The following is a 72,089-nucleotide window of genomic DNA, read 5'->3' as shown; positions in this document are numbered from 1 at the left end:
CTCTTTATGGTAGATTTGGATATTGATACGCCTACCTCATTGAGAGTGTTGTTCACTTGGTTGACTGTTGTGAAGGGGTTTCTCTTCACCATGGAAATTATTCTGCGATCATCCACCACTGTTGTCGTCTGTGGGCGTCCAGGTCTTTTTGCATTGATGAGTTCACCAGTGCTTTCTTTCTCAGGATGTACCAAACTGTAGAGTTTGCCATTCCTAATATTGTAGCAATTTCTCAGATGGGTTTTTTCTGTTTTTGCAGCTTAAGGATGGCTTGTTTCACCTGCATGGAGAGCTCCTTTGACCGCATGTTTTCTTCACAGCAAAATCTTCCAAATCCAACCACCACACCTCAAATAAACTCCAGGCCTTTTATCTGCTTAATTGAGAATGAAATAATGAAGGAATTTCCCACACCTGCCCATGAAATAGCCTTTGAGTCAATTGTCCAATTACTTTTGGTCCCTTTAAAAACAGGGTGGCACATGTTAAGGAGCTTGAACTCCTAAACCCTTCATCCAATTTTAATTTGGATACCCTCAAATGAAAGCTGAAAGTATGGACTTTATGTCCATGTCCATTATATAACTATAACTTGAATATGTTTCAGTAAACAGGTAAAAAAGCAAAATTTGTGTCAGTGTCCAAATATATATGGACCTAACTGTATATGATTGGAGGATGATGATTTAAGAAGCTGAGTTGTCTGTGTCTGACAGAGTAATGTCAATGGGTGATGAAGCATTGCATCACTGGTCAGGATAACCTTATGAAATCAGAGAGCAGATGTGCACGCAAAGATAAATCTCAAGGATTTAACTAGTCAAAACAAGTAACAATCTGAACAGCCTGTACCAGTTTCAATCATGCCAAACAAATATCCCTATCAAGCACCCATCATGGAACGAGAAGCCCTGACCATCAAATGGGTCATAGAGAAGCTGCAGTACTATCTAACAGGTCATCATTTCACTCTCGTTACAGATCATGCACCCCTACAATGAATGGTGAAAGCTAAAGACTCTAACAGCAGAATACCTCAAAGGTTTTTCTCCCTAAAGGACTTCTTGCTTCAGGTCCAACACTGTGCAGGGGTCCACCATAGAAATGCTGATGGCCTGTCTAGGAGAGAGGCGTTCTGGCCTCAAGCACCAGTGCCAGTGGGCTGGGAGCTGGGTGGTACTATGACAATGGCAGCCTGGCAGTCCTTGCACATAAAACAAGTGCTCCTTGCCATGCTGTGACAATAGTGCTAAAAGAACAGCACGCCGCTTCTCTGACAGTGGTGGTGCTGAAGAGACAGCATCACCTCAGCACCAATGTTTATCAACCACATGGCCAAGGGCCGGGGACACCTAACACAACATGGCTGGAGCTCACTAATTGAGGCACTCAGTCTCCCTTCATGAGGCCAGTTGGGTAGGTAGGAGGATGGTGAGAAGAAGTAACAAGTCTGTGTTGCTCTCTGTGTCTGCCAACAAATTCCAGTTCCGATAGTACTCACCCATCTTTGGACCAAAGTGGCTCTCCTCCTCGATGCTTCCCTTAACCTGTGGAACTCCCACAGTCTGGAGAGGACATTATCAAGCCAGGACAGGAAGAAACACTGATACTTCACACCTGCACTCTCTTTTCCCCACTATCTGCCACTTGTGTATAAAAGAGTGCTTGTTTTTCCACCACACTTCTGTCTCCTGAGTCTGTGTTCAAGCCCGAGCACTAGGGGGCACCACAATATACATGTATTGTTTACAGTATACTATGTTATGAAAAAGTGATATCTGTAGTATTTACAGTTACTGTGGCAGTTCATCAACACTAATAAACAATGCTGCTTAAATTGCTGATGTATAATCTGTAGCTGAAATGAAAAATCTCATTAGAGATAATAATTTCAATCAGATATTTATGCATTCAGTTGACCATAAAACTGATTTGATAACCATATGCCAAAGGTCATAAATATCTCATCTCATCTCATTATCTGTAGCCGCTTTATCCTGTTCTACAGGGTTGCAGGCAAGCTGGAGCCTATCCCAGCTGACTATGGGCGAAAGGCGGAGTACACCCTGGACAAGTCGCCAGGTCATCACAGGGCTGACACATAGACACAGACAACCATTCACATTCACACCTACGGTCAATTTAGAGTCACCAGTTAACCTAACCTGCATGTCTTTGGACTGTGGGGGAAACCGGAGCACCCGGAGGAAACCCACGCAGACACGGGGAGAACATGCAAACTCCACACAGAAAGGCCCTCGCTGGCCACGGGGCTCGAACCTGGACCTTCTTGCTGTGACGTGACAGCGCTAACCACCACACCACCGTGCCACCCTGGTCATATTTGTATGAAATTCAATTAAAGGGCAACACAATGGTGTAGTTGGTAGCATTGCCACCTCATGCTCCAGGGTCCAGCTTTTGATACTGAGCTCAGGTTACTGCCTGTGTTCAGTAACCTGTGTGGAATTTTGCATGCTGTTCCTGTGTCTGCATGGATTTCCTCCAAGTTTCCATCCCGCAAGTCTAAAAGCTCCTATAGGTGAGTGTGAGTCATATCAGAGGTGTGTTCATGCCTGGTGCCTGGTTTTACAGAGCTAGCATTACAGGCAATATTACAGGATGTACATTGTTAATTTTACCCAGATCAGTAATGTGTTTTTGAAGGGCAAATAACTCAAATAGAATGAATCAAGGGGAAAAGGCTGGTAGACACAGTGAGCGTCTCCCATGTGCGACAATAATTGGGAATAGCTGTCAGTGCAGCTGTGATTTATTGCATAATTAATGAACAATCAAGTGACAGATTAATGTTGTCTTGTTTATTTGGTATTAAAAGTTTTTGAGTTTTCATGGGGTACAACTTAGTATGAATCCAATATTTGGCAAAATAGCTAAAGTTCCTTCATTCTCCTTGCTCCCACTTACCATATTTATAAAAAAATTTCTAGATTATTAATTCTTTCATTCGTCTGTAGATTGTTCCTTTACAATTAATAAATCAAAAAGCAATAAAAATACACTTTTAATTCCAGTAAGATAATGCTATCACTGCATGTGTCTCTCATCCATTTATATGCTTGACCATAATGCTTCCAGGAAAGCTCATTTTATTAATCCCCCTTCTGGGAATTTTAAACAAATCCATTTGAGAGTAGCAGTAATAGCTAAACCTGATTTAGCTCTGTTGTGAAAGGATTATAGCTTCTAAGATAGACTTGTGGAAGAAGGTCTATGCTGATAATAATGTGTGTGTGGGGGGGGGGGTGCTTTTGTAACCTTCCTGTTAATAGAAGACAGCATTCTGTTTCAATGACCTTCATTCTAAAGGTGAATTTCATCTCATTCAGACACAATTGCTAATCTACTGCATTGTTCTGATGCCCCTTTATGAGGGTGAGAAAAGCAATTAGAAATTTTGGCTTGTTGTGGAGGTCAATATTTTTGTAATGTTATTTTAAGGATTTTCATAATGCTTGGCTACATTGGAGTTATGAAAGCATGCTCAAAAGAACCAAATTGCAAGAAACCAAAAGGATTACTTCAGTCTCTTCACAGGACATGCTTGTTTTAACAAGGGAACATATTTGAATCCCTGTTTTTAAACTGAGGTTGTTGTGTCCCTTTATTTCATATAATAGAAGCTAGAAATGTCACAACTGCAAAATTGAATCCTCATCCTACAAGCTTTGGCTTGGATGGGCACCTGGCTGGTGCAACAGAAAAGTGTTCAGTTTATCATTTGGTGATTGAGAGCTCCAATCCTGGCAAAGCCACAGCCATCCATGGCCAGGAGTCCAAGAGAACAAAACTAGCACCAGTTAGGACTCCCCAGTTGATGGCTACTGGTCAGGTGCAGGCTATCAGATGATTCCTCAGAGAAATATTAAGTCAGCTACAGTATCTACATCTTTTTGAACCACTGCTCATGCTGCATCACAAGCCACCTGAGCACAATTGGAGGAAAGTGCTATCCACCCCATTCTGCATACATGAGCTCAAAGAAGCACACAATAGAGATCTTGCAGTCACGTGACCGGAAAGTACACAACTGCCATCGTGTCGGTCAAAAACACCGCTGAATACTGCTGCACTCGTGTACAGAATGGATCAATTTCAACCGACGGACTACACGGCTCATTTTTCTAATGAACAGATAACTAGATATATGTCTAAAATAAACGATCTACAGATTTGTGACCCTTATGGCTTTCCGGATGGAGTTTTCACGACCGGATTTTGAACTGCCAGCAGAATACCCGGACGTGTATGATTACCTCATCAACTTTCCCTCGCTGTTCAGTGGTGAAGCACTGCATGCTTATAAATCTCTGGACAGTTTTCTTTACAGAAATTCAGGATTTGTCAGCGACTCAGATGTGGCATCTTGTAAACAAGAAAATGATCCTCACTGGATGGGTAAGTCACATAAGTATTGAGTATAGTACTGACCAGCCGATTATAGAATAGAATAAGGTAATTCCAAATCGTCCATGTTGTTTACATGGATCTGGCGTTGGAGAGGTAGAGGCTTGGCAGTGGAGATTTGAGTAGCTGTTTTCTGAGCTTAGTCAACAGGCCGGCTCTGCCTGTAGCCTCGCTTTTGCTTCGGCTCCCGGCGCCACCTCCTTCGCTTTGCTTCCAATAACAATCCACGGAGACCCCGCTGGTCTCGCAATCTGGTCTTGTCCGGAATGTTTTTTTTTTTTTTCTCGTCCGGAATGTTGTGCATGCGATGGAAATCGCTACAAACCATCATTTTCTGCTGGAAACCAATGTCCAGTAAGTCCATACGGTTGTAGTGGATATTGAAGTCCGGTACAGATGAACAACACGCAAAAATACACACAAAAAACATAAAAACCGTGCACAGGTAGGGAGAGCTTGTAGCCGCAGCCGTTGTAGTAGAATTGTATATAGTAGGGTTTTCCAGAAGAAAAGGTAGAAGTAAAAGCAGAAGTAGAACCAGAAGTAGAAGTAGAAGGCGGAATATGGTGTTTGACCTACAAGATGGTGTCTGTCACAATCTGGATTGGCTGTAACGTCACATGCAAGATCTCTATTGGATAGTGTCCCTGCGATTAGGGGATAGAGAGTATGCCACCCCTCATCTCCTGAGAGTATGGCCAATTTTGCTTCCTTTGCTTCTAGCCAAGGATGGCTATGGTATCATTGGGATTCAATCTTAGGATCTCCAGAAGAGCTTGACAGAAATTTGCCCAGAGAAGTGCAAACACTTTTCTGTTGCACCACTCAAGAGCAAAAGGCATTTTTTTTTTAATAATTGAAAACAATATACAACCATCAAGTTTAACGGTTTACTTGTACAACCCCGATTCCAAAAAAGTTGGGACAAAGTACAAATTGTAAATAAAAACAGAATGCAATGATGTGGAAGTTTCAAAATTCCATATTATTCAGAATAGAACATAGATGACACATCAAATGTTTAAACTGAGAAAATGCATCATTTAAAGAGAAAAATTAGGTGATTTTAAATTTCATGACAACAACACATCTCAAAAAAGTTGGGACAAGGCCATGTTTCCCACTGTGAGACATCCCCTTTTCTCTTTACAACAGTCTGTAAACGTCTGGGGACTGAGGAGACAAGTTGCTCAAGTTTAGGGATAGGAATGTTAACCCATTCTTGTCTAATGGAGGATTCTAGTTGCTCAACTGTCTTAGGTCTTTTTTGTCGTATCTTCCGTTTTATGATGCGCCAAATGTTTTCTATGGGTGAAAGATCTGGACTGCAGGCTGGCCAGTTCAGTACCCGGACCCTTCTTCTACGCAGCCATGATGCTGTAATTGATGCAGTATGTGGTTTGGCATTGTCATGTTGGAAAATGCAAGGTCTTCCCTGAAAGAGACGTCGTCTGGATGGGAGCATATGTTGCTCTAGAACCTGGATATACCTTTCAGCATTGATGGTGTCTTTCCAGATGTGTAAGCTGCCCATGCCACACGCACTAATGCAACCCCATACCATCAGAGATGCAGGCTTCTGAATCGAGCGCTGATAACAACTCGGGTCGTCCTTCTCCTCTTTAGTCCGAATGACACGGCGTCCCTGATTTCCATAAAGAACTTCACATTTTGATTCGTCTGACCACAGAACAGTTTTCCACTTTGCCACAGTCCATTTTAAATGAGCCTTGGCCCAGAGAAGACGTCTGCGCTTCTGGATCATGTTTAGATACAGCTTCTTCTTTGAACTATAGAGTTTTAGCTGGCAACGGCGGATGGCACGGTGAATTGTGTTCACAGATAATGTTCTCTGGAAATATTCCTGAGCCCATTTTGTGATTTCCAATACAGAAGCATGCCTGTATGTGATGCAGTGCCATCTAAGGGCCCGAAGATCACGGGCACCCAGTATGGTTTTCCGGCCTTGACCCTTACGCACAGAGATTCTTCCAGATTCTCTGAATCTTTTGATGATATTATGCACTGTAGATGATGATATATTCAAACTCTTTGCAATTTTACACTGTCGAACTCCTTTCTGATATTGCTCCACTATTTGCCGGCGCAGAATTAGGGGGATTGGTGATCCTCTTCCCATCTTTACTTCTGAGAGCCGCTGCCACTCCAAGATGCTCTTTTTATACCCAGTCATGTTAATGACCTATTGCCAATTGACCTAATGAGTTGCAGTTTGGTCCTCCAGCTGTTCCTTTTTTGTACCTTTAACTTTTCCAGCCTCTTATTGCCCCTGTCCCAACTTTTTTGAGATGTGTTGCTGTCATGAAATTTCAAATGAGCCAATATTTGGCATGAAATTTCAAAATGTCTCACTTTCGACATTTGATATGTTGTCTACGTTCTATTGTGAATACAATATCAGTTTTTGAGATTTGTAAATTATTGCATTCCGTTTTTATTTACAATTTGTACTTTGTCCCAACTTTTTTGGAATCGGGGTTGTATATTATGTTCAATACAGCAATCAGATTTCACTTGGGCTACTTAAAAACAGTTAAAATTATAATCAGGACACAATCCAGACACAAGACACAGGAAACAACCAGGTGTAAACTGGGCTATAGATTGTATAATAAGCAAGGGTGGCTCATATTGATTGGCTAGCAGGGCTAAGGCCCACCCCGCAAATATTTTAAAGGTAAAAGAAAAATCAATATTAGGTTTCTTTTTGAGCACCCACATCATTTTTATCTGCAGTTAAGAAACATTTTTAAATGATTGATTTATTTTTAACTGGATGTAACAACATCACTAGCAGTTATACAAAACAACAACAACAATGATATATGAAGTGAGGCTGTGGGCTTACTGTCACAAGCCTTGAGCTGCAGGTTCATTCAGTCAATCAACGAGTCATGTTGTGATTATACAGCATGACATGCCTCCCTACTTTTGAGCGCCAATGGGTTAATATATTCTAGCCCATTTTACTGACATTTCCATAATACATCATCAGTAGGCATGTTACAGACTCAGCCACAGGTATAATGAACGTGAACTAGCATGATTATTTACTCTCATTATTTTTACACTAAAATATGTTTAGGGGAGAAACTGAAAGTTGATAGACTGAGCACACATTGTCTAATCAAAGTACAAATTCCACAAAAGGACAGATGACAAAACCATAAGTTTAGTGTTTTTTGGTTTGAACAAAAGGGCAACAACTTTTCTGTTTGTTATTCAGACAAAATGCAGTTGAGATTAAAGTGTCAAATGTTATATACAGTACCAGTCAAAAGTTTGGACACACCTAAAAGAAAGAAAGAAAGAAAGCACAACTTTATTCCTCACACACTTGTGAAATTTCCTCTCTGCATTTAACCCATCTGAAGCAGTGAACACATACACACACACACACGCACGCACACACAGAGCAGTGGGCAGCCATGCTAACAGCGCCTGGGGAGCAGTTGGAAGTTAGGTGCCTCGCTCAAGGGCACCTCAGCCCAAGGCCATCCCATATTAACCTAACTGCATGTTTTTAAACCTATTCATTGATAACTGCATATTGGCCTAGTGGTTAGCATGTCCACCTCTTGGACCAAGAGATTTTGAGTTCTACTTGTGGTCAGGTCAGACCAAAGATCATCATAAAAATGGTACTGACTGCCATCTCAGAACATCATCAGAAACACTTTATTGCCAGGTATGTGGACACACATGAGGAATTTGACTCCGGTTTCACTTAGCTCTCATAGTACAAAACAGATAAAAAGCATATACACAAAACAAACAAACAAACAACAACAACAAAAAAAGGGGTGCAATAGGTGCATAGTGCAAAGTAATCCAGGTAAGTCAAGTATGAAATAGATAAATAAATATAAAATATACAGGGTGCACAGAATGATGGTATGAGTGTTCAGATATTTTACAAGTGATATTACTGATATGAGTCTGGTTTTTAGCTGTTTATCACAGAAAGGATTTTCTGTTTTGGTACAATATGGTGCATAGTGCAAAGATGAAATAGTAAATATAAATAAGTATAAATATAATATAAGTAACAGTGAGCACAGAATGACTGTACCGTATGAGTGTGCAGATATTTTGCAAGTGATACTACTGATATATGAATCTGGATTTTAGCTGTTCATCACAGAGACAGCCTGAGGGAAGAAACTATTCTTGTGTCTGGTTGTTTTTGCATACAGTGATCTTTATCGCCTCCCTGAGGGGAGAAGTTCAAACAGTTTGTGACCAGGGTGTGATGGGTCCACAGAGATGTTACCTGTGCATTTCCTGACTCTGGACAGGTATAGGTCTTGGATGGAGGGCAGGTTGACACCAATAATTTTCTCTGCAGACCTTATTGTCCATTGCAGTCTGTTCTTCTCCTGTTTGGTAACTGATCCAAACCAAACAGTGATGGAAGAGCAAAGAACAGACTGAATGATGGTAGCGTAGAATTGTGTCAGCAGCTCCTTAGGCAGGTTGAGCTTCCTGAGCTGGCGCAGAAAGTACAACCTCTGTTGAGCCTTTTTGATGATAGTGACTGTGTTTGTCTCCCACTTCAAGTCCCGAGAGATTGTGGAACCCAGAAACCTGAAGCTTTCAACAGCAGTCACAGTGTTGTTGGTGATGGGCAGCAGAGTGGGGGGCTCCTCCTAAAGTCCACTGTCATCTCCACAGTTTTGAGCGTATTCAGTTCCAGATTGTTCTGACCGCACTACCAGACCAGCCGTTCAACCTCCCGTCTGTATGCAGACTTGTCACCATCCTGGATAAGGCCGATGACCGTTGTATTGTCTGCAAATTTCAGGAGTTTAACAGACAGGTCTCTTGAGGTGCAATCATTGGTATAAAGGGAGAAGAGCAGTGGAGAGAGCACACACCCTTGGGGGGCACCAGTGCTGATAGTCCGAGTGCTGGATATGATGCTCCCCATCCTCACCTGCTGCTTCCTGTCAGTCACGAAGTTTGTAATCCACTGACAGGTGGAGGAGGGCACAGTGAGCTGGGTGAGCTTGGTGTGGAGGATGTCTGGAACAATGGTGTTGAATGCCGAACTGAAGTCCACGAACAGGATCCTGGCGTATGTCCCTGCAGTGTCAAGGTGTTGCAGGATGTAGTGTAGACCCATATTTATTGTATCACCCACTGACCTGTTTGCCTGGTAGGCAAACTGCAGGGGGTCCAGGAGGGGGTCTGTGATGTCCTTCAGGTGTGACAACACCAGTCTCTCGAAGGACTTCATGACTACAGATGTGAGGGCTACAGGCCTGTAGTCATTCAGTCCTGTGATGGTGGTTTTCTTGGGAACCAGGATTATTGTGGAGCGTTTGAAGCATGAGGGGACTTCACACAGCTCCAGGGATCTATTGAAGATCTGGGTGAAGATGGGAGCCAGCTGACCAGCACAGACCTTCAGACAGGAAGGTGCCTTCCTGATCTTATGTCTGCGAAAAAGCTGACAAACATCCTCTTCACAGATCTTGAGTGCTGGTGTGGGGTCAGAGGCGAGAGGAGGCACAATAGCAGGGGGTGTAAATGGGTCTTTAATGACTGGGGGGGGGGGAGAGGTGTGAATGTGTCAAATCTGCAGTAGAACACATTCAACCCATCAGCCAGTTGATGGTTCACTGCAGTATTGGGGGATGGTCTCCTGTAGTTAGTGATATTCTTCAGGCCTATCCACACTGACCCCGGATCGTTGGCTGAAAGGCTGTTTTTGATCCTTTCAGTGTAGCTCCTCTTAGCTGTTTTCACCTCTTTCATCAGTGTGTTTCTGGCTTGTTTGTACAGGACTCTGTCCCCACTTCTGTAGGCCTCCTCCTTGGCCTGGCGAAGCTGCCTGAGTTTTGCAGTGAACCAGGGTTTGTTGTTGTTGTATGTGCAGAAGGTCTTGGTGGGCACACACATATCCTCACAAAAACTGATGTAAGATGTCATGGTATCAGTCAGTTCATGCAAGTCTGAAGCTGCAGCCTCAAAAACACTCCAATTAGTGCAATCAAAGCAGGCTTGTAGTTCCACTTTGGCCTCATCGGACCATCTCCTCGCCGTCTTAACTACAGGCTTAGCAGATTTCAGCTTCTGCCTGTAGGACGGGATAAGATGAACCATACAGTGATCAGATAGTCCCAAGGCTGCATGGGGGACAGAGTGGTATGAATCCTTTAAAATAGTGTAACAGTGGTCCAGAGTGTTAGAGTCCCTGGTGGGACACTTAATGTGCTGTTTATATTTTGGCAGTTCATGGCTGAGGTTTGCTCTGTTAAAGTCCCCCAAAATAATGAGCAAAGAGTCCGGGTGTTTTTTCTCCACATTGTTTATCTGGTCAGCCAAGTGTTGTAACACCTCATTAATACACGCCTGAGGGGGGATGTAAACTCCAACCAGAATAAACAAGGAAAACTCTCATGGAGCATAAAACAGTTTGCAGTTTATGAATAATGACTCCAGATGAGGACTGCACAATTTGTTTAGAACCGTGACATCAGTACACCAACCTTCGTTAATATAAAAGCAGACTCCATCTCCCCTTGTTTTCCCTGTGAGCTCCATTTCGCAGTCCGCTCGGTGCAGGTGAAATCCAGGCAGGTGGCGAGAAGTGTCCGGGATGTGCTCACCGAGCCAGGTTTCAGTGAAGCACAAGGCAGCAGATCTGTTAAAATCCGTGTTGATTGTGTTGAGGAGCAGCAGTTCATCCATCTTGTTGGCCAGAGAGTGGACGTTAGCCAGGTGAATAGACGGGAGTGCAGTGTGAAACCCCCGCTGCCTCAACCTGATGAGCACGCCGGCTCGCTTCCTCCAGTGTCTCCGGCGTCTTCGGCGTAATCCATAAAGAGCTGCTGCTCCTCCAACAAGTAGCTCTGGAAAACTTTCCAGATCAATGAAAGCCAATGAAAAAACTTTACTGGTGGTTATTCCAATGTTTATGAGTTCTTCTTTAGAGTATGTGACCAGAGAAGAAGCACAAGAAACACAACAAATACACAAAAACGTAGAAAGTATGAGAGAGCGAAGTTCCAAGGCAACTGTCCGCTGCGCCATCTTGGACAATCTGGCGAGGAACGCCACATTTAAAGATGTGAGTAGGGAGTCAAGCTCTTGTGGTTACCAGAGGACAAGCCACCACCACCCGTAACCCTAGTTATGTAATAGGCAAGAGGCCGAGGGCTACTGAAACAGAGATCAATACTGGCTGAAATGGCAATCCCATCCTCATGACATGGGAAAGAATTTGATTCATTCATAGCTTTTCTGTATTTTTAACTATTTCTACATTGTTGAACAATAGTGAAAACATCAAAACTATGAAATAACATATGAAACATATGTGGATGGAATTGTCTGATAAACAAAAGTGCTAAAAGAAAAAAATGTTTCATATTTTAGATTCTTCAAATTAGTCACTGTACATTGATGATGCTTTGCAAACTATTGGCATTATCTTCACCAGCTTCATGAGGCAGTCATGTGGAATGATTTTCAGTTAACAGATGTGCCTTGTCAAAAGGTAATAAGTGGAATTTCTTGCCTTCTTAATGCATTTGAGCCCATCACACAGTAAATAAAAGTTCTGTAAATAGCCCAATTTGACAACTGTAAAAATCTGTATTATGTCAAGAGCAATTCAACTAAGTAAAGAGAAATGACAGTTTATCATTAATTTAAAACACAAAGTGTCTTAATTAATAAAAATAAAGAAACAACATGGAATTAGGCATGTCCAAACTTTTGACTGGTATTGTTTACACATGGCCTCATGGTCTGGCCCCATCTAATGCTTTTCAGGAATGGCATAAAAAGAATCATTACTTTGTGTTATATATAAGTTATAGTGAGAGATTCCTAGTGACAGCAGCAGACAGACACACAACAGGTGTGAGGTGCAAAGCAGATGGAATTTTTATTCTTTCCTTTACTTGTGTGAAATTGTGCAGTGAGCTTGGCAGGGTATTGACAATGGATCCAATGGTGTGAAGCAGGGGGGATGAATCCTGAGATGAGGGATGCAGGGCTGGAGTCCTGTGTTGCCGACTGAAGGCTATTTCCTCTTCTGAGCTCATATATGGCATGGGGAAGGCATACAGAGTATTAACTGGTGCATTAGAAGGATGCATTCACTCACGTGTGCAGCCCTTGCATACTCTGAGCTGAGCTCCAGGAGGATTAATGTGCATGCTGTAATTAGCACCTTCCAGTTGCGCTGTATTAAACCATTCCTCCTCGTGTGTGTATATATGTCACTTTTTTGGCTGGTGATGCTGAACCAGTTTCAACAGATTGAGTGAGGCACTGTCTTTTTCAGCACCATGACGCAGCGAGGAACACCTGCAGAGAAGGGGATGGCTCTTAGCCCGCCGTCGTGTGTGTATCACAGTGTCTTGCAAAAGTATTCATCCCTCTTGGTGTATGTCCTATTTTGACGCATTACAAGCTGGAATTAAAATGGATTTTGGGGTGGTTAGCACAATTTGATTTACACAACATACCTACCACTGTAAAGGTGAAAATTGTTGTTTTATTGTGACAAAAACAATAATTAAAATGAGAAAACAAAAATCTGGAGTGTGCATAGGTATTCACCCTCAAAGTCAATACTTTAAAGAGCCACCTTTTGCTACAATTACAGCTGCAAGTCTCTTGGAGTATGTCTCTATTAGCTTAGCACATCTAGCCACTGGGATTTTTGCCCATTCCTCAAGGCAAAACTGCTCCAACTCCTTCAAATTAAATGGGTCGCATTGGTGTACAACAATCTTCAAGTTATGCCACAGATTCTCAGTTGGATTGAGGTCTGGGCTTTGATTAGGCCATTCCAAGACATTTAAATGTTTCTCTTTAAACCACTCCAGTCTCACTTTAGAAGTATGTTTAGGGTCATTGTCTTGCTGGACTGTGAACCTTCATCCCAGTCGGAAACCTCTAGCTGACTCAAACAGGTTTTCCTCCAGAAGTGCCCTGTATTGAGTGCCATCCATCCATCCATCCATCCATCCATCCTTACTTCAGTCCTGACCAGCTTTCCTGTCCCTGCAAATGAAAAACATCACCACAGCATGATGCTGCCACCACCATGCTTCATTGTAGGGATGGTGTTTTCAGGGTGTTGGGTTTGCGCCACACATGGCATTTCCCATGATGGCCAAAAAATTCAATTTTTGTCTCATTTGACCAGAGAATCTTCTTCCATGTGTTTGGGGAGTCTGCCACATGCTGTTGGGCAAACTCCAAACGTGTTTTCTTAAGCAATGGCTGTTTTTCTGGCCACTCTTCCATAAAGCCCTGCTCTGTGGGGTGTATAGCTTAAAGAGGTCCTATGGACAGATACTCCCATCTCCACCATGGATCTTTGCAGCTCCTTCAGTGTTATCTTTGGTGTCTTTGTTGCATCTCTGATTAATACCTTCCTTGTCTGGTCTGTGAGTTTTGGTGGGAAGCCTTCTCTTATCAGGTCTGTAGTGGTGCCATGTTCTTTCCATTTTGCTATAATGGATTTAATGGTACTCCCTGGGATAGTCAAAGTTTGGGGTATTTTTTTATAACTCAACCCTGATTTATACTTCTCCACAATTTTGTCTCTGACCTGTTTGGAGTGCTCCTTGGTTCTCATGTTGCTTGCTTAGTAGTGTTAGAGTCAGGGTCCTTCCAGAACAGGTTGATTTCTACAGACATCATGTGACAGATCATGTGACACTTTGATTGCACACAGGTGGATCTTAATCAACTAATTGTGTGATGTATGAAGTGAATTGGTTGGACCAGCTCTTATTTAGGGGTTTCATACCTATGCACCCTCCAGATTTCTGTTTTGTTTTTTTTTTACATCTTAATTATTGTTTGTGTCACAATAAAAAATATAATGTGCACCTTTAAAGGGGTAGGCATGTTGTGTAAATCAAATGGTGCTCACCCCCCAAAAATCCATTTTAATTCCAGCTTGTAATGCAACAAAACAGGACAAACACCAAGGGGGGGAATGTATAGGGGCGGCATGGTGGTGTAGTGGTTAGCACTGTCGCCTCACAGCAAGAAGGTCTGGGTTCGAGCCTCGTGGCCGGCGAGGGCCTTTGTGTGCGGAGTTTGCATGTTCTCCCCATATCCGCATGGGTTTCCTCTGGGTGCTCTGATTTCCCCCACAGTCCAAAGACATGCAGGTTAGGTTAACTGGTGACTCTAAATTGACCATAGGTGTGAGTGTGAATGGTTGTCTGTGTCAGCCCTGTGATGATCTGGCAACTTGTCCAGGGTGTACCCTGCCTTTCACCTGTAGTCAGCTGGGATAGGCTCCAGCTTGCCCATGACCCTGTAGAACAAGACAAAGCGGCTAGAGATAATGAGATGAGATGAGATGAGGAGGTACAGCATACATCTTTATTTAAAAAAAAACCCACTAGAATTTGGTGCACAAGTTTTAATTTTCTTTGGGTTTTCTGACATCACCACAGGGTCAAAATTATACATACCAGGTCAAAAATATACATACAGCACACCTAATATTTGGGTAAAATGTCTCTTTGCAAGATTCACCTTGACCAAACATTTTTGTTTACCATGAACAAGCTTCTGGCAGAATTCTGGTTGGATATATCACAACTCTTCATGGTAGAATTGGTAGAGTTCAATTAAATTTGTTTTTTGTTTTTTTTTCTTGGCATGGACTCAACTTATAAGCACGGTTCATATATTTTCAATCAGGTTGAAGTCAGGACTTGTTTTAAGCTTAATGTTAGCTGCTTTATCCTCCACAACCAGCTCTGATGCATGTTTGGGTTCATTGTCCTGTTGTAACTCCCAAGTCATGTTCAAGTTTCTAATGGTTTATGCTGAACAATTCTGAGGTAGTCCTCCTTCATTATTCCATCCACTTTGTGCAATGAACCAGTTCCACTGGCAGCAAAACAGCCCCAGAGCATGATAATACTACCACTACCACCACCACCAGTTTGTACAGTGTCCCTCTGTACATGGTGTTCATTGTGGCTAAACAAAATATTTTTCTCATCTGACCAGACAGCTATCCTCCAGAAGGCTTTTTCTTTGTCTGTGTGATCAGCTTCAAACTTTAGTTAAGCTTGAAGGTGTCAATTTTGGAGCAGGGGTTATTTCTTGGATAGCAGCCTCTTAGTCCATGGTGATCTGAGCTGTAGACAGTGATCAATCAGCTTCCAGTTCATGGCAGGGCTGTGCCATGGTGGTTCCGAGGTTGTTCCTGACCATCCAAAACAATTTCCTTCCAGCTGAGGGTGACAGTTTGGGTTTTCTTGAAGTAAAGTGGCTTGGCAAAGTGACTACACCTCACAATGACTTGGATACAGTTGTTTGAACTGAGCTTGGAATTTGCAGTTGTTTAGAAATGGCTCCAAGAGACATTCTGGAGTTGTGTAAATCTGCGATCCTCTTTTTCAGATCTGCACTGAGCCCCTTGGACTTTCCCATTTTACTGTGTGTTGGTCAATCCAATGAGTGCTGTAAACAAACCCTTTTTATGAAGGCACACAGAAGCTACCAGCTGTAGTCAATTATGATCACTAATAGGAAGTTAAGAGACCATGGCAAGATGCGAGACATTTTGGAAGTTTCAGCGCCTCTGAATTAATAATCTAAGTGAGCATATGTAAATTTTTGACCCTGTATGTATAATTTTGAGCCTGTGTTGATTTCAGAAAATCCAGGGAAAATTAAAACTTGTACACCAAATTCTAGTGTGCTTTTTTTTAATTAAACATGGATGCTGTACATTCTGCTATAGAAAAAGAACAGTTGAGAAAAATTACTGAAAGCCCAAATATTGCCATGACATTCATATCCAAGATGACATTCATGTCACTGTATGTAAACTTCTGACCACAACTGTATATATACATTCCAGAATTTGAGGATGAGTCATGCATCAAATTAGGGTGACAGGTTTGCACAAAGTAATGAGGTTGAACGCTTATGTTATTTTGACTGCAAATTATGAAATAAATGTGGCAAATAAATACTCAGGACCACAGGAATGTTGTTTAATAATATTTTATATATCTTTTCCATGAAGGATCAACAGGATGAGTAGTAATGATATAAAACAAACATGTCACCAATAGTATAAACTGGATCTTATCAAATATTCAATGAACAAACATAAAGTCATATAACAGTAGGCTGACAACCTGGCATCCAGTGAATGAACATGTTAAAATAGTCATGAACTGATTAACATTTTAGAAAGCTACTGTTCAGACTGAATTTTCATAGTTGGCCAGAGTAACCCATACCTCTCTTATGATGGCCATGTGGTGTGAGTTAATATTCTCTCGGTTAGGAATGAGGCTCAGCAGATCCTCAAAGGGATACCAATGGAGATCATCACTTAATGGCAAAAAAAAAAAGTTTATCCCCACTTTCTGCATGCATTTCACTTGACAGTGGGTCTCATTCACTTCTTGGATGATCCCTGGGTAGATGGTGTGGTCATACACCATACACCAGGGCACACCATTTCCCCACATCATCTTCTTCTGGTGTGTTGTCTTCTGTGTGGTCATCTGTGGGACTAAAGCTGAAGCACTTTTTTTTTTTTTTTTGACAATCACACTCACTCCAAATTCCCTGTTGCAGAGCACATGCAGCTGACATTGCGGTAAAGAATCTTACCAGGTACATAAAAGAGTGACCACCTGGTGGAGCTTCATTGTAGACGATATGGCTGGAAGGTCAGCTGGCATTTCTTTCACTGCATCCTCCACAGCTTGTTCCTCAGTATAAAACAATTTCACTTTTGATTGTCCTTCACTCAGAGCTTGGTACAGGGACCTTGGCGTGGGGATATCAATCCCTTTGCTGACAAGCCTGTTGGCCTTTCTCTTCAGTTTGCCACCCACACCATCTGGGGCACCTTTGTCATGGCTGGCTTTGAAGTAATTCCAAGTTCCTCTTGTAGGCCTCTTTCCTAAAATTTCAGTACAAAAGAGGAAAAATTTACCACGCTGCTTGTACTGTGTGCAGGGGCCATCTCTAAGAAAATGGATGGTTGTCACATCTGGGCTTCTCTCTTGAATTTCCCTCAGGATGGGCTCCAGGTGTTGCCATATGGCAAGTGGCCCCTTCAGTCTGGATGCTGATATAGTGCAGAAGGTGGTAGGGGCAGATGCTCCTCCTCACATAATAAACCCCAGTGTGCAAAGTGGCCTGTTGGTGTGATGCACCAAAAGGGACAGCTTACTCTAATTATGGTAACAGGGTTGCAAATCAATGCCAGTGTTAGCTTTTTCTCAGGAAAAGATACTAGCTGAGGAATGTAATCTCACTGTTAAGGTCAAAGACAAAATTATTTAGATAAATAAAGGAAGAAGACACTCTAAAAAATGATTCTTTAGCCCAGTAAAAAAATTGCTTATCCAAAAGAGAAGATTTTACCTAAAATGCTGTTATCTGAACTTGGCTCAAGTAAGCACAGCTCATTATTTTGTGTGTTAAGATTTTGCATAAACATTGTCTATAATTTTTCGCAATGCCTACATTCAGGAGATTTGGGAACACTAAATATTTTGAGATCTTCTGACATCACACCATTAGACCGTACTCTGTCAACTTCAATAGATTGGAATATCTTTGTCATTGTAACATGTACAATGAAACTGGAGTGCAATCCTCATCAGTGTAAAACAAACTAATAAAAGGATTTAAATTAAGCTAAAACTTAAACTATATGAAAATTATAAAAAAAAAACCAGTCAAACTCACAGAGACAACAGTAAACTAACAAACTAATGAACTTACAAACTAATATTAAAAAAAACACTGTAAAAAATTATAAAAAAGCAGTCAAAAACACACACAACTACATTCAACTGGAAACATTGTACAAATCCCTTATTACACAGTATAAAAAGACATGGACACAAAGAGCAGGTTAGTGAACCCTGACCTGATGTTTGGAATTTAGAGAATTCAAAGGATTTTGGACCGTTTGCCACGACACCAAAAGGAAGAATTGCATAGGTAAGAGCGCATCAGACTGTTCATTTTTATGTGTTTACAGTTATGAGGGGTTTTCTTTATTGGCTTGTTTCAAACAATTGACATGTAATGTTTTACAGGGTGTTGTTTATCTACATCAAAAGGTGTTTTGACTGCAAGGCTGGCTTGGCAGGGAACATGAGGCAGCCTAGGCTAGCAAAGTGGAGCTAATGCTGATAAATTAGCTAATCTAAGTGGGGTCAGTTTTTTCAAATAATTAATTCAGTCTTTTACCAGAGATGCTCTTAAATATGACAGTGTTATAACTTCTCGGGTTTTATTTGTTGACATTGTGAAGTTGGTCATTGATGTAAGTTTGCACCTGTGTGCTTTTGCTAACAGTACCATTGATCTAGTTTTCTGGACATGATGATTTGAAAGTTATGTGGACATACACCGTTGAAAAGTTTGGAATTTGGGGATTTGATAAGGTTCATCACTGCAGTTGCATAAATGTTTCCTTAAGGCTGACTGCAGATTAATATAGATTACTTAAACCAAATAAAATGTTGCAGAATTGAAATGAACTGCTGTACTTTTGTCTTTGTATTTTCCAAGTTTATCATGATCCAGGCCAGCTAACGTTGTATGTGGTATTGTTAAACTCTTTTGTGACTGTCCCGAGGCAGAGGAGCTGTAACACACCTGGCTCGCTCTGCACCTGACTTTGTTCTTTCAAGTCCCTAAGCAATCCTAATAAAACCCTTCCTATACCAATATTTTTTTTCTTTTTTTTTTATTATTGTGACCATAATCCAGAGTTGTGCTAAGAAACGTTAGAACTTATACTAAAAGACTTTGGATTTGTGCAAAAAGACTTGTGCTAAATAACCACATACCATGAAATGGATTTGTAAATTTTGCCAGAAAGAAGTGTTGAGGAGAGGACACCTTCTTAAACATTACAGAATTGATCATGATTGTTTAGGCCGCGGCGGCATGGTGGTGTAGTGGTTAGCGCTGTCGCCTCACAGCAAGAAGGTCCGGGTTCGAGCCCCGTGGCCGGCGAGGGTCTTTCTGTGTGGAGTTTGCATGTTCTCCCCGTGTCCGCGTGGGTTTCCTCCGGGTGCTCCGGTTTCCCCCACAGTCCAAAGACATGCAGGTTAGGTTAACTGGTGACTCTAAATTGACCGTAGGTGTGAGTGTGAATGGTTGTCTGTGTCTATGTGTCAGCCTGTGATGACCTGGCGACTTGTCCAGGGTGTACCCCACCTTTCGCCCGTAGTCAGCTGGGATAGGCTCCAGCTTGCCTGCGACCCTGTAGGACAGGATAAAGCGGCTAGAGATAATGAGATGAGATGAGATGTTTAGGCCGTCACCGGTCACAGCCCTGTTTATATTCTGAATGCCCCTGCATTTTTAAAACTTACAGTAGCCTGCGATCACATTTGGCAAGACATCACTGCCCTGATGTATCAATAAGCAGAGAGCACTTTTCTTTTTGTTGTCAAAATTGTAGGTCAAACAGGTTCACAACAGAGAGGGATTTTTTTTGGTCATTTAAGACATCATCTGAATCAGCAAGAAACGGTTCACTGTGTGTTTAGTGGATGTGACTTTAAGACAAATGTATATGGGACATTTGCAGCTCACAAAAGCAGAAAACATACTCCTCATTCAGTGACTGACTTTAAATGTGCAGTTTGACAGAGCAAGTTAGATTCTTGTAATGGTGTTCATGGTATCATTGATGTAAAGAAAAGAAAGAAAGCACAACTTTATTCATCACACACTTGTGAAATTCCTCTCTGCATTTAACCCATCTGAAGCAGTGAACACACACATGCACACACACATGAGCAATGAGCACACACACATACCCAGAGCAGTGGGCAGCCATGCTAACAGCGCCCAGGGAGCAGTTGTGAGTTAGGTGCCTTGCTCAAGGCCTCGCTAGGTGCCTCAGCCCAAGGCTGTCCCATATTAACCTAACTGCACGTCTTTGAACTATGGGGGAAACCAGAGCAGCCAGAGGAAACCCACGCAGACATGGGGAGAATATGCAAACCCCACACAGAAAGGCCCCCGCCAGCCACTGGGCTCGAACCCAGAACCTTCTTGAGGCAACCGTGCTAACCACTTACACCACCATACCGCCAATATGGAGAAGACAGTCTATTGACTTTTGATGAGGAGAGTGAACCTTTAGAAAATGCTGCTGTGAAAAAGCTGAGTTCATTGTTTCTGAAATTGGAAAGCCTCTTCCATGTATCAGGAAATTGTGTGGATGAGTTAGTAGAGGAGTTACAGTTTATATCTTCCGTAGCATCAGCCCAAGATTTCAAAAATATCATTGAGCAAACCTTGGAGAAGCACAATTGCATACTTTCTGTATCAGTTATTGCGAATTTGGTAAAGGAGCTTTGCAAATCAGAACCAATAAGTACAGCACTTGGGGCAGATGGTCCCTTTAATAGTGCATACAAAAAAAAAAAATTGAGGAAAATTTCAGTGTTGTTCAGCCTGTGGAGTATATAATTGATGCAAGGGCAAAAAGGATCTTTCAGCATGTTCCAGTTCTGAAATCATTGTCTCATTCACTGCAAAACAAAAATGTTTTGCAAAAAGCTGTTGAAAGTACTGAAACTTCAAAACATGGCGTGACACTTCAGTACAAATCTTTCCATGATGGTTCATACTTTAAAGAGAGCAGTCCTGTCAGTGGAGATGAATTCAGGGTGTCCTTAATTTTGTATGTTGATGATTTTGAGATCTGCAATCCCCTAGGAACCTTCCACAAGAAACATAAAATAACCCATGTGTATTGGGTGTTGGGAAATATTCCTTCAGAACTGTGGTCTGAATTGATGTCCGTTCATTTGGCAGTGCTTTGTCAGGCAGATGATGTCAAAACACATGGCTATTCTGTGGTTCTAGAGCCAATACTCAAAGACTTTGCATTCTTGGAGTCAGAAGGCATTTTTATTACACGCATTGGCAGAAATGTGAAGGGTACTGTACTGTGTGTGGTAGCAGACAACTTGGCTGCACATTCAATTGGGAGATTTGTGGAGAGTTTTTTGGGGCAGTACCCATGCAGATTTTGTTTCTTTTTCTAATTTCAGGACACTCATGGTGAGCTCCACCCTGACGACCTGAAACATCACACACTGAAGATTGTCACCAAAAGGGGTTCTACAGATGGTGGTCCTTTAGAGTCAGGGATTGTTTTGGAGGGGGTACAGGTGGTTGCAGGACTGAAAAGCATCCCACATACATGCATCATCCCGCTTGGGCTGATGTATGCAGTCAATCTGAGCTATCCCAAACCACTCAGATATACATTAGATTTTTTTTTTTCTTTTCAAAAGCTGCTACTGGAACTGGACAGTGGGAAACTGTCCCCAAAGATTCTCTCTTTGAATAACAAGTTATTGACATAAATCTATGGGAAGCACTGATACTACCAGAATGCATAGGCATAAATACATACATACTATCACACACCTTGAACACATACAATATCATACCAGCAACATACTCATACCCTCTAATCACACTGATTTACACGCATTTAAATGTTCCAGGTTATATATTGATCTCTTTGATGCTGTTCAGTTGTAACAAGTTGACTGTTTTTAAATGGCATGAATGAAATATCTGGATTATGGAAAATCTAATGCTATCAAAATGCACAGGGACACATACATACCATCACAAACCTGAACACATACAAAATCACACCAGCAACATATTGATACACACCAATCACACTGATTCTCACACATTTGAATGTTCCAGGTTTTTTCTGACTTGATAACTGTGAAGTGGCGGCACGGTGGTGTAGTGGTTAGCGCTGTCGCCTCACAGCAAGAAGGTCCAGGTTCGAGCCCCATGGCCGGTGAGGGCCTTTCTGTGTGGAGTTTGCATGTTCTCCCCGTGTCCGCATGAATTTCCTCTGGGTGCTCCGGTTTCCTCCAAAGACATGCAGGTTTGGTTAACTGGTGACTCTAAATTGACCGTAGGTGTGAATGGTTGTCTATGTGTCAGCCCTGTGATGACCTGGAGACTTGTCCAGGGTGTACCCCACCTTTCGCCCGTAGTCAGCTGGGATAGGCTCCAGCTTGCCTGTGACCCTGTAGAACAGGATAAAGCGGCTACAGATAATGAGATGAGATGATAACTGTGATGTTGTACCCTTGATTTTTTTTTTTCATTGAGAAGTTAGTGGTTAGGTGTGAGAATAAGGAAGGGGTTGTTAACTGTGGTGTTCACACAAAAATATTTGAAGACTCCTGACACTCTGATAGTCTGTATTTTTACTTGAGCTTTAGTTTTACTTGGGCTTTATTTTGACTTGTTTCTTTTCATTTCTTCACATTGTCTTGATTCAGAATGATCCAAAAACATATTTTTGTTATATTGTCAGGATGTAGTATATGGTATAGAACTATTTTTCTCATACTGTTTCTCATACTTATGGCTCCAATGGTTATGTTCTCATGATTTGAAAATAAAACTATTCAATTTGAGTTTGACTAAAAGACTGTTATTATATAGTGATTGTTAATTTATTTGTCATATAAGAAAATCTGTGTGCTATACATTTTCACTGTGGCAGAAGTAGCAATAATAGTAATATAGTAGTTTTCATAGTGGTAATGTTCAACCAAGATATCGCACATATGGGCAATTCCATGTAAATGTCAACCTCACCATGCAAAAATAAAGCAACATGTAATACATCAAAACCACTCCCAGAAATATCACCTAGGCCTGTATTTTACAGATGTGAATAAGTTGAACCAATTTGTAACCAACCTAATATGTCACTGTCACTCTTTCTTTCTTATAATGTAAAACCCAAGCTAAAATCAACTTTGATCATGTACAATTCTATATTATTGCCACAAGCCACAGAAATGTATGCTAAAATCCACAAAACAGCAAAACAATAGGCATCCTAAATATTATTTAAGAACTTTGATAGTTTTAGCTGATATTTAGAGAGTTTTTCAAAGGGTTATGGTGGTTAAATTGCTGATTTTCTAAACATATGCCATGTCTATTTCAGACGCGTCACATCCATAACGGAATTTCATCACATCCATAATGCTGACTTTTCCTTCCGAAACTCTGCATGAAATACAAAATATTTTAAACAAAGATTTTTTAATATTCACCTTGGACCCCTCTATCAAATGGATATCTCCATTTCGACATTAGGTTTACAATTTCACAGAGTTTGATAAAAATGTACAGTCACCCAAGAAAAGTGATACTTTTTCTGTCACATCCATAACGCATCTTTTATTGGCATTTTCTGGCATGCCCGAGATGTACTATGGGAATTGTTCTTGTTCTATCACTTCTCCAGTATGGTACAGCCTTAAAATATGCAACACCTGTTTAAATACTGGGAGACAATAAAACATGCACTGGGTCATTTGTTGCCATTTTGAGTTCAAGCGTCACGTCCATAACGCTGGAATTGCTCATATACAACTTTAAAATATTAAGAAAGTCTAAATGAAACAGCTTAAATTTACTGGCTGGAGAAACCTACATTTTTAAGTAAAGGCATGAAGTGAAATTCAGATTTTTTAGTTAAGTCAACTTAATTTTATGTGTAAAAATGACCCAAAAATTTATGCATTTTCTACATAAAATTATGGATGCAAAAATGTTACACTAATTTTTTAAGTAAAATCAGCCCATCATTTTTTACAGTGAACTTTAAAATCCATTGGGCTTATTCTGATAATATGAGGAACAGGGCTGAGTTGGGGGCAGCACGGTGGTGTAGTGGTTAGCGCTATCGCCTCACAGCAAGAAGGTCCGGGTTCGAGCCCCGTGGCCGGCGAGGGCCATTCTGTGTGGAGTTTGCATGTTCTCCCCATGTCCGCGTGGGTTTCCTCCGGGTGCTCCGGTTCCCCCCACAGTCCAAAGACATGCAGGTTAGGTTAACTGGTGACTCTAAATTGACCGTAGGTGTGAATGTGAGTGTGAATGGTTGTCTGTGTCTATGTGTCAGCCCTGTGATGACCTGGCGACTTGTCCAGGGTGTACCTCGCCTTTCGCCCGTAGTCAGCTGGGATAGGCTCCAGCTTGCCTGCGACCCTGTAGAACAGGATAAAGCGGCTACAGATAATGAGATGAGATGAGATGAGGGCTGAGTTGGTTAGAGTGGCACATTCAGTCAAGGCTGAAAAGATGATAAAAATATCAAAAATAGAAGAAAGGGCTTACCTTCAGTCTACCCATGGTGTTAGCAAATAGTTATGTCTGCTGTGTTGTGACTCATCAGTTTTTCTCTTCCTGTCCCAGGCTAAACAAGTTTTGATACCAGGGTTGCACACATGTTATGGGACATAAAATTAGTGCATAATTACTATTATTTAAAATATGATGATGATTAAACAAATTGTTTTAACAAATACTAGAGACATTTATCAACAAAATAACACTAGAAAAGTAAGTTTAAAACTTATTTTTAACTGTTATATTTGACATGCAAGTTGGTCAGCAAGAAGATGGGACAATTGAAAAATGCCATTGTAGCAAGTTTAACGTGTGGGTGGAGCACAGAAGACAGCAGGACCGAGTTCAAGTTCATAAGGCGCTTTTATTGTTACACTTTTCAGTCTAACATGCGATAATAGACGCGTGCACACACACACACAACTGGCGTCTCGTTCGGGGGAGAGTCTCCTCTGCTTTTGCTCTCCTCCTTAAGTAGGGCGCAGTTTACTGGGGAGAACACACACAAAACACAGGTTAATTACACTCAGGTGTAGCGATTCTGCCACTTACCTTCCCCAACTCCGCCCTCCCGTCACAGACCGGCGCTTGACCACGCCCCCGCTGCCACATACCCCCACTGCCCGACTCAGGCCGGGCGCCCGTCCGGCCCGCAGCCGACTCCCCCCCCCCCGACAGGAGAGGAAGTCCGCCACGACCATCTGCGCCCCCGGCCTGTGGACCACCTTGAAGTTGAAAGGTTGGAGCGCCAGATACCAACGGGTGATCCGCGCGTTGGCATCCTTCATGCGGTGGAGCCACTGGAGGGGCGCGTGGTCCGAACAGAGGGTGAAAGAGCGCCCCAGCAGGTAGTAACGGAGGGCGAGGACCGCCCACTTGATCGCCAGGCACTCTTTCTCGATGGTGCTGTAGCGCCCCTCACGCACTGACAGCTTTCGGCTGATGTATAACACTGGGCGGTCCTCTCCCCCCACCTGCTGGGACAAAACGGCCCCCAGCCCTCTGTCCGACGCATCCGTCTGTAACAAAAAGGGGAGAGAGAAGTCAGGGGAGTGTAAAAGTGGCCCCCCACACAGTGCAGCCTTTACCTCAGAGAAAGCCCGCTGGCACTGCTCCGTCCACTGGACCGGATCTGGCGCCCCCTTTGTAGTGAGGTCAGTCAGCGGGCTGGTGACGTCCGAATAATTAGGTATAAACCTACGATAATAGCCAGCCAGCCCCAGGAACTGTCTCACCCCCTTTTTGGTCTTGGGCCTCGGGCAGGCCGCAATCGCTGTTGTCTTATTAATTTGGGGACACACCTGCCCGTTACCCAAGTGGAAGCCCAGATACCGTACTTCCACCCGCCCAATCGCACACTTCTTCGGGTTGGCAGTGAGCCCCGCCCACCTCAGCGACCTAAGGACGGCCCTCAGGTGTTGCAGGTGCCGCTGCCAGTCATTACTATAAATGATGATATCATCTAAGTAAGCGGCCGCATAGGTGGCGTGGGGCCGGAGGACCCGGTCCATCAGCCGCTGAAACGTAGTGGGCGCCCCAAACAGCCCAAACAGAAGTGTGACGAACTGGTGTAAGCCAAACGGTGTGGAAAAGGCCGTTTTTTCTCGGGATAGTGGAGTCAAGGGGATCTGCCAATATCCCTTCGTCAAATCCAGCGTTGAATAAAAGCGAGCCGTGCCTAGTCGATCAAGCAGCTCGTCAATACGAGGCATGGGTACGCGTCAAATTTAGACACCGCGTTGACTTTCCTATAGTCCACACAAAACCAGACCGACCCGTCGGCCTTGGGTACCAAGACCACCGGGCTGCTCCAGTCACTGTGGGACTCCTCGACGATGCCCATTTCGAGCATGGCCTGAAGTTCTTCCCGAACCACCTTTTTTTTGTGTTCGGGTAGCCTGTAAGGGCAGCTACGCACTACCACCCTTGGGGGTGTCTCGATGTGGTGCTCTATGAGGTTAGTGCGACCGGGCAGGGGTGAGAACACATCCGAAAACTCGGCCTGCAACTGGGCGACCTCCGTGAGTTGGGTCGGGGAGAGGTGGTCTCCACAGGGGACCGGAGAGGTACGTGATGCCAATGTTCCCTTTTGAACCTCCGGCCCCAGCTCCGCCTTCTCCGGAACCACCGACACCAACGCCACAGGGACCTCCTCGTTCCAGAGTTTAAGCAGATTGAGGTGGTAAATCTGTAGCGCCCCACCCCTGTCCATTCGCCTCATCTCATAGTCGACGTCCCCGACTCGCCGTGTGACCTCGAAGGGTCCTTGCCACTTGGCGATCAATTTGGAGCTCGACGTGGGCAACAGTACGAGTACCTTATCTCCCGGTGTGAACTCTCTAAGGCACGTACCCTTGTTGTACAGGCGGGCTTGCCGTTCCTGGGCCTGCCGCAAATTCTCCTGAGTTAGGTGGGTGAGCGTGTGGAGTTTTGCGCGCAGGTCCATAACGTGCTGAATTTCGTTCTTACTTTGCGAAGGTCCCTCCTCCCAATTTTCCCGCAGCACGTCCAGGATGCCGCGCGGCTTACGCCCATATAATAATTCGAACGGGGAGAACCCCGTGGAGGCTTGGGGGACCTCTCGCACTGAGAACAGCAAGGGTTCGAGCCACTTATCCCAGTTACGTGCATCCTCACTTACGAATTTCTTAATGATATTTTTGAGGGTGCGGTTGAATCGTTCCACTAAACCGTCCGTTTGTGGGTGATATATGCTGGTGCGGATCGGCTTAATCCCCAATAACCCATACAGTTCACGCAGTGTTCGTGACATAAACGTAGTGCCTTGATCAGTCAGAATCTCTTTCGGGATTCCAACTCGGGAGATGACGCGGAAGAGTGCCTCTGCAATACTGCGTGCTGAGATATTGCGCAGAGGCACTGCTTCCGGGTATCGCATTGCATAGTCCACCAGAACTAATATAAAGCGGTACCCTCGTGCTGACCGATCTAATGGCCTGACGAGATCCATCCCAATTCTCTCAAATGGGGTCTCGATTAACGGTAGAGGGCGCAAAGGCGCTTTTGGAATGGTCGCTGGGTTTACTAACTGGCATTCGCGGCATGCCGTACACCACCTACGGACATCGCCGTGAATCCCCGGCCAATAGAATCGGGCCATTATTCGGGCTAGTGTTTTATCCTGCCCCAAGTGTCCAGCCATGGGATTAAAGTGAGCCACCTGGAATACCAATTCCCGGCGGCTCTTCGGAATTAAAAGCTGCGTGACTCGCTCTTCAGTTTGAGTGTCCTGCGTCACTCGGTATAATCTATCCTTCATAATCGCGAAGTAGGGGAAGGACGGGGTGGCGTTCGGCTGGAGCGTTTGACCATCAATTACTCTCACTTGGTCAAACGCATGCCACAGAGTCTCGTCTCGCGACTGCTCTAATGGGAAATCCGTGAGGGATTCCCCAATAGAGAGAGGAGGAGCCGGCGGCTCCTCACTCTGACGCGGAGATGACGTAGATGGCTCTGTGACAGCTGCTCCCGCCAAAGCGACACCAGGACCTCCCCCTGTCAAATGGCAGGACCCACTCTCGACTAGGCATGACATTAAACCCCGAAATCCCGGCCAATCAGTCCCCAAAATTAGAGAGTGGGTAAGGCGGGGATTAACCGCCGCCTTCACTATAAATTTTTCCCCTCTAAAAATAATGTGGACCAACACCAAAGGGTAGCTGTGAACATCCCCGTGCACACATAACACCTTCACCCCTTGTGCTCCCCCCAATGCCTCGTTTTGAACCAGGCTTTGGCGAATTGAGGTCTGATTACAACCAGAATCCACCAACGCCTGATATGTAGCCCCTTGGATACTCACCGGTATGCGATACGCTCCGGCCCGGTCGAGGGCGGCCTCTGGCGCGTCGGGGATCCGAACCACCGCACCCACTTCCATTGCCGTGCACTGCTGTTGAAGGTGGCCCGGCTCCCCGCAGCGCCAGCAAACCAGCCCGGGCTTTCCCTCTGCACCGGTGGTTTGAGGGTCACTCACCTGAGGGGGGGGAGAGACAGACACAGAAGGGAGAAACGGGAGGGCACCATGGGTGCGGCGGGCCGGCTGGGGTGGAGGCGGCCCCCGCCTCCATGGTGGGGGAATGGGACGAGGACGGGACACAAGAGGAGGGGGAAGAGAGAGAGAGAGAGAAGAAGAGAGAGAAGACGACGTCCTCCGTTGTCCTGCCACCGGGACAGCCGCCAGATGATCCTCCGCCAGTCCCACGGCCTGATCCAGCGACGCCGGGCGGTGGCACTGGACCCACTCTCTCCGGCGGGTAGGCGGGCGATGAACTGTTCCAGCCGGCGAGTTCCACCTGGTCGATGATCCCCTCGGCGTCATGATCTTCGGCCCTCAGCCACCGCCAGCAGGCATCCTGGAGCTGCTGGCTGAACGCGAACGGGCTGCCAACTTCCTCCATTCGCAGCGCGCGGAAGTGCTGGCGCTGCTGCTCCGGCGTTCGCCCCACGCGCTGGAGGACAGCCCGGCGAAGGTCGGCGTAGGCCAGCCGGCGGTTGGCAGGGAGCTGTAGTGCAGCTAACTGCGCCTCTCCCGTCAGGAGGGGGAGGAGGTGCGCCGCGTGCTGCTCCATCGGCCACCCCGAGGCTTCGGCGACCTGCTTGAACAACGTGATGAAAGCCTCGGGGTCGTCCTGCGGGCCCATCTTGGTCAAGGTGAGGGGAGATGGGCCCACGGCCGGGGCGCTGGTGGACCCCGCCGACGCAAGGAGGCGCCGGAACACCTCTCGGTCTTCCTGTTGAGCCAGCACCAGGGCTTCAAAGCGGCGCTCCTGCTCCTTCCGGAGCGTGACGAGTGCCTGGTGCTGGCTCTGCTGAGCCGTGGTGAGGGCGTGGACCAAGTCCGCGAACGGGGAGGATTCCATGGGGCTGCAGGACAGGTGCTCCACCTTCCCCAGGTTTCGGCACCACTGTAGCGAGTTTAACGTGTGGGTGGAGCACAGAAGACGGCAGGACAGAGTTCAAGTTCATAAGGCGCTTTTATTGTTACACTTTTCAGTCTAACATGCGATAATAGACGCGCACACACACACACAACTGGCGTCTCGTTCGGGGGAGAGTCTCCTCTGCTCTCGCTCTCCTCCTTAAGTAGGGCACGGTTTACTGGGGAGAACACACACAAAACACAGGTTAATTACACTCAGGTGTAGCGATTCTGCCACTTACCTTCCCCAACTCCACCCTCCTGTCACAGACCGGCGCTTGACCATGCCCCTGCTGCCACAGCCATTTTAGGTAGTGCTCAAGAGTTATTTGGTATTTTGAAAACACTGTTTCTACAACTATATGTAAATTTTGTCTCAGGACAAGTATAATTTACACAACAAATGTGTGTGTGTTAGTAGTTTGTGCAAGGATTATTTGAAATTTCATGGATTAGACAGAAAATGTTCTCCAATTCTGGAATGTCCCAAATATAAGTGCATCTCAAACAATTCAAATATTGTGGAAAAAGTTCTTTTTTTTCCAAAAAGGTAAACTGTCATATTTTCTTTAATCATCACATGAAAAGTGAAATATTTCAAACCTTTTTTTGGTTTGTTTTAATTTTGATGATTATGGCTTATATCTCATGAAAATCAGAAATCCAGTGTTTCAAATTATTAGAATATTTCCTAACATCAGTCAAAAAAGGATTTACAATACAGAAATGTCCAAGTTCTGAAAAGTATACTCTTTTATAGGCAATACTTGGTTGGGGCTCTTTTACCACAAATTACTGCATCAGTGTGGTGTGGCATGCCTGTGGCACTGCTTAGGTGTTATTGTAGTCCAGGTTGCTTTGATAGCGGCCTTCAGCTCATCTGTATTTTTGGGTTAGGTGTTTCTCATCTTCCTCTTGACAATACCCCATAGATTCTCTATGGGTTTTAGGTCAAATGAGTAACATTGAACAGTTTACATTAAACAAGAAAAAGTGAATAAAAGTCACTACTTATATTTAGCTACTCCCCAACATGAATTCCTACCCTTCTGATCTGTGCATTACTAATTCAGGTTCTTTGTTCCAAGATACCATAGCTTAGAAAGCTTAAAGGAGATACGCAGAGCCTTTATTTTTAAATACATTTCTGAGTGGATAGTATCTCCATCCTTGACTCTTGTATGCTGCATACCCAGCAAACACACAACGTATATACGACGTAGTGGTTAGGTAATGTCAGGGAAATATATCATTACATAGTAGGCACGTCCTAATACAACATCGTGCCAATACATAATGACAATGTAGTGGTAATACCTAATGACAACGTAGTGGTAACACGTAATGACAACATAGTGATAATACCTAATGACAACGTAGTGGTAATACGTAATGACAACGTAGTGGTAATACCTAACGACAACGTAGTGGTAATACATAACGGACATGTTACCTGGTGACCATCCAGTGACGTATGTCCTACTACGTAGTCTACATGTTGTGTGTATTTTCTACAACCCCGATTCCAAAAAGGTTGGGACAAAGTACAAATTGTAAATAAAAATGGAATGCAATGATGTGGAAGTTTCAAAATTCCATATTTTATTCAGAATAGAACATAGATGACATATCAAATGTTTAAACTGAGAAACTGTATCATTTAAAGAGAAAAATTAGGTGATTTTAAATTTCATGACAACAACACATCTCAAAAAAGTTGGGACAAGGCCATGTTTACCACTGTGAGACATCCCCTTTTCTCTTTACAAAAGTCTGTAAATGTGTGGGGACTGAGGAGACAAGTTGCTCAAGTTTAGGGATAGGAATGTTAACCCATTCTTGTCTAATGTAGGATTCTAGTTGCTCAACTGTCTTAGGTCTTTTTTTGTCATATCTTCCATTTTATGATGCACCAAATGTTTTCTATGGGTGAAAGATCTGGACTGCAGGCTGGCCAGTTCAGTACCCGGACCCTTCTTCTACGCAGCCATGATGCTGTAATTGATGCAGTATGTGGTTTAGCATTGTCATGTTGGAAAATGCAAGGTCTTCCCTGAAAGAGATGTCATCTGGATGGGAGCATATGTTGCTCTAGAACCTGGATATACCTTTCAGCATTGATGGTGTCTTTCCAGATGTGTAAGCTGCCCATGCCACATGCACTAATGCAACCCCATACCATCAGAGATGCAGGCTTCTGAATTGAGCACTGATAACAACTTGGGTCGTCCTTCTCCTCTTTAGTCCGAATGACACGGCGTCCCTGATTTCCATAAAGAACTTCAAATTTTGATTCGTCTGACCACAGAACAGTTTTCCACTTTGCCACAGTCCATTTTAAATGAGCCTTGGCCCAGAGAAGACGTCTGCCCTTCTGGATCATGTTTAGATACAGCTTCTTCTTTGAACTATAGAGTTTTAGCTGGCAACGGCGGATGGCATGGTGAATTGTGTTTACAGATAATGTTCTCTGGAAATATTCCTGAGCCCATTTTGTGATTTCAAATACAGAAGCATGCCTGTATGTAATGCAGTGCCATCTAAGGGCCCGAAGATCATGGGCACCCAGTATGGTTTTCCGGCCTTGACCCTTACGCACACAGATTCTTCCAGATTCTCTGAATCTTTTGATGATATTATGCACTGTAGATGATGATATGTTCAAACTCTTTGCAAATTTACACTGTCGAACTCCTTTCTGACATTGCTGCACTATTTGTCGGCGCAGAATTAGGGGGATTGGTGATCCTCTTCCCATCTTTACTTCTGATAGCCGCTGCCACTCCAAGATGCTCTTTTTATACCAAGTCATGTTAATGACCTATTGCCAATTGACCTAATGAGTTGCAACTAGGTCCTCCAGCTGTTCCTTTTTTGTACCTTTAACTTTTCCAGGCTCTTATTGCCCCTGTCCCAACTTTTTTGAGATGTGTTGCTGTCATGAGATTTCAAATGAGCCAATATTTGGCATGAAATTTCAAAATGTCTCACTTTCAACATTTGATATGTTGTCTATCTTCTATTGTGAATACAATATCAGTTTGAGATTTGTAAATTATTGCATTCCGTTTTTATTTACAATTTGTACTTTGTCCCAACTTTTTTGGAATCGGGGTTGTATTTGATGATCGATGGATTCATAATTTTCTTTCGTACATTTTGTTGTATGTCTCTATGAATAACATTAACAATGTGATCTTGGTCTACTGATGAACTGATCGTATTTTAACTTTAAAATAGCGCTGAATGAGGCCATTTCAATGAAATAAAAGTTCGTAGATTCATGATTTTGCAGGTTGTCTTATCAGTTTATCTGCCCTCTAATATAACTATTAGTGGTATTTTCTTTTAATCCAAAATCATGTTTGGTACACGCAAAACTTTAACTGAAGGGGAGGACTTTCACATGATCTGTGATTGCCAACAAATTATTTCCGTGACCCGTGATTTGAGCCTGTTTCTATTCCTGTGATGTGTGATTGAGAATGTTTATGTTTGTGACCCATAGGGGCGGATCCAGGGGAGGGGCTTAAACCCCCTTCAGCGACCGGGGGGTATAAAAGAGTAAACACAACAGAAAGCTTGAAGCAAGCAAAATTATTCAAAATATGCTCAAATTCACTGAATGAACATGTACAGTTTCATTTTCCAGGACGCCTTCGGGCCGCTTGCCAATGCTTTTCAGAGAAATTATCAATCCAATCCAATCCCTGCCCTATCCCATGACCCTCTCCACCCTGTTAACTTGGCGGGAAAAGGGCCTATGCTGGCTGACCTCTATCCCATCATGCTTTGCGGCTCCGGATCGCGTTGGTCTTTCAAAACCCGTTGGAGCGACTTCCGGCCTCCCAGTTTTTTTTTTTATTCTTGCGAAGGGAAGGTGTTTCGGTATAATTGGAGAGCTTTGATCAACAGAATCTTTCAAGGTAAGAATGTTACCCTTGCTATTGTTGTCACTATGTGAATGTAAGGTGATTAAGTCTGACGATATATTACATGCAAATGTTATCGTTAAATGTTTATTTTAATGAATGTTCGTATGTGGGTCTCCACCGCAGGAAAGCGCGCGTGGTGCCATGTTGTTTGTGGGGGAAGATGTGCGCGTGGTGGAGATCATTTTATGAAAAGATAGAAACACTACTTGAATAAATGACTTACATTTGTGATCTGTCAGTCTGAATATCTGTGTAGTGACATCCAGTACTAATAATATTACTTATTGATGTGTGGTATTTTATCATAAAATCCAACCATTTTTTAAATGTATGTCTTTAATTCATAAATGCATAATGCTCACTCGTTTTTATGTGGCCCATGACACTAACCATTTCCTTTTTATGTGTTTTTATAGATTATCAGAGAAAGGTTCTGATGCACGTAGATGAAATTGTGCAGAATTATCTGTAGGTACTTACCTCTTGCAAATATTTTATGTGTACATACATCACTTAATCTGACCATTGGGTAATGTCCCCACCGTTATCATACTGATAACGGTGGGGACCTCGACTGGCTATCGTAGCCTGCAGGGAATCGGCCGTCAGACATTCTGTCGCATGTCCCAGACCCGGTGAAATGTAACTGAATTGTCTTGGCCAGGCCTAAGGGTCCCATCTGCATCTCATCATTGCTGAGGAGTGTGCTCCCATCACCCAATCAAGCATCCAGCCAGAGCAGGTCATGATATATTTTTTACCATATTAACATGCCATTGTGTGTCATGCCTGATGTAAAGACTCTCGTCTCTGCGAGCCTACCACACAGATTTAATACTTGTCATTTTTAGGGCATACCTAACAACATGTTTTCTTTCTCTCCCCCCCCCCAATCTGTCCCTCTGAGTTACATGTTGATCCTGGGATTGAGATGCTGGCCTCTTCTGCCCCTCGGACCTGCTTGATCCATCCTGGTGCCCTGTGTCTGGTCGGAGTTTTATCGCCCCACTCCTGTGAAGGACGGCCCCATGAGGACAGTTGAGGGTTATACCTGTTAAAACTGTTAATATTATAGTCAGGCTGTCTGTTGTTGCCCAAATGAGGATGGGTTCCCTTTTGAGTCTGGTTCCTCTCGAGGTTTCTTCCTCATGTCGTCTGAGGGAGTTTTTCCTTGCCACCGTCGCCACAGGCTTGCTCATTGGGGATAGATTAGGGATAAAATTAGCTCATGTTTTAAGTCGTTCAAATTCTGTAAAGCTGCTTTGCGACAATGTTTATTGTTAAAAGCGCTGTACAAATAAACTTGATTTGATTTGATTTGATTAAACAAGGATTTCCCAATTTATCATTGATTATAATTATATTTGCAGGCTCACGCTGCTGTGGCTGCAACAACTAAGGAGACAACTACTGTACCAACCCACCATTCATCTGATTTGGAAACCAGAGACAGCTGTTAGCTCTTTCACTGCTAGAATTTCAATTATTGAATACTGATTCACCATTAAATATTTTCTAGAGCCAGCACAAAAATAATGGTTGGCATGTGTGTAAATATTGCAGTCAGTCTCTGTAGGTTTTTATGCCATTTTAGTGTAATGTAATATCTGACCAGCCGCCATCATAAAAGTGCAGAATAATACCTTTAAGTTCCTTTGCATATTCATGATTACATTTGATTCAGGTTATGCATGTATAAATCTTCTATTTCATCCTGTGAAACTACAACACATGACCTGTTATGATTGTCAATTGTACTAGTACATACAGTTATATATATATAAAACTATAACTACAACACATGACCTGTTATGATTTGTCAAGTGTACTAGTACACACGGATATATATATATATATATATATATATATATATATGGTTCACATTTCTAACCTAACCTGGCTGATGCAGCTATTTTTTTTGTTGAAATAAATGCACCGACTATGTAAAATATTGTTGCTTCTTCCATGTTTTCTGCATAATATTACTCTGGTTTTGTAAGGTAGTAGAAAGGATGTGAAAATGTAAGGTGGTGAGAACGTGCCCATATGAGTGTGAAAGTATCCATAGTATCGGGGGAAGGTCCCCAGAAGGTAGTGGGAAGGTGGTGGGTACGTAATTTTTCTATGTAACTTTACGACGTAGTAAAAACGTTGCTGGTAGTCCAGAATTTTACATAGTAACTACATAAAAACACTAGTATGTACCAAACCACTACGTTGTAAGTACGTAGTTACTACGTAAAGCTGTTACCTGGGTAAATGGGATTTTAAAAAATATATTTTTGAGAGTTAAAATCGACTGCAAAGTTGGCATTCAAGCTGCCCCGCTGAGCCAGCCAGCCCTGAGTGCATGATGTCACAGCAGGAACCGGTTGTAAGGCCGAGGCCTTTTACAGCTATAGACCAAAGTCATATAAATAAAAAATTATGGTGAAAGTAAGAAATACCGTTACCGACTTGCTCAACTAAAACTGATTTGACTTCATTGATTGTGATTCTGACTCTCATTAAAACAGGATAGGTGTTATAACTTATGCAACATACATGTACATGCATGCATTTTCACTGATAAAAGGTAAAAGTCTAATTAAATAATCAGATGAACTAAGACAATCACATTCTGAAGCAAATTAAATAATCTCATACTGGTAACTTAAACACACAATACAAGTTACATGTATTAATCTAAATGCAGGTAAACAACGTGTTGTTGTTTTTTTTTAATCCAAATGAGAGTCAGAGCTTACCTGTCTGTGTTCTCGCTTCTTGAAGGCCAATTGTTTTTGAAACAATCTGACTTTCAGTTGTTTGTTCAGTTCTCTGTTCATTCACTTCTTCCATGTAAGGGCAAGATGGCAGCAATATCCAGTTTAGAAATAAGACGGCTGCTCCACTCATTCACTTTTCTTCATACTGTGTAGTCCGCCATTACTGCTCGGCTCAGGCAATTACTAAAACCTATGATGGAACGAGATGTCACTGGTTTTAGCAACAACTACAGGGAGGTCACTGCCCGAGTGATATGTCCCGTCCTGTTCCGTCCTGGGTTTTAGCAACAACTCTCAGCTCACTCCGGGAGAACTGGTGCACTTTCCTTTAAAAAAAAATTAAAAAATAAATTAAATAAATACTTTCCTTTTCTTGTAGTTTTCTTTTTCTTTAATTGTTGGTACTGCACCCTCTTTCAATATGGGCTTATAGCCAACGCTCCTCAACAGATCAGAGGTCTCGTACGAGTCTTCAGTAAAATGTGCAGAGCAGAGGAGAGACCACTTCATAGCCGCCCAATGTGCCCATGAACTTCTCACAAAACACGTCCAAATCTTTGCAGTTTGAACATACTTGGACCATGAAGGCAACATAAATCCAGCTTCTGTCATGTTGCTGCACCAGCCAAAAACACATCTATGTGGCATGGCAATAAATTAGCTCAAAATGGAGGATCGGAGTTGCAGTCAGTTCTGTGTTTTAGTATAGCGGAAATGGCGATGAGACCGATAGCCTTCCTGTTATGACGTTACAGATGTCAAAGTCATTCACTCAGACCGCTATCTATATGAATCACTTTAATCATAAAAATTACTATATTAGATTTATTGTTAATGCTTAAAACTATTCCTGTGTCATTTTTGAGGCCTCAAGGCATTTATAAATGAAAGTGAGGCCATGGCTCTGCGTATATGCTTTAAGGGATTCTGTACTATCAGTGGAGATCTGACAGATTGAGTTAAACAGTTTCACAAGCTCCATTGGTCACTGGATAAGCTCTCCAATCTGCATTGTTTTAAGGGGGGAATTACAAAAGGTATGAGTCACTGTGTGTCAAAGCTCAACAGCTTCTTCCCATTTAATTCATATTTAAAACCTTGTAAAGCTCTACTCCTGTTTTAAGCACTCTGCCTGAGTCATGCCCAGACCACAACTTTTAATGGTTCTCTGTACAATCCCAGGATGACACGATGGTGTAGTGGTTAACACTGTCACCTCACAGCAAGAAGGTCCTGGGTTTGAGCCCAGTGGCTGGCGAGGGCCTTTCTGTGTGGAGTTTGCATGTTCTCCCCGTTTCTGTGTGGGTTTCCTCTGGGTGCTCCAGTTTCCCCCACAGTCCAAAGACATGTAGGTTAGGTTAATTGGTGGCTGTAAATTGACCATAGGTGTGAATGTGAGTGTGAATGGTTGTTTGTCTCTGTGTCAGCCCTGCGATAACCTGGCGACTTGTCCAGGGTGTACCCGGCCTTTCACCCATAGTCACCTGGGATAGGCTCCAGCTTGCCTGTGACCCTGTAGAACAGGATAAGTGGTTACAGATAATGGATGGATGGATGGAGGGATGTACAATCCCAATTATACATTGTGATTAATCTTCTCCTGCCTGCTGTGAGGAAACAGTGCAGGTTCTAATAAAATCATGCCAAATGTTTGAATCCTGTTCTTAAAACATTCACTGTTCAGAGTAAGAGCAAAAGCTTTAGCCAACCTCTTTTGTTTCTCTATTTTCTGTATTTCTACAACCTCCAAGCACAAAACACACAAAATACATATAATTTTCCCAAACTGTTTCTCTCTTATGCAAACCTTATTTATTTATTTTTTTTTTTTGTGGAATTAGTCTGGCTTTACCCTAGCTGGGCGAAATGCTTTTGGAGTATTTTTTTTTCTTTTTAGTTGACTCAATCACTTTATTCTTATAGACTTGGGGTATGATATAATTCCATGATGTGTATCTGTTTAATCCTGAAAATATCCATATCTGTATCTGTATTGGGATTTAAAACAGATGTGGACATGACCTAAACCAGAAGGGGTCCTTTTTTAAATTTTCTTTTATAATATTAAATAATGTTGTCTTTGTCCTGCAAGCTATATATCTGACTGCCCTTAAAGCCCACATGGAAATAAAACCTCCAGCTTGTCCAACTTTTTTGTTGCATTGCACAGGATCTCAACCAGATGTCCTGTGAAACTTTTAAAATAATAATAATAATAATAATAATAATAATGCTGATGATGATGAAGAGCACACATCAAACTTGAATCTGTATTTGTATCTGTTTAGAACACATTTGTATTCAGTTAATTTTATAAGGAAATTTTCAACTTAACCATTTGCAACTTTGCAAATTTGTATTAATGAAAACATGCTAGTATATCAGGCTAACTCATCTACATAATAGTCATCTTAATGTTATTTTATATTATTATCCTTATCATTATGTGAGAGATGATTTTTGCACTGATGTCACTGTTATGGAAAGACATTGTTGTACGGACTTGGAGTTTCTGGTGCTAAAATGCAGGTCATTCCACCTCAGCTGTGAGCACAGTGCATTGTTTGTTTTTGCTGTGTACTGTACATTCACCCATGAGCTAATGCAAAGTTAGCCATGACCAGGCTGCATGAGGCGATCAGTAAACAACAAAACAGACTACCAGACAGTTTCATCATCGTGGCAGGGGATTTTAATCACATAAACGTGAAATCTGTGTTACCCAAATTCTACAAAAACATCCACATGGGGACACAGAATGGAAAAACACTGGATCAGGTTTACACCAACTTCAAAGGTGCCTACAAAGTCCACCCAGCCCCCCACCTTGGAAAATCAGACCACTTGGCTTTGTTTTTAACGCCTTCTTATCAACCTCTCATCAGCAAAAAAAAAAAGCCAGGTTAGGAAAGTTCAGATCTGGTCTGAGGAGACTGAGGCCCTGTCCACACGGCAACGGATTCAGGTGAATCTGATAAAATTGTTTATCATTTCAGCCTGGCGTCCACACTTTCTGGCGCCGTTGCCAGAAAGTCGTCTGGATGAGTAGAACGGATTTGTTTACGATGACGTCACAACCACATGACAATCCCACCAGCAAAAATAGGGAAAAAAAAGAAGCGATCTCACCTCTTCAGATGTTGGTTTAAGTCCGACAATACATTCCTCAAAAAGGGCGTAGAAGAACAAAGTAATCCATCAATGTGTAGCATTCAATTTATTCCGGACCATTAAAGAATTCTGGAGGATCTCAGAATGTTGGCGTACCGGCTTCCATCTACCCTCGTTCATTCCTCTCTCTCTCCATCTACCCCCGTTCATTCCTCTTTCTGCATCTCCGTTCAAAAAACAAGCACGTGATTTAAAGGGACTATAGCCATAGGACAGGGAGTGAGAAGGTATGCGCGTGTGACAGTGACAGGGAAGAACCTAGGCTCATGCTCGCCCTGAATTTCTCTTAAAGTGAAGGCAGAAGAACGTTCAGCGCCTGGCCAGGCTTTCTATGTATTAATTTACATAGACGTTTTAATATGAAATATAAATAAGTGTCTTAGACAATAGATACTATTTTACGCTACTGACTAATAATCAAAACTTTATGTGGCTAATGCTACAGAAGAAGGGGTTTATGCGCATGCATCTACTTCTTCTATTGTTCTGGTGTCTCTGATGGGACCATCTTACAGTGCACGTAGAGGTGTGGCATGTGTATTGCATCGTTTTCAGCAAGCGTTGCGTTGCCATATGAACCTGATATTTTACTGATCCGTTGCCCATGTGGACGCGATATTTAAAAAAAAAATCTCGTTGCCGTTGTCGTGTGGATGTAGCCTGAGGCAGTGCTGCAAGACTGTTTTGAGGACACAAGATGGGAGATCTTTGATCAGGAAGACACAGAACAATATGCTTCCATAGTAATGGACCATATCAGGTTCTGTGTTGAGACTTCCACCAAAACCAAAAACATCAGAGTGCCCCAAAACCAAAAGCCCTGGTTCAACAGTATTGTTTACAGTCTTCTGAAAGCTAAGAGTGCGGCGCTGCGATCAGGTGACCGGGAGACATACAGGAGATCCAGAGCAGATCTGAGAAGGGGGATCACTGCTGCCAAAAACAAATATAAAATGCAAATCGAACAGCATTTCAAAGACATCAACACCCACAGCATGTGGCAGGGGATCAGAACAATTACTAACTACAAACAGAACCCTTGCCCACCCTCTACAGTCAACCCCTCCCTCCCTGATCAGCTGAACACCTTCTTCTCCTGTTTTGACAGCACCACTACCAACATGAATGAGCCATCCCCAGCATCCCTTACCCACAGTCAACATCCTTCACACACCTCCAGCCCCCCTCAGAAAGAGACGCATCCAATGGTACTGCACCAGTACCAGGTTAAGCAGGCCCTGCTCAACATCAATGGCAGGAAGGTGACTGGTTCCTGAGGGAACTCTCCCAAAGGGATCAATAAAGTTTAATCTGATCTGATCTGATCTGATCTGATCTGATCTGGTCCGGATGGGGTCCCAGGACGTGCTCTAAAAGCATGTGCACACCAACTGGTGGCTGTTTTCACTGACAAATTCAACAAGTCACTGAAGGAGGCCATAGTTCTCTCCTGCTTTAAAGCTGCAACCATCATCCCTGTCCCAAAGTGCTCAGCAGTCACATGCTTGAATGATTATCGGCCTGTTGCACTAACACTGACAATCATGAAATGCTTTGAAAGACTGGTGATGAACTACATTAAAGCCTCTGTCCCTGCTGACCTGGACCAGTACCAGTTTGCCTACAAAACCAACAGGTGCACTGAGGACACCATCTCCCTCATGCTCCACACTGTACTGACTCACCTAGAGAACCCTGACACCTACGTGAAGATACTGTTCGTTGACTTCAGCTCAGCCTTCAACACTGTCAATCCGAGCAAGCTGGTCAACAAGCTGCTGTCTCTGGGCCTGGCCCACCACCTCTGTAGCTGGATTAAGAACTTCCTCTCCAACAGGCCACAGCATGTGAGACTTGGAGACCTCATCCCATCCACCACCATCTTAAACACTGGCACCCCCCAAGGCTGTGTTCTTAGTCCACTCCTTTACTCACTCTTCACACAGGACTGTTCTCCCATTCATAACTCAAACCAAATATACAAGTTTGCAGATGACACAGCTGTGGTGGGGTTGATAACCAACAGCGATGAGACAGCCTACAGAGAGGAAGTTCAGGCCCTCACATCTTGGTGTCAGAACAATGACTTGCTCTTCAACACCAACAAAACAAAGGAGCGTGTCATTGACTTCAGAAAACGACTGGATAAAACAAATTCCAGCCTGGTGATCTCTGGAGAGGAGGTGGAACAAGTGGGGAGCTTCAAGTACCTTGGTGTTCACCTCTCAGAAAACCTGACATGGAGAGTGAACACCAGAGAGGTGGTGAAGAAGGCCCAACAGAGACTCTTCTTCCTGCGATCCCTGAGGAAAACTGGGCTCTCACAGAAGCTCCTCACCAACTTCTACCAGTGCACCATACAAAGTGTTCTGAGCTATGGCTGCATAGTGTGGTTCTCCAGGTGCACCTCAGAGGAGACGAAAGATCTGCAGGGGATCATCAGGGCCGCATCTACGGTAAAATCATTGGTACCCCTCTCCAATTCCTGGAACAGATCTACTCTGCCAGACTAAGAAACAGAGCCACAAAGATTAGGACTGACTGCACTCACCCAAGACAATGTCTTTTTGACACCCTTCCCTCTGGAAGGCTTAGGGTCATAAAGTTGCAAACAGCAAGACACCAAAATAGAAAATAGTTTCTTCCCCAGGGCTGTAAAAGCTCTGTTGGAGGCCTGATCTGGACTTGGACTCACACTCTGCACCTTACTGTGTTTGGCTACATTAAATAATTACATACTACAATTTATACTACTGCTTATATGCTATTATGCTGCTTTTAAAAGGTTTTATATATATATATATATATATATAAAATATGGGGCGCACAGCACGGTGGTGTAGAAGGTCCGGGTTCGAGCCCCGTGGCCGGCGAGGGCCTTTCTGTGCGGAGTTTGCATGTTCTCCCTGTGTCCATGTGGGTTTCCTCCGGGTGCTCCGGTTTCCCCCACAGTCCAAAGACATGCAGGTTAGGTTAATTGGTGGCTCTAAATTGACCGTAGGTGTGAATGGTTGTCTGTGTCTATGTGTCAGCCCTGTGATGACCTGGCAACTTGTCCAGGGTGTACCCCACCTTTCGCCCATAGTCAGCTGGGATAGGCTCCAGCTTGCCTGCGACCCTGTAGAACAGGATAAAGCGGCTAGAGATAATGAGATTTTATATATATAATTTTATTTTTATTTATTGATGTGCTGCTGTGATCTGAGCCCTTAAACAGTGTTCTGTTGTATAGTAATATGCAATGACAATAAAGAATCAATCAATTATACACATAATTTCATGGGATACCTTGTGGTATACTGCTGTTGGCACCAACTCATTAACAGACACAGTATAACACACTGTATTACAAACAATGTGCACTGGTAATGGTGTTTATCTGTTTTTTTCTTCTGTTGCCCTATTTATTTCAGTCTCATCCTATCTCTCTTTCACATGCAGAGTGCAATTTGTCTCTCCCTCATATTTAAAGCTTGGAATTTTTTTTTACTCACACTGAAGTTTTAAGATGTGTGGGAGAGAGATTGTGTATAACTCAAGCACAGCAGGAGAATCCAATTTACTCAGTGCCTAGTACATCATTAATGAAGGAGAGAAAAGAACCATTCCAGGCATAGGCACATGCAGACATGCACTCTCGTGTGCACGCACGCACACACACACACACACACACACACATATACACACACACACTTATGATTGTCCATCAAATCTGATGACAATGTCCACTTCTGTCTTTATTTTTCCTCTGAGTTTTTTGATAGCTGAATAGTCTTATCAATGACCCACAAGTCCAACTGCAGGTGGGACATGTATATGTGGTGGTAGTGATTGTGGCAACCATGGGTGCATTCCTGCTGAGCCTCCTTTGCTGTCTCCTGGCTGTCCTTTCCTTCTCATGCATATGGGTCCCATCCAGACATCACTGCCACCAGGTGTTATGGTCAGCAGCAACACCCTCCAGGTCATCGGGTCTGATTTTGAATTTCCTTAACATAGTCTTCCACTGATCCATGTAGCATGTCTCTGCCCTCCTACAGAGTGTCATCCATGGTGTAGCTGGCAATATAGCACTCTTTGAGGCAACTGATTTGAGGCCGGGCAGCACGGTGGTGTAGTGGTTAGCGCTGTCGCCTCACAGCAAGAAGGTCCGGGTTCGAGCCCCATGGCCGGCGAGGGCCTTTCTGTGTGGAGTTTGCATGTTCTCCCCGTGTCCGCGTGGGTTTCCTCCGGGTGCTCCGGTTTCCCCCACAGTCCAAAGACATGCAGGTTAGGTTAACTGGTGACTCTAAATTGACCGTAGGTGTGAATGTGAGTGTGAATGGTTGTCTGTGTCTATGTGTCAGCCCTGTGATGACCTGGCGACTTGTCCAGAGTGTACCCCACCTTTCGCCCGTAGTCAGCTGGGATAGGCTCCAGCTTGCCTGTGACCCTGTAGAAGGATAAAGCGGCTAGAGATAATGAGATGAGATTTGAGGCCATCCTTACCACATGCCTCAGCCATTGTAACTGGTGCTGGGTAACTGTGGCCTCAATGCTTCTGCAGTTGTTTTTTCTTAGTATTTGAGAATGCAGTATATAATCATGCCACCTATTTCCCAGGATGCACTGAAGGCAGCATATCTGGAAGTGCTCAAGGAATTTCTTGGAGCTACCCAAGCTTCACAGCTGTAGAGGTGGGTGGTAATGTAGATAGTTTGGTAGATGCAAATCTTTGTATGGCGATATAGATTTTTGGTTTGAAAGACCTAGTGCTTGGCACCAACTCATCCAAAAGTGGCTGATGATTGTTGGATTTTGCTCTGCACCTCTTTGTCAGTGTTGCTGTCTTCAGAGAGAATACTCCCCAGATATTTGAATAATGCAACTACTGGCTGTTTTTCATCTGCAACAGAGAAAGCTGGTGGTGTGGGTGGGATACTCATTTGGTAGACTACTTCCATTTTGATTGTGTTGAAGATCAAGCCCATCCTGATGCTCTCACTGCTGGATCAAGAACAGACTGAAGGTCTTGTGGCATGTGAGACACAAGAGCACAATCGTCTGCATACTGCAGCTCAAAGACCTTCGCTCCATGCAGTTTGGTGTTTGCTTGGGGCCTCCTGATATTGAAACAGTTGCCATCCAGCCTGAAGTCCACTGCCACACCACTGCTGTTCTCAGTCTCCTTGTGGAGAAGCTGGGTGACACATACCGGTAGGATGAGGATGTTAAAGTGCACTGGTGCTAGCACTCACTCCTGCCTGATCCTTGTATGTACAGGAAACAGGTCAGACTCTTGTCCTCCTATGGTCACCCAAGCAGTCATGAAGCTGGTGAAGGATGCTGATGAATTTGTTGGGGCATCCAAACATGAAGAGGACATCGCACAAAAGTTCTTTGTGGACAATGCTGAATGCTTTGGAGAGGTCACCAAAGGCCATAAACAGGTCCACATGTTCCTGGCCTTTTTTCTGAAGCTGGTGGGCTGTAAAAATCATATTGCTCCTGTTCTTCCTAAATCTATATTGTGATTCAAGCATGATTGATGTTATTGATCAGCTTCTGAATCTTCACCTTAGCCAGGATGTTATCAGCAACAATAAAGAGTGATATACCCCACTATTGCCACAGATGACCTTGAAGAAGAAGCCTTGTCACATGCACACTCAAGCACAGTGAAATTCATCCTCTGCATTTAACCCATCTGAAGCAGTGAACACATGCATGCACACACATAAGTGAGCAATGAGCACACACACATACGTACATACCCAGAGCAGTGGGCAGATATGCTACAACACCCGGGGAGCAGTTGGGGGTTAGGTGTCTTGCTCAAGGGCACTTCAGCCCAAGGCTGCCCCATGTTAACCTAACCACATGTCTTTGAACTGTGGGGGAAACCAGAGCACCCAGAGGAAAACCACGGAGAACATGCAAACTCCACACAGAAGTCCCCATCAACTGCTGGGCTCGAACCCAGAACCTTCTTGCTGTGAGGTGATTGTGCTAACCACCATGGCACCACTGTGCCACCCCCCACTGTCACTCTTCTTCTTGTAAATGGTGACAATATTGGCATATGTCCTTTACTGTGGGATGTTCTCATCAACCTTCCTGAACATTGGGGGCTGACTGAGGTTGTGAATGGGAGAAAGTTCAGGCAGTTTCTCCAGAATGGTAGGGTCTGCATCAGAGTCCTGATTAAGTAAGGTAACAAAATGTTCAGCCCACCTTATCAGGATGCTATTCTGATCTTTCAAGACTGTTAGACCATCTGCTATTTTCAGGGGTGTGATGCAGCAATTTGTTGGACTGTAAATAGTTTAGACAGCATCGTAAAAGTTATGCATGCCATTTTCATTGGCAAATGATTGAATTTCTTGTGCCTTTTTTGTCCACCACTCCTTCAGTATGATCCAAATAGCCCTCTGTTGGTGTGCTTTGTGCACGTAGCCCTCTGCAAGTTCTGGATAGTGTCTGAGCTGTTGTCAAACCAATCTTAGTGGTTCTTGCTCTCATAGCCAATGGTTTGTAGTGCAGCCAAGCTGATAGAGGTCTACTTCTGGTCCATGGGGTTCTCAGAATGTAAGGAGAACTTCATCTCCTCTAGTTTCTCAGCCAGGGAGCAACAGAATGCTTTTCTTTCATCAGTGTTTCCCAGGCTGGTGCAGTCTAATCACATACCATTGTGCCCTTGCATCTGCAAGGGAGAGCACTTTCATGTGTACCTTGGTCATAATGATATGCTGGTCTGTCCACCATTCTGTACCTTTCATGGCATGGGTAATGAGAACACCTCTGATGTCACTGTGTCTCAATATTATACAATCAATCAGGTGCCAGTGTTTGGAGGGAGGGTGCATCCATGATGTCTTATATTTTGCCTTCGACTGGAAATGATGTTGGTGATGGTCAGATTGTGCTCAGACCAGAGAATAAGTAATCTCATGCAGTTTGGTTTGATCTGGTTATTACATGTCTGTCAGGCACTCCACTCCATATCCTGTTGTTCTGTCCCATCTTGGCATTGAAATCCCCAAGCAAGAGGATTTTGTCACATTTGGGGGTCTGGCATAAAAGCACTGTGAAGTGTGGTGAAGCAGTTCTTGATCAGTGGAATACAGAGGGTCATTAGTCTTTCACTAATGCTAACAGGTGTTTCAGCAAGTCTTGTTAGCAGTGTATTTTGATAGTTTGTCACACACTGTGCGTACAGTAGTGCTTGAAAGTTTGTGAACCCTTTAGAATTTTCTATATTTCTGCATAAATATGACCTAAAACATCATCAGATTTTCACACAAGTCCTAAAAGCAGATAAAGAGAACCCAGTTAAACCAATGAGACAAAAATATTATACTTGATCATTTATTTATTGAGGAAAATGATCCAATATTACATATCTGTGAGTGGCAAAAGTATGTGAACTTGTGCTTTCAGTATCTGGTGTGACCCCCTTGTGCAGCAATAACTGCAACTAAATATTTCTGGTAACTGTTGATCAGTCCTACACACCAGCGTGGAGGAACTTTAGCCCTTTCCTCCATACAGAACAGCTTCAACTCTGGGATGTTGGTGGGTTTCCTCACATGAACTGCTCACTTCAGGTCCTTCCACAATGTTTCGATTGGATTAAGGTCAGGACTTTGACTTGGCCATTCCAAAACATTAACTTTATTTTCTTTAACCATTTTTTGTAGAATGACTTGTGTGCTTAGGGTCGTTATCTTGCTGCATGACCCACCTTCTCTTGAGATTCAGTTCATGGACAGATGTCCTGACATTTTCCTTTAGAATTCGCTGGTATAATTCAGAATTCATTGTTCCATCAATGATGGCAAGCTGTCCTGGCCCAGATGCAGCAAAACAGGCCCAAACCATGATACTACCACCACCATGTTTCACAGATGGGATAATGTTCTTATAGCCTTCTGGCTTGTCCACATGATCTTTAGCAAACTGCAGATGAGCAGCAATGTTTTTTTTTTTTGGAGAGCAGTGGCTTTCTCCTTGCAACCCTGCCATGCACACCATTGTTGTTTAGTGTTCTCCTGATGGTGGACTCATGAACATTAACATTAGCCAACGTGAGAGAGGCCTTTAGTTGCTAAGAAGTTACCCTGGGGTCCTTTGTGACCTCGCCGACTATTACATAACTTGCTCTTGGAGTGATCTTTGTTGGTCGACCACTCCTGGGGAGGGAAATGGTGGTCTTGAATTTCCTCCATTTGTACACAATCTGTCTGACTGTGGATTGGTGGAGTCCAAGCACTTTATAGATGGTTTTGTAACCTTTTCCAGCCTGATGAGCATCAACAACACTTTTTCTGAGGTCCTCAGAAATTTCCTTTGTTTGTGCCATGATACACTTCCACAAACATGTGTTGTGAAGATCAGACTTTGATAGATCCCTGTTCTTTAAATAAACAGGGTGCCCACTCACACCTGATTGTCATCCCATTGATTGAAAACACCTGACCCTAATTTCACCTTCAAATTAACTGCTAATCCTAGAGGTTCACATACTTTTGCCACTCACAGATATGTAATATTGGATCATTTTCTTCAATAAATAAATGGCCACATATAATATTTTTGTCTCATTTGTTTAACTGGGTTATCTTTATCTACTTTTAGGACTTGTGTGAAAATCTGATGATGTTTTAGGTCATATTTATGCAGAAATATAGAAAATTCTAAAGCGTTCACAAACTTGCAAGCACCACTGCAGCTCCAGATATTGTTCATTGTGGCCAGAGGTAGATAGCTGCCCAAGAAGGTTTCAAAATATCCTGGGGTTGCAATTGCCCCAGTAGCACAATCTTCACCATGATCACTGCATGAAAAAACAAACAAACAAACAAACAAACAAAACAGATTTATGGCCCAGTCAATGCCTGCAAATTTTACTAAATCCCAGCAGTTAACAGCTGTATATAGCTTGTGAAGTTTGCCTGTGCCATAAATTGTCAAAAACAAATCACTGCTGCTGGTGGTGGTGTGTGTGTGTGTGTTGGAGGCCAGGGTAGCAGAGGTGTGAATTACTCTAATTAGTATTTGACTAGTAGTGAAACCACCTAGCAAGAACTTACCTCTATCTAGCATTGGATGAAAACCAAGAAAAATCTCTCATGATTGGTTGATAAACCTCTCCCTTGCATTATTATTATCTCATCTCATTATCTCTAGCCGCTTTATCCTGTTCTACAGGGTCGCAGGCAAGCTGGAGCCTATCCCAGCTGACTACGGGCGAAAGGCGGGGTACACCCTGGACAAGTCGCCAGGTCATCACAGGGCTGACACATAGACACAGACAACCATTCACACTCACACCTACAGTCAATTTAGGCCAAGTTTACATTAGACCGTATCTGTCTCGTTTTCTTCGCGGATGCACTGTCCGTTTACATTAAAACGCCTGGAAACGCCGGGAAACGGGAATCCGCCAGGGTCCACGTATTCAATCCAGATTGTGTCAGCTCCGGTGCTGTGTAAACATTGAGAATACGCGGATACGCGGATACGTTGTCATTGGACAACGTCACTGTGACATCCACCTTCCTGATTCGCTGGCGTTGGTCATGTGATGCAACTGCTGAAAAACGGCGCGGACTTCCGCCTTGTATCACCTTTCATTAAAGAGTATAAAAGTATGAAAATACTGCAAATACTGCCCATTGTGTAGTTATGATTGTCTTTAGGCTTGCCATCCTTCCACTTGCAAGTGGTAAGTGATATGCGCTGGGATCACACACACAGCGGCTCAGTCCTGAATCACAGCTTGTGCACTTCACTCGCGTGCTCTGTGAGCTGCGCAAGGCCAGAGTGCGCACCCTCCAGAGGGCACTCGCTGTTCAGGGCGGAGTGATTTGGAGCGCAGGATGCCTGCGGAGCCGAGTGTATCCGTGTATTGGTGTTGCTGTGTGCACGCAAATCGTGTATTGGTGTTGCTGTGTGCACACTAATCGTTTTAAAAATGTTAATCTGATGATCCGCTCTAATGTAAACATGGGCTTAGAGTCACCAGTTAACCTAACCTGCATGTCTTTGGACTGTGGGGGAAACCAGAGCAAACCCACGCGGACATGGGGAGAACATGCAAACTCCACACAGAAAAGCCCTCGTCAGCCACGGGGCTCGAACCCAGACCTTCTTGCTGTGAGGCGACAGTGCTAACCACTACACCACTGTGCCACCCGCATTATTATTATTAAGTTCCTTGTATAATTATTAAGCCTCTATCAAAAATACTGCAGTTACTGAAAACTATATTCATGTGATATATGAACTATGCTATTGACCCTGTAGGTACAGCACATCTCTGCAACTACATTTCCCATAATTCCCTCAATTCCTGCCCTAGATGATATCCGCTTTATCTCATCTTTCACTGTGCCACATAGATCGTGATGCAAGCTTGCCCATAAAATGGGGGAGCCTCATCTCATCTCATTTATCTCATCAAACTCATTTATGTGCCTGCTGACTGGTGCGCTGACCAGCTTCTCTCTGTCTCCGGCTTCTCCTCTTGTTCCAGTGCATGTGGATGTGCCTTGCACTCTCTGGCCTCGTGCTCTCTGCCTCCGGTTATCTTCTCGGTCTGGCACCGCAGATGCACCTTGCTACTCTGGCTTCTTCTCTTGGACTGGCGCACTCTCTCTGATCAACATGCCGTTGGTATTTCAAAGTCAACACTGCAGCCTGCAAAACTGAAGTGAAGAACAAAGAGACAAACGCGTGGTTGTACGAGCCACTGGCCACTGTTAAAAAGCTCCCTCCACATCTTCAACCATTGACCTTTTGACCAAGGACCTTCTGGATCATAAGATCCCACCTGGGAAGGACTTTTCCAACACAGCAAAGCTGATTTAAACGACATTGAAACGGCTCCGCTTTTCTAGTAGAGTACACCAAACGGAGAATCACTGACAAACTCATTCATGCTGCCACGTGAGAGTGGTCCCAAGAAAGGCTGGCATTTTGGGCAACGTTAGTCTTAGCTTGATTAGTTTATGTGAAAAGTGCTATTTAAACCTAAGGTTTTTTTGAAGTGTGCACAGAATAATCACATAGTTTTGGCTTGATCATGTTATTGTATTTCTCAGTTTTACTCTGGTAGATAGATTTTGCATGCTTTATCTCTTCTTATCTCTTTTATTTTCCCCTCTCTCACATTTTCTTACCACACACACTATTATACACATCTGAACATTCAGCCTTTAATAACTTAAGGCCTGGTTAGCTTAGCTGGTTAGACTGTGGTGCTTATAATGCTGAGATTGTGGGTTTGATCACTGCATAGGCCAAAGATTATTTATGCGCCTGAGTTAGAATCCTTTGTCTAATCAGTCACACAGAGCACCTATACCCCCCCCACACACACACACCTTTTTCACGCGCAAACAATTCTTTAAGCCCACACACCTAATCTTATTACGTCATATCACCATTTTTGTGTCTTGATTTGTTAAACTGCTGCTATTATTAGTGAATGTACCTATTCAGTATTATTCTCATTTGATTTTGTCATTTTCTCATCTCATCTCATTATCTCATCTCATCTCATTATCTCTAGCTGCTTTATCCTGTACTACAGGGTCGCAGGCAAGCTGGAGCCTATCCCAGCTGACTACGGGCGAAAGGCAAGGGTACACCCTGGACAAGTCGCCAGGTCATCACAGGGCTGACACATAGACACAGACAACCATTCACACTCACATTCACACCTACGGTCAATTTAGAGTCACCAGTTAACCTAACCTGCATGTCTTTGGACTGTGGGGGAAACCGGAACACCCAGAGGAAACCCACGCGGACACAGGGAGAACATGCAAACTCCACACAGAAAGGCCCTTGCCGGCCACGGGGCTCAAACCCAGACCTTCTTGCTGTGAGGCGACAGCGCTAACCACTACACCATCGTGCCACCCCATTTTGTCATTTTAATAAATTAAATATTTACAAGAAACAGTGTCTTGTCTGTTGTGCTGTAGTATTACTTGAATCCATCCTCTGCCATCAGAGAATTCACATTGCCTTCAATGATCTAGTGTATCAGTAGAGTAATTCATTCATCAATTTAATAATCAATAGAAATATTGGGGGTGGCATGGTGGTGTAGTGGTTGGTGGTGTAGTGGTTAGTGCTGTTGCCTCACAGCAAGAAGGTCCGGGTTCAAGCCCCATGGCTGACAAGGGCCTTTCTGTGTGGAGTTTGCATGTTCTCCCATGTCCGCGTGGGTTTCCTCCGGGTGCTCCGGTTTCCCCCACAGTCCAAAGACATGCAGGTTAGGTTAATTGGTGGCTCTAAATTGGCCATAGGTGTGATTGTGAATGGTTGTCTCTGTGTCAGCCCTGCGATAACCTGGTGACTTGTCTTAGGGTGTACCCCACCTCTCACCCATAGTCAACGGGGATAGGCTCCAGCTTGCCTGTGACCCTGTAGAACAGGATAAGTGGCTACAGAAAATGGATGGATGGATGGATGGATACAACCCCATTAAAAAAATGCTTTGTAAAACATAAATAAAAACAATGCAATAATTTGCAAATCCTTTTCAACCTATATTCAAGTTAATACAATACAAAGACAAGATATATAATGTTCAAACTGATCAGCTTTATTTATTTATTTTTGTAAATATATACTCATTCTCTATTTTTTGCCTTCAACATGTTTAAAAAAAATATTGCGACGGGGCAGCAAAAGACTGGGAAAGTTATGGAATGTTCAAATAAATAAATAAAAAAAAAAATAGAAAGTTCTAAAAGTAAACAGGTTAATTAAAAATTGGAAAGGCTATTGTTTACAAGCAAGAATGAAGTAAGGTTTACCACTTTGTGAAAGACTGCATGGGCAAATAATCAACAGTGAACAACATTTCTCAATGTACCATTCAGAATCAAAATCAGAATCAAGTTTATTGCCAAGTACATTCTCACATACAAGGAATTTGCTTTGGTGATTGGTGCATGAACATCCATCCATCCATTATCCGTAACCACTTATCCTGTCCAGGGTCGCTTGCAAGCTGGAGTCTATCCCAGCTGAATATGGGCAAGAAGCAGGGTACACCCTGGACAAGTCACCAGATCATTGCAGAGCTAACACACAGAGACAAACAACCACTCACATTGATTGATTGATTGATTGATTGATTGATTGATTCCGAACAGTAAAGAAGATATAAAAACAAACAAAAAAACAAAAAATAAAATAAAAAATGCAATCATCAAAACATTGTTATAAACAGAATAGCGTAGCGACAAGACAATAACATAATAATGTTCGGAAAGGATTAAGAAGAAGTAAATAACTTATCAAATCCTAACCCTCTATACCACCATTAATCAAATGTCACTTTCCACCATAATAAACTATATATGCAAAAGAAAGCAAAATCAACAACAACAAAAACATACCAACATACTAAGACATTCCAACATGGTATAATATCGCCCAAATAAAATCATATATATATACAAATACTTATGCTATGCATATATATACACATACCTATAACTATACACATCCATACGTACACAGATGCCCATATCATAATTATGCATATTATGCTTATATATTATATACAGTTATGCACTATATATATATATATATATATATATATATATATACACAAATACTCACTTTTTATATAATATATCCGAATGTACCCATACCCACATGTATACACTTATATTATCAATAGAATGTTATTGTAATTCCTCCTCCCTATACCTCATAAAGATCTGTTCCTTATACCTTTTTTTTAACTGGTTTATAGTTGTACATTTCATGAGCTCCACATTCAAACTATTCCATAGCTTTACTCCACAAATAGAGATACTGAACATTTTTAACGTTGTCCTAGCACTGCGAATTTTAAATTTCAATTTCCCCCTAAAATTATAGCCCCCATCTCTATCCGAGAACATTATTTGGATATTCCTGGGTACTTTATAATTCCTTATTTTGTATATTACTAAGGCAGTTTTATATTCTATAATATCCCTGAATTTTAAACATTTTGAATTTAAGAATAGTGAATTAGTATGATCTCGGTAACCAGCACTATGAATTATTCTTATAGCTCTTTTTTGAAGTATAGTTATTGCATGAAGTGAACATTTATATGTATTTCCCCACACCACTGAGCAGTAATTTAAGTACGGTAAAACCAGGGAACAGTAAAGAATGCGGAGTGAATTATAGTCCAGGACATGCTTAGCTTTACTCAACACAGATATGCTTCTTGATAGTTTCATTAGTATGTATTTTATATGTGATTTCCAATTAATTCTATCATCTATTATTACCCCAATAAATTTATTATTAGAAATTCTTTCAATATCAACACCATCTACCTGTACATTTATTGCCCTATTTATTTTATAATTATTAAATAACATTATTTTTGTTTTAGACAGATTTAATGATAATTTATTTCGATCAAACCAACTTTTAAACCTGCACAATTCTGAAGAGATTATGTTTTCTAACTCATGTAAATTTGTTCCAGAACAAAACATATTGTGTCATCTGCAAATAATACCATCTTAAATATCTTTGATACATTGCACATATTTATATAAAGAATGAACAGTTTAGGACCCAATACTGACCTCTGAGGGACACCACAATCAATATTCAAACGAGTTGAGACAGAGTCACCCAACTTCACAAATTTTGTCCTGTTGCTCAAATAACTTTTTATCCAATTTAATACAACTCCCCTTATCCCATATTGTTCCATATTATTAATTAATATATCATGATTAATAGTATCAAAAGCTTTTTGAAGATCAATAAATATCCCAGCGACATGTTTATCATCTATAGAGTTACTGATTTCTTCAACTGATTCCATTAGTGCCATCTCTATTGATCTATTTACTCTAAATCCATATTGACTATCACTGTGTAGTTTGTATTTTTCAATGAATTTATCTAATCTGTTATTGAATAGTTTTTCAAGAATTTTGGAGAATTGAGGAAGTAAAGAAACAGGTCTGTAATTTGTGAAGTTGTGTTTGTCCCCAGATTTATACAATGGAATTACTTTTGCTATTTTCATATTGCTTGGAAATGTACCGGTTTGAAATGACAAGTTACAGATGTATGTTAATGGTTTAGAAATCCCCCCAATAATAGTTTTCACTAGTTTCATATCAATATCATTACAATCTGTGGATATTTTATTACTACATTTATTAACTATATCAATAATTTCCTTCTCATCTACTGGTGTAAGAAACATAGAACAAGAATTCCTCTTTATAATATTATCTATACAATCATCATTTGTTTCTGGATCAGAGATATTTTGAGCTAATCTTGGTCCAACATTAACAAAAAAAAAAATTAAAACTATTAGCAACTCCATCCATGTTATAATTTTTGATACCTTTGTCATTAAAGTATTTAGGGTAATGTATTTGTCCAGAACCATCTTTAATAATACTATTTAATATATTCCATATTCCTTTAATATTATTTTTGTTATTATATATTAATTTACCATAATAATCCTTCCTACATCTCCTTATGATACTTGTTAACTTGTTTTTATATTTTTTATATTTATTCACATTCACACCTACGGTCAATTTAGAGCCACCATTTAACCTAACCTGCATGTCTTTGGACTGTGGGGGAAACCAGAGCGCCCAGAGGAAGCCCACACAGACACCAGGAGAACATGCAAACTCCACACAGAAATGCCCCCGTTGGCCACTGGGCTCAAACCCAGAACCTTCTTGCTGTGAGGCAACAGTGCTAACCACTATACCACCGTGCCGCCTGGTGCATGAACAGTTAAGATAAAATAATTTAATAAGAGAGAAAAGTAGTAATATAAATAATGTAGAATATATGTAGAAATATAAAAAAATATGATTAGAAAAAGAAATAGACATAGGCCTATTTAAAAAGTATGTGTATGGATTATTTAAATATCTAAAGTGTACAGTATGTCCCAGAAAGTGCAATAAATGTTCACAGAATGAAGTTGGCATGACATGACCATGAAATGTGCAACTAGCAGTCTAGAGAGGAAGTGCATTAATGGTGATGCAATGGGAGTGTGGGTGAGATTAGAGTCAGTGGGGGCTCTGACCTTGTTGATTAGACCAGCTGCAGTGGGGAAAAAGATGGCCTTGTGGCGTGAGGTTTTGGTCCTAATAGACCGCAACCTCTGACCAGAGGGGAATGTCTCATAATATTTGTGTCTGGGGTGGGAGGGGTCAGCCACAATTCTTTCTGCCCATCTCAGGTTTCTGGACTCATAGAAATTTTGAAGAGATGGAATATTACAGTCAGTCATCCTCTCAGCAGAGCAAATGATGTGCTGCAGTTTGCCCTTATCCTCAGCAATGGCATCAGCATACCAGAGGGTGATGGAGGAGGTGAGGATGGACTCAATGATGGCAGTGTAAAAGTGCACCATCATTATTTTTGACAAATTGAACTTCTTCAACTGCAGCAGGAAGAACATCCACTGTTGTGCTTTCTTGTTGAAAGAGCAGATATTCATCTCCCACTTGAGGTCCTGAGTGATGGTAGTGCCCTGGAAGTGGAAATATTCCACAGAGGTTACTGGGGAGTTAAACAGGGTGATGGGTGTGGGTGTGGAAGAACTCCTCCTGAAGTCTACTATCATCTCCACTGTCTTTAGTGCATTGAGCTCCAAGTTGTTCTGCCTGTATCAGGACACCAGATGGTTAATCTTCCACCTGCAGGCAGACTCATCCTCAGAGAGGAGTCCAATGAGTGTGATGTTGTCTGGAAACTTCAGGAGCTTGACAGACTGATGACTGGAAATGCAACTGTTGGTATACAAGAAGAGTGGAGGACAGAGGATGCAGCCTTGGGGGAGGGGATCTGGTGCTGATGGTCCAGTTGACAGAGATGTGTTTCCCCAGTTTCATGTGCTGCTTCTTGTTCCTGGAAGTCAGTGATTCACCTGCAGGTGGAGTCAGGCATGCTGAACTGGGAGAGCTTGTCCTGGAGAAGAGGCGGGATGATAGTGTTGAAGGCAGAGCTGAAATCCACAAACAGGATCCTAGCATAGCATAGGGAGTTAGGTGCTGGAGGATATGGAGAGCCATGTTGACAGCATTGTCTACAGACCTGTTGGCTCTGTAGGTGAACTGCAGTGGGTCCAGGAGTTGGTCAATGATGGCGTTAAGATGGGGAAGCAAAGGTGCTCAAAAGACTTCATAAATACTGAAGTCAGGGTGATGGGTCAGTAGTCATTAAGCCCTGTGATCCTTGGATTTTTGGTGCACAGTACTTCAGGGTGAATGGAGAGACAGAGTTGGGACCTGCTGCTTTGTGTGGGTTCAGCTTATTAAAGTGATTAACCAGAAAATTTTGAAAATTACAGGGTTATAAAATGTCATCACTATATATTAATACAAGATGTTATAGAAAAAAAATATTAAGCAGACTTTAGCTTAAAAAAAAAAACGTTAGGCTGTTGGGCCATTTCCCTGGGTGCGGCCATACTGGATTAGCCAAATACATGGATGTATTAGGAGATGAAAATGAGGGCAGTGCTGCATGACATAGGATTCTGCATGTCTTCTTCATTCTGTCCTGGATCCAAGACATTTGGCCGAGTGGTTTCATCAAGTAAAGCAACTTTACTCCTGGAAAAAGCAGCAAATTGTACAGTGAGTATTTTACAGAAGATTGTTTTGTGGAGGAATTGTATGAAAAAAAAATCCCTGGGAGGAAGCGAGACATGAGGCAGAAATGACAACTGAAGCCAGATATGATCCTGACTTTGTTTCACCACAAAACAGACACCGGCAGCATGACAGAATACCATGTCATGTATCAAACAGATGGAAGATAAACATGTAAATTTTTTTTTAAATAAACAGGCAATAAACGAGCCACTACTTTATTTTGATTCCTTTTCTAATACAGCATTTCCATAATTTTTGTGGAGAAATACAAACTGACCAAGAAGTCACGCTAGACCATAATATTGTACTATAGTCTAGTTGGCGCACGCAACAGAAGGACTCTCAGGCGTGCTCCAAAATGACTCATGTGCACTGTGAATGACACACATGGGATTAAAGCACAATCAGCGAGCCTATATAAGGACTCAGAATGCAGACTTACTTTGCAAAGTATTGCGTTGTTATGACACATTACTGAGCCTTTTTTCCTAACTGAGTTCCTGGTTTCTGATTCCTGTTTCTTGTTCCTTATTTTTGACCCTGCTTCTGTCTACAATATTCTGTACGAATATTCTATCCGAATATTCAATACAATATTCACTTGACCTTTTGCCTGTTTTACCGTTCATGATACATGCCTGCCGATTTGGACTGTTTGCCAGTTTGCACTTTTCTTTATAATAAAGATCTTTGGCACTTACATCCATCTCCAACCATCCCTGACAGAATACTTCACCCTGCTGATAGAATACTTTGCCCCACTGACATTAGTATAGCATGCAGTTGTACACCTCTGCTATGCTCGCAGAAAATGGCATCATGCATAGTGGAGTTATGGCGGCCTCCCTGATAAAAAATAGTCCCATCTAGCTTCATCACTTTAGGGGTTGTATCGTTAAGAACAAATTCAACGTGCAGTTTTTTTTAAAAGGACTGACATAAAGACTGACATTTAGCTCAATTTGCTTATTTGCGAGCTATTTTCTGTAAAGTGCATAATTTATGTCTTTCTCCAGAATGGAGAATGGCTGTAGTGGGGGAGGGGTGGGCTTCCAAGGTGTGAAGTTGCAGATAGGCCCTGGCAGCAGTTGAGGTGGGGGGGGGGGGGGGGGGTGCTGGCCAGGAGCTGGTGTGTGGAGTCACAGGGGATGATGTCAGGAGAGACTTATGGCCCTTTTCCACTACCCTTTTTCAGCTCACTTCAGCTCGCTTCAGCTCACTTCAGCCCGACACGGCGCGCGTTTCGACTACCAAAAAACAGCACGACTCGGCTCGCTTCAGCCCTGCTTAGCCCCTAAAACTCGCATCGTTTTGGAGTGGGGCTGAAGCGAGCCAAACCGAGCCGAGTGAGGCTGGGGGCATGAGCAGACACTCCCCTGTGCACTGATTGGTGAGGAGGAGTGTCCTCACATGCCCACACACGCCCCGCGAGCACGCTGGGATCTGTAAACACCGTAAACCCGGAAGAATAATAATTATGAATTACGAGAATTTCTGAAGCCTTATGCGCTTCGCCTCATCTATACGCTCTTGTCAGTATCTGTTGGCGTTGTCGGTGACAACAAGCCACAGCACCAAGACCAGCAACACTAACGACTCCATGTCCTCCATGTTTATTGTTTACTATTCGGGTTGTGAGACTACCGCTTAAAAGCTCACTGATGTCACTGTTTGCGCTGCTTAACGACATCACGTGACATCCACCCACTTTCGCTAACTCCACCCAATGTGTCCACCCACTTCCAGCCAGCACGGTTCAGCGCGGTTGTAGTCGAAATGCAACTACAACAGCCCCGCTCAGCTCGACTCAGCCCAACTCAGCACGGCACGGCTCAGCCGCGTTTGTAGTGGAAAAGCGGCATTATTGTCTTTCAAAGCGACAGTAGAACTTGTTCAGTTAAGCTGTGTTCACATATATACCGGTACGATAGTGGTATAACTATCGATACAAAGTATACCGGTACAGTTTAGTGCATCTGTCCACACTAGCGAGAAATGTTTGCGGTTTTCTTTCACGGTAGTTGAAATGCGCGTGCGCAAAATGTTTCCGTGGTTACCGAGTAACTTCCTTCCAAGAATATGGCAGATGAAACAACGTGTGTGCTTTTTGTTGTCAATGTAAAGTCTGTATTTCTGGTGGTCATTTATTCAGTCGAATCGTATAAAATGCGCGAGGCAGCTAAGAAAGAAACAAAGAAAACGAATCTCCTGTTCCAACTGTTCCTGGCATCGCTTGTCTCCCCAAAGCTCCAACAAACACATAACTTCGTCTTTGCTCCATGTAGCTCCATGGTCATTTTGAGCCATTTTGACGTTTTATTTACAGCTGGAAAGCACGTGCGTATTGTATTGTATGAATAACCCGGAAGAAGTAGGAATGGTTCATTGCGCATACGCATTATATTTGTATCGATACAGAACCGCTTCATCTGTCCACACTACAGAGAAGCGCTACAGTACCGATACTGTACTGGTACAAAACCCATACATTTGTGGGTTTCGTACCGATACAGTTATACCGCTACAGGACCGGTGTAGTTGCTAGTTTGGACAGGTGTTGCGGTACGAAAGTAGTATCATATCGGTACAAAATCCCTAGTGTGGACAGGGTATTAATTGGCCAGGCACAAATTGTTTGTAATCTGAGCCCTTTTCAGACAGATGCAGAGTTGTTGGTTGAGAACTGGTGTTGGCATTTCTCAGAGTACAGTCATTGAGCTTCTCTCACTGCCTTGCTAAACCTGTTCCTTGACTCTTTAAACCTGACCCCGTCCCCACTCATGAATGCTTCTTCGTTTTGCAACCTTAGCTGTCTGAGCTTAGCTGTGAACCAGGGCTGTCATTATTGTAACTCACCCTGATGCATGATGGTATGCAGCAGTCCTCGCAGAAGATGATGTAGGATGTCACAGCTTCTGTGAACTCATACAGACTCTTGGTAGCAGTCCTGAATACATCCCAGTTGGTACAGTCCAAGCATGCCTGGAGATCCCCTGCAGCCTCATTGCTCCACTTCTTTGATGTCCTGACATTTACTCAGCTTCAATTTCTGCTTGTATGCAGGAATCAGGTGACCCATGATGTGTTCAGAGTGATCCAGTGCAACACGGGATGGTGTGATAGGCATTGTTGACTGTAGTATAGTAGTGATCCAAAATATTCATGTTCCTGGTCAGGCATTTATTAAAATGTTTGTATTTGGGAAGTTTGTGGATGATTTTAACCTTTGTTAAAAACGCCGAGGACAATAACAAGGAAGTCCAGGTTAGTCTGCTGCAAACCTAGTATCTGGTCGGCCAGCATGCGCTGTATGTTCTGCACATTGGCCTGCAATGGAATGTAAACACCAACCAGCAAGGAATAGAAGGGTTTACAATTCATGAAAGATTATTCCAGTTCAGGAGAGCAGTGCTACAAGATCACTGACACGTCACTACACTGGCCACTGTTTACATTAAAACAGATTCTGCTACCCTTTGTTTTACCAGAGAGATCATCTTTGCAGTCTGCTCTGAAAAGTTGGAAGCTGACCAGCTGTAGCACAGAGTCCAGTATGGAGCCACAGAGCCACATCTCCTTGAAGGTTACAGTGAAAGAGGAAGAGAAGTCTCTCTTTCTCCCCACCAGCAGCTGGAGTTTATCCAGTTTATTGCACAATGAGTGCATGTTGGAGAGAAATTTCACAGGTAGTGGAGTGCAAAGTCCGCATCGGCGGAGGCACATGAGCTCACCAATGCATTTTCCTCTCCTCCAGCATCTCAGCGAGTGTGCAAAGGTGAGAGCACCTTTGACCAGAATATCAAATAATTCCACGGATGACACGAGACAAGTTGTTAATAAACCTGCTGAAGTTGCTCCCCTGATGTTCATGAGCTCTTTTCTGGCGAAAGAGCTCTGAGTACGACAGCAGAGAACTGAGTTTACAAATGAAATGACAAAACAATGCACACCAGCATCCACAGCACCATCTTGGTGATACTACTATACTTTCAATTGCAAGGAATTTAGGGATTTCACCATCTACAATCCATAATATCAAAATATTCAGAGAATCCAGAGAAATCTCTGCATGTAAGGGGAAAGGGGAAAAAAACAAAAACAATATTGAATATTCCGACCTGTGCCCTAATTTTAAGGACTCGTGACTTGACTTGGACTTGAGCACTGATGACTCAGACTCGTGCATTAACTGCATAAGGACTCATAAATTGGAGATGAGGACTCAGATTGTTTTCTTTATTTTTTGTAACATGCCATAATAATTTGGCATAAGATGTTTATATCTACATTAATTTTTGTACTAATTTTGGGCAAGAGTGTCACACTTGCGCACCTTGGTGTGTGCATCAGATAGACTCTCGGGTGCACTCCGGACAGTGCGCATGCCAAGTGGATTCTCTTGTGCGCCGTAAACAACTCACACCGCACAGGATTAAGGCACAATCAGCACGCTTATATAAAAACTGTGAAAACGCACTTACCGGTACTTTGCGAAGTATTGAGTTGTGTTGCTGACACATTACTGAGCCTTATCTCTGACATAACACTTTGCACTCCCTGACAAAGAGAATGCAAGTTCACCTGTTCATAGTCATGTTCAGGAACAAACTAACGTTAATGGCGCTGAAACAGCCACCGTCAAATGGTGTGGTTGGAGTGTTGAACTCGACTTGGATCAATAGTGGACTTGGCTCGGACTTGACTCTAAATTTTCTTTAATGACTTGGACTTGACTCGAACTTGAACACTGGGGACTCAAGACTGGACTTGGACATGAGGTTTAGTGACTCAATTACAACACTGAGTGTTGTTAAAAGAAAAGGTGATGTATCACAATGGCAAACATGCCTCTGTCACAACTTTATTTGGAATGTGTTGCAGGCATCAAATTCACAATGAGTGTAGACTGCAACCCCATTATAATGAACTCTTTTACTATGAACTTTTGCATATAACAAATTAAACTAAGTTCATGTCCACCACCTTTAATGACAATGATTCAGAGTCTTGAAAAAAAAAAATCACTGTGCCACATCCATGTGTGCTGGGCACTCTGAGCACCATTAGGACTAATTACAGTACTATGCACCTGTTCTCTCTAAACACACAGACTTGGCGAAGTATACATGCTATACCTAGTGGCTCATTTTACCAAGCCTTGTATCTGTGTATTATCTTTCTAGTTTTGACTTTGTTTTTGTGCATTTGGACTTTGCCTTTTGTCTTTGCCCCTGCCATTCTGTTTGTGTGTCACTTGACCATTTTCCTTTTCACAACCCTGCCTTTGTCTTACATTTTTGAATTGTTTGCCTACCTTTTTGTAAATAAACTACTTTCCTGCAATTACATTTGTCATTCACCTGCTTACATGACACATGGAATCATGCGCTCCTCTTCCCACCAGAGACAAACAATAAGTAGTCAAGTCCACAGTCAAGTATGTGTTAACATCATAAAACAAAGGCTTATCTAGCCTAGCTTAGGTGTCAATCACTAACAATTATTGAGAAAAGTGATTAATTAATAAAAGGACAAAATGACTGTTAAACTTAACACCTAGTTAAAGCATACCAGCAGCGTTTTTATACCATCCCCCGCCCAGTGCCATGGTGCAACATAAATGACATCATTGGCAACACATGAATGAACTGAATGGTGAAGATTCAGAAAGCATGGCGAGTCAGTTGGTGAACATTGACAGTGATAAATCAGGAACCTCCATGATTTCCATAACAGATGAAGAAATAATTGCCTCTGTTTGTGATCCTTTAACCCAGTCAGTGACCTGCAGTAGTGACACAGAAGGAGAATTTTGTGATAAGGAGAACATACCTAAAATTTCGCATATAACGTGAGTGTTTGGTATGAGAAGTAGATCCATTTCAGTATTACAAAATTTTCAGTATAACGAACTATTTGGATGATGTCCCCAAAGGAGTTCATTATAGTGGGGTTGCATTGTATATTTACAAAAAAACAATAAAGTTTATCAATTGGAACATTACATATATTTTCTTTATGTTGGATTCAATTGAATATAGGTTGAAAATGGTTTGCAAATCATTGCATTCTGTTTTTATTTACATTTTACATAGTGTCACAATATTTTTGGAATCATGGTTGTAAATAAAAAAAATTAAATAACCAAAGTAAAAGAATAAATAAATAAATAAATAAATAAATAAAGTAAAAGTTACTTACTGGCATCATTATCCACTTGCAAATCCTCCGGAGCTAGAGCTTTGAGTAAATAAGAAGTGAGTGCCTCGTTGTGTGACGAGCTCAGTCTGTGAAAACAAAACAAACAAACAAACAAACAAACAAACAAATAAATAAATAAAGACATAAATAGACAAAAAATTTAATAAATCAGGGAACATATCTACTTTTATACACTAGGATGCATTTAGCCTTTTTTTTTTTAAGCTTACCCTTGTTCCATTTCTTCATGCCTGCAATTTGCTTTGGAGTTGTGAAAACATTCCTCAAAAAGCAAAGACGGGAATATGATCACATTATCTAGTCTGAGGTTTTGAAATAATTATGTTCCTACACTATTTATCCTTAATGCAAATTATTAATACTTACAGCACACCCACCAACATTGCCATTGCTGACTGGGTAAAAACAGTCACATCCATAGTCCAGGTAAGGAATAATGGGAAGTAGGAAGGCAGATAAAATACAAGACAAAAATGTAGGAAGCACAACAGTCACAGGCTTTTTGGCTCGATGGCTGTACTGCATTTTGAGAAATGTAGCTATCTTAATGCTTTATTCTTTTATTTTACATGATCAAGGAAGAAATACTGCATTCCCTATAACTCTCTGCTCAGCCATGATGTTTGTGGTGTGATGACATTGATCCAACATTGCAAAGTGAAGTGATGTGGTTCCTTGGGAAAGAAAGAAAGAAAAAAACCCACTATTTTTTCTGATATTTTTCTTGTAAATGCATGACTTTAATCTAAGAGAATTTTGGAGATTTTTTCTCACATATCTATTTATTATGACTTTATAATCTCAGAAATTGTCCAAAGTTTTTGTTCTCATAAATTTGCACCATTAATCTCAGAAATGAGTATTTTTATTACCCTTTTCCTTACCTCAGTGTTATTATTATTATTATTATTATTATTATTATTATTTTAACCTACTGTGGCCCTATATTGCTGGGTTTCACGTGACGGCACATCTGCCTCATTAGTTATTCAAAACTTTAGCTGATGATCTACCAAAGCTCAGTTGACAAAGCATTTGTACGAAGAAGGTGCATTGCTCGCATGAAAAATGCCTTACGCTTGTGTTGTTTTAGGTTGTTCAAATTGCTCAAACTGTGAAACTGATAAAAGTTTCTTCAGGGTTCCTCGTGAACTAATAAAAAAGGGTGAACGAACACAGGATTTCACAAAAAGATGTCAAGAAAGATGGCTTTTGAACCTTTCACTGAAATCGAAGGGAGCTGAGTCGAAGCATGCTCGAGTTAGCAGTGATCAATATGTGAAAGGTTTGTATATCCCTCACAGCTATGTCGGTAGTGTTTTCCAAGTACTTTTCTTGCTACGTGTCATTATTTTATGGTACTTTTTTTAGGCACAAAGCACTAAAGTCCCCAGCTGTTTCTTTGTTTACTCCTCACAAAGTCTGAAAACAAAGGAGCTGGTTATTGACTTTAGGAAAAACAAAGCTGACATCCAGCCACTCATCATCAACTGGGCCTGTGTGGAGAGGGTCCCAGTATTCAGGTTTCTTGGCATTGAACTGGAGAACGACCTAACCTGGAGTGCCAACACCAAGGAGCTGCTGAAGAAGGTGCAGCAGAGACTGTACTTTCTGAGAATCCTCAGAAAGTACTGTCTCCCCCAAAATCTGCTCCGGGCCTTCTATCACTGCTCCATAGAGAGTGTGCTCACGTACGGACTGCGTGTATGGTACGGCAGCTGCACATCCTCAGAGAAGAAGGCACTCCACAGGGTCGTTAGGGCAGCAGAGAAAACAATAGGCTGCCCCCTCCCCACCCTGGAACAGATTTACACCTCCAGATGCCGCAGGAAAGCAATGGACATTTCAAAAGACTCTTCACACCCTGGTCAGTGTCTCTTCCAGCTTTTGCCATCAGGCAAGAGATACAGAGCAATGAAAACCAGGACAAACCGTCTAAAAAACAGTCAGTACGTTTACATGCACGTCCAAATCGAGCTGCTGTCAGTAATCGAGCAAAGGGTCCCAGCAGGGGTGCCAGAGAAATCCAATGCTACATGCACAAGTGAAATCGGGCTATTGTGCAAGGTGCATTGTGCACCCGAGCCACACGTGGCGCTACACGCCCCATCGTGTTGGTTCACTTCCGGTTGTCGTCATGAAGAAGAGCTTATAGTGTTGCCAGATACTGCTGACGTTTTCCAGCCCAAAACATGTTCAAATCCGCTAAAATGCACTTAAAACCCCCAATCTGGCAACACTAGCAGTTCCGTGTTCAAGCTGTTAGGCTTTTTTTTTTTTAGACTATGGCTACAAACTGTCCGGCGCAGACCACTGTTTTGTAAGACAACTTATTTTGCACAATAATATTTTTCTAAAGTCCATTTTTTGCTTACAAAAAAAAAATTTTTTTTGCTTACAATTTAACTTATGTCTTAATAAACACAAAAAGTTCAATTGTTTTGTTTTTATTGACATTCTTCAGATGTTGGACATATAAACACACACACACACACACAAATACAATGACTTGTTTATGTACACAATTCACAGCTATGCAACAGCTGTACAGATGTATTTGGTGATACAGTAAGTGAGCTAAATTTTAACAGTGCAAACAATGCCACAAAAAGAAAAAGATTCATGCCGTTGTCATGATTCGTTGTCATGCCGACCGAGGCTGTTGTGTTTCCCGCTTGTGGTCTCGTCACTCGTCACTTCCGGAAGTAGCTCGACAAGTAGCTCGATAGGGTATACATGCACAAAGTAGCTCGGCAGAAATCGCATAAACTAGGTCGTGTAGCTCGATTCCGAGAAATCAAGTTCGGTTCAATTTCAGCTGAATTAAGGTGTATACATGGCATTTTGAACTTCGATTTCAGTCGAGCAACGGCAGAAATTCGATTCTCTCTATGTGCATGTAAACGTAGTGAGTGTTTATCCCAAAGCAAGCATGGCTTTAAACTCAAATGTGCAATAGAACTATTCTTGGCCAATGTGCAATTTGTGCAATATATACATATATATATATAATGTGTGTGTGTGTGTGTGTGTGTGTATTTCTTCTTATCAGTGCAATCTGTGTACATACAGAACCAAAACAATTCTGTTCGTACTATTTTAAGTGCAATCCGTGTACATATAGAACCATACAATAGATTTCTGTTTATATTCTGTTTATACCATTTTACCAGTGCAACTCTGTATACTTTACTATTTATTTTTATACTTTATTTGTTCTCTTTATTTGTTCTTTCTTTCTTTCTTTCTTTCTTTCTTTCTTTCTATAACTCATAATGAGTCAACAGGACCTTCAATTTCGTTATACCTTTGGAATAGTGACAATGACAATAAAGCGTTATCTTATCTTATCTTATGCATGAAGGTCATGACAAAATTCTTACTCAGTCATACAGTTACAATGCACCATGATTACTTCTCTGTCTTGTTTGACTAAGATCCAGGTCTTTAAAGGGATTTCTGGTGATTTACAGTGAATATAAAAAGTGTACACACCCCATTAAAATGATAGGTTTTTCTGATGTAAAAAAAAAAAAATGAGACCACGATAAATAATTTCAAAACTTTTCCCACCTTTAATGTGACCTATAGCCTGTACAATTCAATTGAAAAACAAACAAATCTTTTAGGGGGAAAAACATAAATTAAAAATGCACAATAAGCTGGTTGCATAAGTGTGCACACCCTTAAATTAATACTTTATTGAAGCACCTTTTGATTTAATTACAGCATTCAGTCTTTTTGGGTGGGAGTCTATCAGCCTGCTACATCTAGACTTGGCAATATTTGCCCACTCTTCCTTGCAAAAATGCTCCAAATCTGTCAGATTGCAATGGCATCTCTTGTGCACAGCCCTCTTCAGGTTACCCCACAGATTTTAGGTCTGGGCTCTGGCTAAGCCATTCTAAAAGTTTAATTTTCTTCTGGTGAAGCCATTCTCATACCACTGTTCATTTTCTTTCTTTCTGTGTGTGTGTGTGTGTGTGTGTTTTGCATTTAACTGCCTCAGTTAAATGCAAAGAAATAATTTCACTGTGCTGTAATGTATATGTGACAAAGCCTAATTCTAAAAATTTAATCATAAATTTTCTGTAACTGTGATTTTTACTGGCAACAAAATACATGAAGCAACAGACTTTGACTAAATCTCACTCAGCTAGATGCAGTATTGACACAGAGACCAGTAAACAATGACCATTATCATAATGTGATTCTTCCTGTCAAAGAGATCACTTTTCTCAGTAAATGAAAACAAACAAAAGCATGTCACATAAAAATACAAGGGAAATATCCCCCCCCCCTTTGTGTGTGTGTGTGTGTGGGGGGGGGGGGGTACGTGTCTGCTCACTGTTTACTTGTGTGTGTTTGTTTGTTTACTGCTTTAGTGATCAGGCTTATTTAACAGCCAAACACTTGACACTCAGCCATTTTCAGGGTTGTTTACAACAATTTTGAAGCGATATATGTCCATGGTAAGTCATGTGGTGAATAAGGTGGGGTTTACATTAGACCGTATCAGCGGATCATCAGATTAACGTTTTTAAAACGATTAGCGTGCACACAGCAACACCAAATACACGGATATGCTTGGCTCCGCAGGCATCCTGCGCTCCAAATCACTCCGCCCTGAACAGCGAGTGCCCTCTGGAGGGTGCGCACTCCGGCCCTGCGCAGCTCACAGAGCGCGCGAGTGTAGTGCACGAGCAGTGATTCGGGACTGAGCCGCTGTGTGTGTGATCTCAGTGCATATCACTTACCACTTACAAGTGGAAAGATGGCAAGCCTAAAGACAATCATAACTACACAATGGGCAGTATTTGCATCAGTATTTGCAGTATTTTCATACTTTTATACTCTTTAATGAAAGGTGATACAAGGCGGAAGTCCGCACCGTTTTTCAGCAGTCGCGTCACATGACCAACGCCAGCGAATCAGGAAGGTGGATGTCACAGTGACGTTGTCCAATGACGACGCCAGCTAGAGCTCAGCCCAGCGTATCCGCGTATTCTCAATGTTTACACAGCACCGGACCAGACACGATCTAGACTGAATACGTGGACCCTGGCGGATTCCCATTTCCCGGCGTTTCCAGGCGTTTTAATGTAAACGGACAGTGCATCCGCGAAGAAAACGAGACAGATACGGTCTAATGTAAACTTGGCCTAAGTAGTCACAATCTCAGATTCTCTTGCATAATTTGTACTGAGAGCACAATACGTGAACCTCGGAGAAGGTAAGATGGCAGCCCCCAGGGACATTGTTTTTCTTTAAAAATGAAATCTGTAGACAGTATACAGGTGGAAATATGAACAAGTGGACACTTGAACATGTCCTGTATGGATATTATCAGTCAGTATTAAGGAGTTTAGTTTTTGGGCTTTGTTTGGCTTTAAGCAAGACAATAGAAAAGGTGGCAGAGGTCATGCCACTCTGCACAGTGGTCAAGGTCAAGGCTTTTTTATTGTCATTTCAACCATCTACTGTACAGTTGGTACAGTACAGAGTTAAAATGAAACAATGTTTCTCCAGGATCATGGTACTACATAAAAAAAACATTACAGGCCTACAAATATACATATAACGACAAAGTGCATGAGTGCAGCGAGTGCAAACACTGCAGAAAATAAACTATGCAGATATCAACAACATAAAGTGCAAACATTAAGGACAGTGAAAAAAAAAAGACAGCTAGCACAAACAGACAGTACAGTGCCACCCACTACCTGTGACTGATAATGTATGGAAGGTTTGAGTGTGCGTTTTGAGGTAGCAATGTGTTAAAAATAAATAAATGTTTATTTTTTTATTAGTTTATCACTTATCACATTGTGTAAGCAAACACTGTAAACATTATAAAAAGTGATGTGCATTGTTCTTCACTGTGCAAAGATTGCAGTGGGAGTGGTGTGATCAACAGTCTGTGTGTATCAGTCCAGTCCCTCAGAGTTGAGGAGTCTGATGGCATGTGGAAAGAAACTGTTGCAAAGCTTGGCTGTGAAAGCCCAAATGCTTCGGTACCTTTTTCCAGATGGCAGGAGGGTGAAGAGATTGTGTGAGGGGTGCGTGGCATCATCCACAATAGTGGTGGCTTTCCGGATGCAGTGTGTGGTATAAATGTCCGTGATGGAGGGAAAGGAGACTCCAATGATTTTCTCAGCTGTCCTCACTATTCGCTGTAGGGTCTTGTGATCCAAGATGATGCAATTCCCAAACCAGACCATGATGCAGCTGCTCAGAATGCTCTGAATAGCCCCTCTATAGAATATTGTAAGGATGGGTGATGGGAGATGGGTTTTCCTCAGCCTTTGTAGGAAGTAGAGATGCTGCTGGGCTTTCTTGTCTAGGGAGCTGGTGTTGAGGGACCAAGGTGAGGTTCTCTGCCAGATGAACACCAAGGAATTTGGTGCTCTTGACGATCTCCATGAGTGAGCTGTCAATGTACAGCGGAGAGTGGTCACTCCATGTTCTTCTGAAGTCAACAACCATCTCTTGTTTTGTCCATGTTTAGAGACAAGTCGTTGGTTCTGCACCAGCCTGATAGCCATTGCACCTCCTCTCTGTATGCTGACTCATTGTACTTACTGATGAAACCCACCACAGTCATGTCATTAGCAAACTTGATGATATGATTCAAACTGTGCATTGCTGCACGGTCATGAGTCAGCGGAGTGAACAGCAGTGGACTGAGCACACAGCCCTGGGGGGGCCCAGTGCTCAGCATAGTGGCAGTTATAGAGATCTCTGCAATTCAGAGAAAGTGATTCTTTCTCTGAATGTTTCTCTGAGAAAGAAAGATTCCTAGAGATCGAGGAGATTTAGAGAAAGTAAAAGACGAGATGCCATGAATGAGTTGCCAGGAGGACTAAACTTTTCCAAATATATAGATATTTTTGAATGTAAGCATTTTTTGGGGGGATAATCTGACTATTTTCTTCATTTGATCATTTTCTTGTTTGAACAAACACAGATACTGCTGTACTCACCGTTATATACAAACATGTAAAATGTTCTTTAAATGCTTTAAATTCTGTCTGTTTTTTGACACCATTCAATACTCAAAAAAGGAAAATTCTTTTATTGTGATCACTCACCATTCATAGCTACATAAATCATCTGTTTATCCCATACTCTGGAAATTACCAAGAATTAAATAATCATGATCAAAACATATGTAGCCTACAATCAAAGTTAATAGGAACAACTAGTAAAATAAACAAACTATCAAAATACATTGACTGCTGTGGGTATAAATGAATTCTGTAAACTTTATTTTTTGCCAGTGCATTTACAGTTGTGGTCAGAAGTTTATATACTATGACATGAATGTCATCTTGGATATGAACGTCATGGCAATACTTGTGCTTTCAGTAATTTCTTTGAACTGTTTCTTTTTTTTCTGTGGCAGAATGTACAGCAGGCAGGGTCGCAGGCAAGCCGGAGCCTATCCCAGCTGACTACGGGCGAAAGGCGGGGTACACCCTGGACAAGTCGCCAGGTCATCACAGGGCTGACACAGAGACAAACAACCATTCACACTCACATTCACACCTACAGCCAATTTAGAGCCACCAATTAGCCTAACCTACATGTCTTTGGACTGCGGGGGAAACCGGAGCACCCGGAGGAAACCCACGCAGACATGGGGAGAACATGCAAACTCCACACAGAAAGGCCCTTGCCAGCTGCTGGGCTCGAACCCAGGACCTTCTTGCTGTGAGCCAACAGTACTAACCACTACATCACTGTGCTGCCTACAGCATCTCATCTCATTATCTCTAGCCACTTTATCCTGTTCTACAGGGTCGCAGGCAAGCTGGAGCCTATCCCAGGTGACTATGGGCGAAAGGCAGGGTACACCCTGGACAAGTCGCCAGGTCATCACAGGGCTGACACATAGACACAAACAACCATTCACACTCACATTCACACCTACAGTCAATTTAGAGTCACCATGCCTAACCTGCATGTCTTTGGACTGTGGGGGAAACTGGAGCATCCAGAGGAAACCCACGCAGACACGGGGAGAACATGCAAATTCCCCAAAGAAAGGCCTTTGCCAGCTGCTGGGCTCGAACCCAGGACCTTCTTGCTGTGAGGCAACAGTGCTAACCATTACACCACTGTGCTGCCTACAGCATACAAACAAACAAACAAACAAACAAAAAACCCACTAGATTTGGTGCACAAGTTTTAATTTTCTTTGGATTTTCTGAAGTCAACACAAGGTCAAAATTATACATACCAGCTCAAAAATATACATACAGCACACATAATATTTGGGTTAAATGTCTCTTTGCAAGATTCACCTTGACCAAACACTTTTGTTTACCATGAACAAGCTTCTGGCAGAATTCTGGTTGGATATTTTATGACTCCTTATGGTAGAATTGGTAGAGTTCAATTATTATTATTAATTCTTTTTTTTTTTTTTTTTTTTGCATGGACTCGACTTATAAGCACAGTCCATATATTTTCAATAGGGTTGAAGTCAGGACTTGTTTTAAGCTTAATGTTAGCCTGCTTTATCCTCCACAACCAGCTCTGATGTGTGTTTGGTTTCATTATCCTGTTGTAAGTCCCAAGTCGTGTTCAAGGTTCTGATGGTTTATACTGAAGAATTCTGAGGTAGTCCTCCTTCTTTATTATTCCATCCACATTGTGCAATGAACAAATTCCACTGGCAGCAAAACAGCCCCAGAGCATGATGATACTTCCACCACCACCACCAGTTTGCACA

This window comes from Neoarius graeffei, chromosome 23 (genome assembly GCF_027579695.1).
Source record: "Neoarius graeffei isolate fNeoGra1 chromosome 23, fNeoGra1.pri, whole genome shotgun sequence".
Lineage (NCBI taxonomy): Eukaryota > Metazoa > Chordata > Actinopteri > Siluriformes > Ariidae > Neoarius > Neoarius graeffei.
The sequence above is the reverse complement of the archived record's forward strand: the minus strand, read 5'-3'. Positions refer to the sequence as shown.